This window comes from Diadema antillarum, unplaced genomic scaffold, assembly GCF_040938485.1.
Source record: "Diadema antillarum isolate AM-2024a unplaced genomic scaffold, OU_Dant_1.0 seq00000171_RagTag, whole genome shotgun sequence".
In the NCBI taxonomy this organism is placed as follows: Eukaryota; Metazoa; Echinodermata; class Echinoidea; order Diadematoida; family Diadematidae; genus Diadema; species Diadema antillarum.
Window position 1 is genome coordinate 56,208 of NW_027271240.1, and position 72,089 is coordinate 128,296.

A 72,089-nucleotide genomic window follows, 5' to 3' on the forward strand; every position below is an offset into this window, starting at 1 on the left:
AGCATCTTCTTGTCGTTTTCAGATCAACGAGCCTTATTTCATTTTTCGGATGAACGAGCCTTCGGAATAGCAAGCCTTGTTCATTTTCAGATTATAAATCGAACCTTCGGAGTAACAAACATCTTTTGCTATGACGGCATTGGCCTGTGCGTCCGTCAATGACCGTTCTTCAGCTGAAAGATCAAGGAGTTTCCAACACAAGCTCCTTGGAAAGATCCAAGATCAAGAAGTACGCGAAAGGTCCGCCTATTGGCCGATCCATTATATTTTACAAATACAATGTACAAGCTCAACTATACCCTGCAGTTACCCATGAAAAACGTATGATCAATAAAGTCTTCTATCCTGACAGAAGACGGAAAAGATAAAAGTATTCAATGTGAAACTAGGAAGAAGCCCTGTGGCTTAAGTTTGTTTTCCGCACATTTTATATCATTCGCGACGAACAGCGAGGCAATGAGTGCAAGATAGCACAAGAGAGATCTTCTCCAATCGTAAAAATGAGCTAAAGCCTTGAGTAAATTTGCGCGGTGTGAAATGATAAACCCCTTAGCCAAGATTCCCGACAAAGGCTGATGTGAAAGTATTAATAGGACTACTTTGGACGCTGCCTGGACAGAAATGTCTTATATCAGATCTGTTTATGAGTCCCTGTGTGTGTGTGTGTGTGTGTGTGTGTGTGTGTGTGTGTGTGTGTGTGTGTGTGCGTGTGCGTGTGTGTGTGTGTTTTAGTTGTTTTAGTTTAAACTGACTTATGATGCGGGCGAGCTTTCCCGGTCGTCAGCGATTCCTACTTTTATAGCTCAAAGATGTACCTTTTTTGAGCAAAAGTAAGACAACCTGAGCACGTTGTGTTTTGTATTTTAACGCCTTTCTCACTATTCATAGACAAAATACACTCTCCGTGTTTGACATGATTATAAAGTGAAGTTCCCTGTATCGGAAATCCCGTGAAAATGCCCATGAACATGATGAAAGAAACAGTCAATTGAAAAGTCCCACTTTCCGATTAGCGAAAAGCTGCGACAACGCGAACAGGTTGGCCATCTTTCCGAAACCAATGAGCGATACTGATTATCGGTACTTTTTCATCGTCGAATTTTCACATCAGCAATTGATGACAAGTGCGAATGGTTGACTTTAAAATTTCATTGGTACCAATAAAAAAAAACAGAAATGGGGGATACTAAAGAAAACAAAACAGTAGGTTACTGACACCACTATTATCAGGGGATAGCAGACCAATTCTCTTATATACAGTTGTGTAAAATTATACATACACTGTATAAACCTGGTCATTTTACTATCATACTCCAACCAAAAAGCAACAACAATGAAGTGACTTTATTAAGGAACTAAGAAAAAAAGTCTTTGAAAATAGGGACAGAAACTCAGAGTACGGTAATTGAAAAAAAAAATGATTTTACCCCATCGAAAATAAAAAGAAAACGTGCAAGTGCCAACATTCTATAAATGAATGATACATTCCAATGTTGTTGTATTTTGTTTCAGTGTATCTTTTTTTTTTCTTCAGTTCGGCATTAAACATCAATTTTCATCATGCAATATACCCGAAAACCCCACGACGAAAAAAAAAATAATTCCGTTAGTTAAGATATGAGATTTTATCAAAAATGATGGCAGGACACAGTAATAAACATGTATGGGAAAAAAAATATTTGGTGATTTAGATGCTGAATACAAGGAAATATTACGTCATCATAATAATTGTAATTTGATATCGTGACACCGTGGTTTCGATTTCACCTACCTACGAATTAAATCATTGAAAAAATAAACAGTGCGAGCTGGTGTACAGTGAGGTAGCAATCGGATCCGTTTACATTTTTTTAATGAATGAATGGATAGACAGAATGTATACTCAAATGGGTCGGGTGTGTGAGCGAAAGGCAGTCGTATCGCAATGCGTACTTTACAGTCTGTACGTGCGGGCTGTCTGGGCTGTAAGAAAAATCGATAATGCTGTCACTGTTGGGATAATTGTCTTCTATTGTTAGGCACTGTGTATACAACTCGTCTACTTAGCTACGTGGGTACCACACGACCAGTGTGGCACGGGATCGAGATGTATTTACGGAAATAGGTTTGTAGCAGAACTCGAGATACAGGTTGTCTAAGCCATTGGCGTTCTGCTCTAAGTCTTCAATGCTACCGTGTCGCCTTATGGAGAGGCTAGCATTTTGCGGAGTGTAGACCTAGCTAGTCGATCGTCAGTCGCTTTCAATAAAATGCTACGTCTTTGGGCGTTGATTCTTCGCTTCGTCTCCCAGCCGTTCTCACATTGTCCTGATGACATCATTCGCCATGGCTTGGAGTCACGTTGATTTGTCTTCAAGAACAGAAATTATATAATCAACGTCCTGCAGGGGAAAACCTCAGTAAGGGGAAATCAGGTTGGACGTATACGTCTCTTCAGTATGGTATTGTGGGTTTCCCCGCACGTGTCATTCACCAGCCGAAACTCACTAATGTGTCTAGACCTACAAAGGTTCATGAACACAAGGTGACTTGTTTCTTTTTTGTTGTTTTTCAACCATACCTCAGTTTGAGCCATGAACGCACTTTGATACAGGTGATTCACTTCATTTCTCAGGGTCTTTGACGGCAGAAGTAAATCGTTTTGACACCACATCGAACCAAGCGATGAAATTAAACCAGCCAGCTCCAATCCCGAGAGAGGGGACCAAGGCACCGATGACGAGCACACTGCCGACCAGGGCCGGGGGCAAGCTGTGGCTGATGGTGATAATGAGAGGGAACGAGGTTGTGGCTGCGGTAGGGGGTAAGTTCAATATTGTTGTTTCCCCCATCGGTCTCTGTTTCTTTGCATTGATGCCTACATTAGATTTGCAGACGATACGTTATATATCACGGACTTTTATCTGATTATTAGTTCCCATCTTGTCGCAATATATTAGTGCAATTCTCGGCGTATTGTGCTGACAACGTGGACCACTGTCCTAATTAGACGCAGTTAGCATGAAGATAAGCAAAACATGAATGACGTCCAATAGCTAACAAAGTGTGTGATTTTGACAGTACATCCATATAAATGACTATGATACACAGACTTCTATTCGGCATGTTGTATAGTGAAACTCGAGTTAAGTCTGCTTGTGATAGGAAAAACGTCTAAGCTATCAAAAATGTGAGTATAATCTTGTACCTGCTCGAATATGATATGACATATCGATAACAGAATATGTAAATCTCGATACTATAACGTCAACTATTGCGGAAGATGTTCATCATCGTGAAAGAATGAAGCTAATCTTTTGTCTCAGGAAGAGAGGTAAACACGAAAAATGATTACGACGTTTCTTCCGCGAAGTCTGTCAAGTCAGCTATTGTTTTGATATTTTCGACGCTCACTTTTCAGTCAACTAAAACATTGGCATTGACTATGTCACATGTCCTGATGTATGTGAATTGCCTCTTTATTTATCAAATATCGTCGCAGTGATAGAGACTCCACAATTATGTCTCTTCTGTCGTAATTCCGGAATGCTTGTTTATATATTTCTGGATGTCGTTGATGTTGCAACTTTACCAAGCGAGGTCTTTTTATACACATTTATAGATAAGAGTCAATGCTCCCTTTTCCCACCCTCACCTTCGGAATCTCGGTGCTATAGCCCTCCCGATTCATGTGTTTTCATGCGTTTTTCGGATGTTACTTTTCCCGCTTACTTCATGTTTAGAGCCAAACTTCTAGTACGGGGTTGCCCCCCCCCCTTTTTTTTTCACCCAGGTTTGTGGTTCTGCGGCGCCCTGGCATGTGATACATGTACACTGTAATGTATGTTCTTGTTGTGAAGCCTTTAAGTTGCTAAATTACCGTTCATATGATTATCTTTATGAATAAATTCTGTTTGTGTCATACTTACCTTTCCATTTCAGATTTCAGCCTTAATTCAATAGCTAACTTTTTATTGTCAGTCATTTCTTTTCAGTTTCGCCCTCCCCCTTCCTCCCTAGTGTTTCTTAATCATTAATCTCTATAACAATAACTGAATCCCTTTTATCATAATTATTGCACCATGCAGATACTCTTGGTTTGTGGCAAACTATCCATCCGCTGTGCTGGTCGCAGTGCTGGTCTGTGTCCTCGGTCTTGGGGCCGTGGCAGTCTTCACAGGACCCTTGCCATCCTTCGAAGACCCAATTAAAGTACGTTTAGCAATTGTTACTATCATCTTTGATCAATAACAAGTTGATGGAAATCGTGTTATCAAATGCGGTGGTGTACAATGTTAGGCTTGTAGTGCCAATACAGAGGCCGTAAAGGGCATTTCGTGTGTTTTCTTTACAAATCTGCAAGAACTTTTGGTGTGTAACTTTGTTGCCATTTCTCTGCTTTCAGCTGTCTAGTTTTACGATTATCTACTCACTGCTTGTGATGTGAAGTTATTTTTTCGCTTCTGCACTTCTGACTCGAGCCTTAACGGAACTATTGATTAAGGCTCTAACCTTCTATCTTATAATGATTCCAATTGAGTATTAGACTCTCTAAATCGCCGACCATCCCCTCCCCCGACTTTGCACACAGTACAGTTCATTTGCAGTTTAATCATAAGACGAATGAAATTGGGTATGGACGAATAGAAAGACTAAAGTGGCAGAACCAATACGTGAGTTTGCTTCTGGTGTGGAATTTAGCCGTCTGATATGGCAGTGTCTGCACATGTCAGAACTTTGAAAGATTAGGAGGAACAGTTTCTTCAATAAAAGAATCACTGACATGTCAAACTGGAGACCTGAATCTTAACACAATAATCTCAGATCGCAGTAGCTGTTGAAGTTGCACATGGTCCATGAATTTCGTCATTTATCGATGTCTTTACTCTTTTATGAATTTACATTTGTCAAATTTGTTTTTGTTTATCTCTATTGTAAGATTGATATCAAGACGTGAAAAAAAGCCCGACGGTGCATCAGGCAACATTAATTGTCAATTCTGCAACTTCGTCGATTTGTGTTGCTCTGCAATAATACACAAAGACTTTCGACATGGTAACGGTCGAAACATAGTGACGCTTTTCCACTCAACTGAGTTCATAGCAAAATTCGTTGCTTATCACAGCCTAAACGGCGCATTCTATAGCTTGTATAACTTCCATGTAATGATCCATATTTTTCGTGTTGTGTGCCTGGTCTGCAGGGGTTCCAAGCGCGAGGCACAACCCTGAGCGCTCGCCTTCTGACATATAAGAGACATTCGTCGGAAGACTCTGCAACTGTGTTGTACAACCCTTATCCGTCCACTTTCAACTCCAGTCTGTCTGCAGATGGAACCTTCATCGTCGAAGACTCGGACTCAAGTGACAGCAATCTCACGACGTCGGTACTTCGCTTCACTCCTTCTTGCCAAAATGTTTGTAAGTTGTCCATCTCTCTTGCTCTCTGTCCTTTTCACTTTCGCTCTTTCTCTCTCTCCATTATTTCTATACCGAACCGATACTTTTCTCAAGACTGTAGTTGTTTATAACTAACTAACTGTATTATTTTAGCAGTAGATGACTGGTTGCGTCACTTATGATTCATGTGAGTTCGAATTCTCATCAACGAGTGACTTCTTGAGCACGCATAAACAGGAAACAGGAAAACAAATATAGTTAACTCTTTGATCAAAGTACTTGAAGAGTCGTTTTTGCCGCCTTCTTCACCGTAATAAAAAAACCGAGCAACCGGCTTTATGGTAAAGACATGAAAAGAGGGCACTGATACCTGTTTATTGCCACTTGGTCTAATATCAGATGGTCTACTTCCCAGTTCGTCTAACACCACAACGGCTATAAACTCATTGGTCTAATATAACTTCTGTCTAATGCCCGTTTGGTCTCATCCTCACTTGGTCGAATGACCAGTTTGGCTAATTTCGTTTCGTCTATAAATGACCAGATGGTCTAATTGCAATTTTGTCTCCTTGATTTTTTTTTTTTCCATATCGTCAGATCAACTGTAGGTATTAGACGAAATGGGTATAGCCCACCTGGAAGTAGACCAACTGGTAATGAAGTGGCACATAGACTAAGTGGTCAATTGACGAACTGGTTGCAGACGAAATATGATTAGACCACGTGGGTTGAGACTAAATATCTATTAGACGAAATGGGACTAAACCAAGTGATAGATCACCCTGAAACCGAGGCATCTGAGATTATGTCAGAGCCCAATATTTAACGTGTATTACCAATGCTGCACCACAACGCCTATTCAATTATTCTCTGAGAACTTTATATTTTTTTTCTCATTTTGTAGTGAGCAACCCATTGCGGATGGTGTACCAATCTGACGGTGGAGCGGACATGTTCTCTGCAACCGTCATGAGAGCTGTGTGCCAACACGACCGGGAAAATTATCGCGAGACCGACGGATTCATCAGCTGTTGTTACACGGACAATAGTACCCGCTGTCCAACTTGGTCTCTCGGGCATGTGACGGCCCTCGTCGCCGGTAAAGACTCTTGTGCGGGGATTGTTGAAGCCGACGTAGAAGTTCTGAAAACTGTGCTTCTTGAATGCGTAGACTATTATCGAGATTCAGGTGCTTGTTTTGATGGCACTGATGATATCACCTGCATCGGCGTACCAGACAACTGCACGTACTACAGCACTTTGATTCATACAGTTTTCCATTATCTCACGCCCGATGATTTTGCAGCAATGGTGTCGGAAGGAAATTTTGCTCTAGAGTACACCCTGGTAGCTCCTCCCCTCCCCGAGTGGTATTGGTACGATTTTTACAATGATCATATAAGCTCGTCCTCCCTCCAAGGGGATTCTCTGCGAATAATAGGCATCGGAGGAAATTTCAAGCTCAATCTTTTCGCACCTTATCTATTGTCGGACTCGTTGTACATAGGGGTTGGGTGTGCTTTCGTTTTGCTCGTCATATGGATGTACGTTGGGTCTTTATTCATCACCCTCATGACTGTGTTAGGTATGATTATGGCAATGGTCGTTGCTTATTTTCTTTATCACACCATATTTAGAGTTCCCTTCTTTGGATTCATCAACGTAGTCACGGTTGTACTTGTCATCGGCATTGGTGCTGACGACTGTTTCGTATACGTCGACATCTGGAAGTTAGTCAAGGCAGAAATTGGGGGAGGTCGAGTTAACCATGCTATGATTCTCCAACAGACGCTCAAGCACGCTTCGATCACCATGTTTGTGACGAGTTTCACGACGTCGTCGGCCCTGTTCGCCGGGATCGTCAGCTCAATCACCGCCATTCGCACCTTTTCGGTGTTTGCGGGCAGTTCCATCATCGTCAACTTCGTCCTCACGATGACGTGGATCCCAGCGGCCGTGATGATCCATGAAAAGTACTTCTTATGCAACGGCAACGACGAGGAGGGCTCATCCTGTAAGTGTTGTGGATGTTGGTTTACTGTTGGGCGGTTTTACAACCGTATAGCCAGAGCTGGCAGCACCTTCTTCGAGGTCTATCTGCCAATCGCTATCAATAAATTGAGGATACTGTGGATAATCCTTCTGACTGGGCTTGGAATAGGCGGATTTGTCGTGGTCTTCATCACACCCCGATTGCGCTTGCCGTCCCAGTCCGATTTTCAATTTTTCCGAAGTAGTCACATACTCGAGCGATACGACCAAGTCTACAAGAAGAACTTTGCCTTTGAAAGCGACTCTGCCAGGAACTTGCCCGCCTTCGTTGTGTGGGGTATCAAGGCATTGGATAATGGCGATCACTGGGACCCAGACTCAGAGGGAACGACCGTCATGGACGAAACGTTCGACGTCACATCAGAAGAGGCTCAACAATGGCTGTATGAGTTTTGTGCAAATTTCCGGAATGCGAGTTTCCACGACAGCGACGCAGACCCGTTGCTCGAGGAAGGATGTTTTATCGATTCTTTCCGAGATTTCATGGAGGGGCCATGTATAAATCCATTAGATGGGGGAAGTCTCTCTCCATGCTGTAGTCAAACACATTTTCCTTATACTCCTGATTTATTCGTCCAGTGTGCAAAAGTTTACTCCACGATACGCTGTGTTCTTGACCCCCACATCTGCAATTATGGGAGTCCCGGTCTATTCTTCAGTGACGATGACACTATCGTTGCACTGACTATCAGTTTGCAAACAAATATAAAGTTATCTCAGGATTACCAAGAAATGAGTAACTTCTGGCAGGAGCTAAACCAATTTGTAGACTCACAAGTGGATGATGCGCCAGCGGGAATGGAGAATGGCTGGTTCGTGAGCTTCAACGGTACGCAGCTGTTTTTCTACGATCTACAGAATGGCCTGGCCACCGGTGCACCGCTCTCGGTCGGCGTATCTCTGGCAGTAGCGGCTGTCGTCCTGCTGATAGCCATCAGGAATGTTCTCGTGACCCTGTATGCCATACTAACAATTGCATTTGCAGTTTTCGTCGTCATTGCATCTGTCGTCCTCTTAGGTTGGGAGCTGAACATCTTCGAGTCGACCATCTTGTCACTAGCTGTCGGACTCTCGGTGGATTTCACGATCCACTATGGCGTCTCCTACGGCCAGGCTCCTGACGAAGATCGTGAGGGGCGGTCTATGTTCGCCTTGCGAACACTTAGCGCCGCTCTAACCATGGCGGCCCTAACCACCTTTTTTGCTGGAGCCTTCATGCTGCCCGCAACGGTACTCAGTTACGTGCAATTGGGTACGTTCCTCGTTCTCGTCATGACCATAAGCTGGTTCTACGGAACGTTTCTTTTCGTTTCGATGTGCCGTACCATCGGACCCCAGAAAAGCTTTGCGCAAATCTCTTTATCGTGCTTCGTCAGGAAAACGACGTCTGAAAACACAATTGAAATGACAAGGGAGGACCACGCGCATGAGCAGCATGTGGACACTTCTGACGAAAGATAATATATTTCCAATACGTGCAGTAATGGCATAAATATACATAATAAAGCGTATATATATAATATATACGTATGTATATTCATATATATATATATATATATATATATATATTTACATGTATACATACATATGTATACAACGTCAATGTAATTGTCACTTAAAAGTTTATCCATGCTGGGCCAAAACGCCTGTCACTAGAGGATGAAACCACTTAGGTCTAAAAGCCATTGTCAATTGGCACGTAGAGAGAAAGAAAAAAAAACCCTTTCAAATTCATATACTGTTGCTTCCACGCGGGCGGACAAGAATGTCTAAGGTGTTCAACAAGTTTCTAGGCGTCAAAACTCTGAAAAGCGGACTTGTCATCTCACCAGCAGAAAACTCTCTAAATGTGGACCTCCCGGGAATATCACTGACCTTGAAATTTTGCTTCAACCACGAAATGGATTACCAAGTGAGATGTTATTGTTACCGACAGTAAGTACATATTTCGTTTAACTCACATACCGTTCACACACATTCGTCGGTCGTTAGTCCCACCTGTGTGTGCCGTGTCGAACTTGAAACTCTACGTTCCAGTAAACTGAAACCATGGTGTCCGGCCCTAAATCAAACAAGTACAAGGGGATACCAGGATCTGGCAACTTTTCCTTTAAACTACCAAAGGGTGTAACTGTCCAAAGTACCAGAAAGGCACTGGAAATAATATGCCTATCACGCCTTCTCAATATCGAGACCGACACCGACCTTGAGGACAACCTCATCGAAAAGGACTTGGGTGCGATATACCCTGAGCTAAATCCGGTTATAGTCCGCCATTTTGTCCTCACCCGCACCCGCATTGTACTTGAGAAGGACAATGACATTTCTACTGCCAGCGACCAGTCGTCTCACAATAGTTCAGTTCACCAGCCGAGAGATCGCCTTTGTCAACTGTGCGCCCTTCCCCGTGACTCTTCTGGCCCTCTTTGTATGAAATGCAAATGCCTGCCTCAAAGAGTCGACGACCTAACAATGGAGTTACGTAAAGTGCAGCACGCCATTGATGCCCTGTTGGACATCCCCAAGGCTTCTGCATCAGCCGCACCCCGAACTGCACCCCCCTCAAGTGAACCACCGACACCTCCAGGAACCCTACGAACAGATAAACAAAGTCTCCATCAAAATCCGTCAACTTCTCGTCAGATGCCCCCAAATCGTCAACCACCCCCCAGCCGCCATCTCGCCACAGCAACAACCACGCCCCCACTCGGCAACGGACCCTCCCAGTCAACCGAGCTCGCATCCATACTATCCTCAACCCAACCTACCCCTCCGACAGCAACAGTTCGATTCCCACCCGCCTCCCCAAGGTCCTCCTCCCCACGGCCCATCCAACCATCACATGTATCACCTCAACCAGCCACCCCACCCCACGACGTCTCGCGTGTACCATCCCACCCGGCCACTCCAAAAGCGCACAAATACCGACATCCAACGCATCCCTTACAGTTACGCTCTCGACAGACCATCGTACGCATCAGTGCTCCGTGCCCCACCCCTTCAGTTGTATCCCAGCTACCATGGAGTCCCGCTCGGCTGTCAAAATTGCGGAGAGCCCAATCACAGGTCGCAGTCATGTCGCCATGGTATGCAACTTCAGTGTAGTCGATGTATGCAATATGGACACAAAGCGAAACTTTGTCCATTCTAGATTGTCGGCCAAGAAGAGAGTGCCCGTCAGACTGTTCATGGGTCATGCTATGCACGGCATGAGGGTAAAGACAGAGAGACAGGCAGAACAGATAAAAGTATGAAATGTTTTAGTTCTGATAAGTGTAGATATAATGTTGATCAAACCTTGAAATGTATATCTTTGAATGTGAGAAGTGTTGTTAATAAGATGGAAGAATTACAGGCAATCATAGAAATTGAAAATCCGATGTTATGTTTTGTACTGAGACGCACTTGGGGTGTGACGTTATATCAGCTGAGATTTTTCCACAAAATTACAGCGTGTTAAGGAAAGATAGAAATAGACATGGTGGTGGTGTACTTATTGCTCATAAGCAAGAGATATGTGTAACGCATCGCCAAGATTAGAAACAAATTGTGAAATACTCTGGTGTGAAATGTCTTCTCCAAATAAGAAATCGTTGTTTTTAGGTGTATTCTACAGACCACCAAATAGTTGTATGATCAATATGTATGAATTAGAAAAATCTCTGTCACATATAACCGAAAATGGTAAGAGAAATAAGCAAATTATTCTGACAGGAGATTTTAATCTCCCACAGTTAAAGTGGTCAGACGGGTTTGTTACTGATTTGGACAATTCTCAGTTGACTGATCAAATGTTACATATAATAGAAATGAATTCTTTTTATCAACACATCTCGGAACCAACCAGAATTACAATAACATCTAGTAATACACTAGATTTGTTATTTTCAACTGATCCAACTATGATAAGTGATGTGAAAATTATTTCAGGTATAAGTGATCATGATGCTATTGTTTTTAAGATTCTTTGTAACACACAGATAATGAATCAGAATCGTAGGATGATTTATCTTTACTCAAGAGCTAACTTTGATTCTTATAGAAATGATCTGTTACAATCGCAAATGCACGGTAAATCATGTAATGACATTGAGTCCGATTGGAAAATATGGAAGAGTAGTCTACTAGATGCAGTTGAGAAAAATATACCTAAACGCAATGTAACTATTGGTTCTTACGTACCATGGATTGATAAAGAAGTGAAGAAAATACTTAAAAAACGTAAGAAGTTATATGATATTGCTAAAACAACGAACGCTAAGAATGACCGTGAAAAATTTTCACAAATAAGACGGGAAGCTAAGAAATTGTTGAAACAAAAATATAAGAATTATATGTGTAATACCTTATGTGAGGATATAAAGCAAAATCCGAAAAGATTTTGGAAGTTTGTTAAATCAAAGAAGATTGAACAAAGACGATATCATCTTTGGTAGTAACGATCGGAACTCACGTAACAGATGACAAAATGATTGCACATATTTTAAATACACAGTTTCAGTTTACATTCAATGATTCCCAGTTTACTCATCCCCGACTGAACGATTTGTTTTCTTGTGTTCCAGTCATGGAAAATATTGTTTGTGATGTCGCTGAAGTGCGTAAATTATTACAGAATATTGATGTCAGTAAATCCCAAGGACCAGACGGCTTGCCAGCAAAAATATTGAAAGAAGGGTCTGAACAATTAGCCAGTTCCTTATGTAAATTATTCAATGAATCTTTGTCCTCGGGAAAGCTGCCCGTTGACTGGCGAAGAGCTAACATTTGCCCTATATTTAAGAAAGGTGAGAAAAACGACCCAAATAATTATCGTCCAATTTCTATGACTTCTATTGTGTGCAAATTACTTGAAAAGATTGTATGTCGTCGACTTGTTAATCACCTGTCAGTGAACAATATATTGTGTGACGGTCAGCACGGTTTCCGTGAAAAGCGCTCATGTGAGACACAATTGATCGAAGCTATTCACGATTGGTCAAGTGCGATGGACTCAGGCTCCCAAGTGGATATCGTCTTTTTAGATTTCGCCAAGGCGTTTGATAGTGTTCCGCACAGTCTTTTAGAAATTAAATTACAAAGGTACGGTGTAGTAAACTCCAATTTGAAATGGATCATGAATTTTCTAGAACATAGAGAGCAGAGGGTTGTGCTCAACGGGGAATGTGCCGACTGGGTTGATGTTAAGTCTGGTGTCCCGCAGGGAACCATCCTTGGTCCGATTTTGTTTTTATGTTTCATAAATGATATTACTAATGATATATCTTCCAATATTCGTCTTTATGCAGACGATTGCATTTTGTATAGGTGTATTAATTCACTTGAAGACTGTGACGATTTACAAGGAGATCTTGATGCTTTGGGTATATGGTCTAAGACATGGCATCTTGACTTTAATGTTAATAAATGTAAGATTATGAAAATGTCACGGAAAAGAACAAAATATGATTATGATTATGTTTTATGTGAAAAGAAATTAAGTATAACTCATTCAGAAAAATATCTAGGAATAATTATCAATGAAACACTCAACTGGAACGATCATTGTAATGAAACGTATGTTAAATGTAATAAAATTATTGGTGTCATAAAAAGGAATTTTTTACATTGTCCCTCACATGTTTTAATCAGTTTATATAATTCTCTTATACGTCCATGTTTAGAATATTGTGCTGCTGCATGGGATCCATACAGATTATCTCACATTAACATACTTGAGCGTGTTCAGAAGAGGTTTGTTAGATTATTGTTTCGTGACTGGGAAACAGGTTATGATACGTTGTTGCAAAAGATACATTTCTCGAAATTAATTACAAGACGTAAGTATTTCAGACTTATAATGTTTTACAAAATGATAAATGATATAGTGAATACTGGACAACAAAGAATTACACGAGAGAACAGATTTGGTAGAAATGATCATAATAAGAAAGTATATATCCCGTTTGCAAGAACTGATTATTTCAAATGTTCTTTTTATCTCAAGACTTCACAAGAATGGAATTCATTGCCAAGTAACATTGTAGCCAGTACATCTCTTTCTCGCTTTAAATATTTATTAAGACAGTTTTTATGTATGTGAATTCATCCTACAATGTATCATGTATATCATATAAGTCTCATTTGATGAATTTTAACCTTACTCTGTCCGGTGCAATATTAATGTGCATATACTATGATATAGACTTTTTTTTTTAAATGTATTCGTCCATGTTTTAATATTCCGCTAGTATACCCTGCAATATGGTTTGTTGTCTTAGATGATTATTCCTCTCTTGCGATATCACTTATTTACATTTTATCCTGGTTACCCATTTTTTGTGCAATATATTGCTGTTCAGAAGGCCAGAGTTTGATTTCATTGTCATTTTACAATAACTGTATTATATTTGTACCTATATGTATTTAGATTTTTGTATTTCAATGTTCCAATCATAATTTTTAATTTGTTTAATTTTGTGATGATGTACTCCAGGGGTGCAGACATGCATGGGTATTCGTACCTTTTTTTGCACCCCTAGACATGTTGTTTTTGATTTGTCTGAATAAATACAATACAATACAATACAATACAATTATTTTGAGACTACGTCTGTTCTTACTTGAATGATACAAAAGTTCCGGTAAAGAACAACAGTGATGTACGCTGTAGTACCAACACACACACACACACACACACACACAACAATTCAAGTGTTGCACGTCCATACAGTGTGTTTACGAAAGCAAAATATTGGTTTATAATTTTGGTATATAATCTGTTCCATCCTTCATATATATGTATATATAATTGTATGAAGAGCTTGCTTCCAAAAGGCACTGAATCCATCATTTTCAATGGATTTAGCACCTTTCGGGAGCAAGCTCTTCATATAATGTATATATATATATATACATGATTTTTTTTATTCACTCATAATTATGCATAATCTATTGATTGCTTTCCAAGTGTATTCTATTGTGCAATCAAATGTTTATATGCGTACAGAGTGCAATGTGGATGTGTGTTCATTATGTTATGTATCATCAGAAATTCAGGAGAGATGATTTCACCGACATGACTATTGAACGAAAATTCTTGAAAGTTATTTGATTTTATTTATTGTGGTAGTATACTGTATGCTATCTTGAGGTACATGCAATCAGGAAAAGAGAAAAAGCTAGAGGGGGGGGGGTGGGGAAGGGAGCGGAATGAGAGGAAGGGGTCAGAGTAGAGAGATGGATATTGACGGTACATATTACAATTATGTCAAGTAACGGGTTGATAAATAAGCCTTGTACTCAAAAAAGTTGTGCATTACCTGTAGTCAGACACATTGCTACTGCATTGGGACACTGCTTGTATATTACGCACTTCTTAAAATTCAAAAACTGGCAGAGTTTTTAGTTTCACTGGTGAGGGACATTAGCTAGAAAGACCAAACAAAAATGCTTTATGCAAAATTGAATGTATACAGTAGAAGTATTTCGTTACCTATTTGTGAATAAACCTTGCCTTACAAGTGAAAACGAGATATCATAAAGAGTCAATGTTTATTTCTTTTTAGTACAATGTATACTCCATTGTAATATGAATGACCTTTGAGTGCACGTAGCGTATAATTTTTTTATCATGTCTGTAAAAAAAAAAAAATGGCTGAGAGCACTGCGCATTATGATATAAATTTTATAAATATTACATGATCTTGAATGCACTGTATAATTATGCTCGGCAAATACATTAGCCGGGTTCACACGTACAAATTAGCGGGATGACGATCGCGATGCTCATCCCGAGTTTTTTTGCGAGCGTCCACACGTACCAAATTAGCGGGATAGCGATCGCGATCGGTATCCCGCTAATTTGGCGAGCGTCCACACGTACCGAATTATCCCGCTAATTGCCGATAGAGATAACAGCAAAGCCTGGAAACTGGGTCACACTGCGCCCTTCTCTATCACTGCCTGCGCGCACTTACCTTTGTCCATTGTCTTTTACGCGTCAGTGGTGTGGTTCGCGCGCTGTTGTTGTTGTGCTCCAAAGAGGTGAAGGACCTCTTCGCAGAGGCCTCGCTGTTGTGATGTGCGCATTGCATGATGGGATATAAAAACTCGAGATTCTAGTCCCGACCGTTCACACGTACCAGCGCGGGGCCAATTATCCCGCTAATTGAGGAACCAGCGCAAGATTTCTTGGGATGAGTACGTGTGAACCCGGCTACTATTAACTCAAGCATGTCAAGTGCAGTTTTATTTCACCAAAGCCTAAGGCCATGATAGAATAGAATTGCACGAGTGCTAATGATGCTTTTGGAGTGTATATTGACTAGAATAGAGCATGACCAATCACAAATAGTGTTACAAAATACACTATTTGGTATGGAAGATAGATACACATTGTATACTTTCAATTCTCATGATAATATTAATGCAAGAAATCGACTAATAGACTTATTGTCCCTGCGTTTACGTAAAACATATATGCAGCTGCATGTATGCAATTAACGTATTCTGTAATTTGATTGTCATGTCTCTGTGTTGAATATAGTAACATTTGATTTTATGTGCCTGCCTAAAGGGTATACATGTATGTGCATGCAGAAGACATTTTATTTTTTAGCGAGAATAACGTCTATGTCAGGATTTTGACCAGTCAAACTTAAAAGAATAGTTAATATTTCTTTCATATCACTTTTTTTTCTTGTTTCATTTTATAAGTTTATTCAAATATTATTCGTTGCTATTGATAAAACGAAGTAGGTGCTTTCGAAACACCAACATTCTATCAGAAAGCAGATAAGGTCATGGGCGTCACCAGGGGGAGAAGTGGTTGGTGTGAACGCAACCCCCGTCAGACCCTTACAAAAAAATGATTTAAAAACTTACTTATCATATATGCGCGCACAATCTAAATGTTCATGGTCTCGGAGGTGGGACATCGCCCCCCCCCCCCTCATCCAGACCATCCCCGCTCGCTAATACGGGCTCTTAGGTGATGAAACCCGGAAGTGCAACCAGAAATACAAACGCACCTCCCCCCCCCCCCTCCCCTTGAAAAAAAGATGGTGACGCCTCATATGAATACATCTCACATACTCTTGGAACCAAAGCAGAGGAATCAATCAACGTTTCGATTTTTACTACAGTAAGTCGTAATGAAATCAATTTTGAGAAAGGAAGTGAATAGTTTATATTTCTTTTCCAAAACTTTGCCATTTTGTAAGATGTTTATTTTGTACCCAAAGGACAAAATGTAGGAAGACAAATATGAAATTCTGAATGTTTGCGATACATTATTATCATTATATAACCACAGTGAATGTATTAGATCATTGGGTACAGTGCCACATAGGCCATAAAGGCCATACATGTTTATAATTCATTTGAAAATTAAAATCTATTTTTTTGTCTTTATCATGAAAATCATCCGAGCAAGAATTTAAATTAAATATGAAAGTTGTATTTCTAAGAGACGGCAATAATTGCTCCTTGTTTTTGTATATATGTGTATACATATGTATATGAATATATATATATATATATATATATATATATATATATATATACATATATATGTGTGTATGTGTGTGTGTGTGTGTATGTGTGTGTTTGTGCGTGTGTGTGTATGTGTGTGTTTGTGCGTGTGTGTGCATATACATGTAACACACACATATATATTACATATACATCGTCACTCGTTCGACAAGACCAACATGACCTATCTCAAAAATGTCAAATGTTCAGGAGAGCAAAAATACATGGCAGTCAAAGCACTATCAAATCGGATCGCCTTTCTTTTGACATGGAATAGTGGCTGCATTTTTGGGGTAAGACAGGATTTGGACAAAACATAATAATGATAATAATACATTACATTTGTAATGCTCATTTGTAACGGCGATTGTGTAATCGTGCATTGTCACTGAAAAAAAAAACGTTTTCCTTAAACGTAAAACTTTGACGTGAAGATACCACTGATTTTGAGGAATGAAATAATGTGTAGAACCTGTTAGGATCTATTTCAGATTGATTAAGTAAAGACACAAAAAGTGTTGATACATCAACCAAATGATATGCCTCTCCAATTTAGAAAGGAGTCGTTTTCCATCACCTCGCCCCCTATATGAAGCCCAGCTGACCCTAACCCCCTTTCTCTCAGAAGGAAGCTCGTCAATACTCGCTGTAGGCTATTCAATCGCAGACAAGGCGAATTGCTCATTGTCAATAGCCCTTCACCACGTCTGTCCTTCGTCAGTCTGTGCTCGCTCGGAGCCTCGCAAAAATAGGCCTTCTCCCTCACCACTGTTGCCACAGACGCTCAATGAGATACACGCTCTACTTGAGCACACAGGCGTGGTGATGGTATACTACGAGGAGTTCATAACATGGCAAGCTGATGTGTGTGACACGGTGTGATTGCATGGCTGTGGCGTGCTGACAGCAGTTCTTGAATGTCTCCACCTGACATGATCCTGTAACGTTCACCCATATCCGACTTGATGCATCATCTATGCAGCAGTATACGACAGCTCAGACATGAAATATAACCGTCTGTCAAATAAGGTAAGTTATACAAAGTAACACACATTCTGTAAAATGAATGTGATACCCCGCGTGATGTCATTTCATGTAGCCGATGTGGGTGCTATCTTGGCTTAATATATCATTACTTCAGGCTGTAATATTCAAGTTGCAGCTCATCAACAGGTTATGTGATTCACGATGCAATCTGCACCATCAATGTAATTATGTAAAATTGATTTCTCCCGACGAACGTGATTGTGTTTCAAGGTATTCACGTCCTATGCACTGTAGAGGACGACATAATGATTATACGCCAATACGCCATATAGGCCACGGTGACATTATTTTCAACAAGTTATATGAAAAAGTCTCTAGGACATTAAAAATATTGTACACATTAGAGATAATGCTTGACGACCTGATGAACTGTTCCGAGGCGATAGTTTCACAATACCCTGATGCACAAATCTTTGCGATATCAACATGCATGATGCATATCAGAGATGTACACACATAGCTGTAACCATAATTATGCCTGCCTATAGCCATGGCTCGACACTAACTTTTTTGTTTGGTGGCCCGATGGGGCCACCAAAATCCTAAATTCCAAATTTTTGGTGGCCCGAGAGAAAAATTTGGTGTCCCGAAAAAAAAACACAATAAAAAACATTAAAAGTTTTTTTTTAAATGAGTCAAATATTTAAGATTTATGATAGTAAGAATTAGAGGTTGGACATATCTACTCATAAATAAACTTCAACAAACTTGGAACACTCACTCTCAGGCATTCATTCAGTCCTTTTCATCCATCCTTTAAACAAATTTAACTGCTAATTTCCGGCGCACAAAGTTACGAAGTTATTGACATACTTTTCAAAAAATTTTGGTGGCCCGAGGCGGGCCACCAAATTTGCCCTTTTTTGAAATTTGGTGGCCCGACTTTCATTTTTGGTGGCCCCGGGCCACCGGGCCACCGTTAGTGTCGAGCCCTGCTATAGCGATGTAAGTAATTTTGTCTGCCAACATAAATCTACGTCACTGCCTGATATCAACGTTAAATACATTCATATAGGCCTACTTACATCGTAAATACATACAATGATAGGCCTACTACAGATATACAGGCATACATACATGCACACACATGCTCGCAAGCACACTCTTGTAAGCACATACAAACTCTTCCAAACACTGTACACACCATCACAGCATGCGTACACGCTTGTATAAACGCGAAATAATGTATTTGCTTGCCATTGCTTTTTAACCGTTTCCGCTCCATTCGGGTTGGTGAAAGGAGGTCTAGTTTATACCAGCGGTAGCCCGACGGAGCTTTATCAATGGCGATGCCATTGTTCTACCTGCTCTCTTTTTTTACGCCAGTGTGCTTCATTGACTTTGCTCTCACTGGTTACTGAGTTTTGTTCAGAGTTTTGGGAGAGCGGAGAGATTCTAGCCGCAGTGTTCATGATGTCACAGAGGTGTAAAGAATATCCTCTTCGAATGATTTCTCTGGCATACCTTTCGAGAAAACTGTCACCGAATCAATTATGTTTTTTCTTTCTTCTCTGTCTCTTATCTTTGTCGACGTAAAGATGTGGATAAGGATATGCAAACAAACATTATGACACCGTTTTGAGGGAAAAAAAAAGATATGGTATAAACTATTACCATATACATGTACGCAAGTTTAATTAGACTTCTCCTCGCAGCAGGATCAACAATGAACTCACATGAATAGAATGATCCATGGTTTTTTTTCTTCTTTTTCGTGAACTTGAACTATGATATTGCATACCGTCTCAATAAGATTAATGATTTCTTTTCAAGATCTTGATATTTCGTATGAATGTTAATTCACCAGATTCGTGTTTTCTCAAAGCGTCGTGCCAAACAAAATGATAAACTATACCACCCGTAACATATTGCATAAGTGCCCCGGGAAGACAATAATATATTCGTGTCATCTATATTAAAGAGAATGACACAATGATTCAAACAAAAATACGGGAAATAAAGGTCTGATATTATATGATATCGATTTATCGTTCCTTTCTTTCAGTCCAGGTGAACGAAAGAGGTAAATATTGATATGAGCATCGCCATACGATCATTGCCATCTGCAGATAATGTGCAAATATATCATGAATACACACACACACACACACACACACACACACACACACACATACACATAGATATATGTAAAATGAAATATGTAAAGAGCGTATAAAAAAAAGTAATCCAACTTTAGACGGGTACTTCATCAACTCTTCTTCTTTGCATTGGATACCTAAATGTGCTGACAGATGGGAAGCTGCACTTTTTCCAAGTTTGACTGTTATCATAATAGAAGCATTGAATGTCCTCTGGATGAGATCTGTCAGTGAATGTGGTCAAATAAATAGGCCAGTCTACACAACTACAGGTTTGTGTTGAGGGTTTCCTCTAATCTTTTACGGTCCATACCCATGATAACCTGTCCAATATTTTGATCACTCCTCCAAAGGCCAACCCACACAGTCCATTTTTCTCTGTTTATAATCAACACATATACTGCAAAAAGTCCGGTGTTAGATAGTGAACACCGAGCTGGTGTTAAATTTTCGGTGCTCATTTATGGTGTTAAATTAACACCTCCGGGTGTCATTTCCAAATATAAAACTGGTTTTTTTTTTTTTGAAGAGTTTCTTAGTAACTGCACTTCCTGTTGATTTTTAATTTAAACAAGACGATCAAGAATTTTACATTAAAATACTAGATTTTTGAAAAAAATGTGCAAATAAATTTACACCACAGTAACACCAGCTGATGTGGTCTCTTATTGAAGCTGGACGGGTGTTAAACCATTCACATTAACACCAACAAATATCAAATCAACACCATGTGGTGTCATTTTTGAATTAACACCAGTACAGTGTCAAAATAACACCAAGTACAGTGTCAAATTAACACCACGAAGTGTCAGGTGAACACTTTTCAACACCATCACAGTGCATTTTCTACACCTGTGGGTGTGGTCCTCTATTGAAGTTTGATCGGTGTTAGATTTAACACCCATGGTGTTAAATGTAACACCGATGTTTTTACAGTGTAGCTTGCAGCGACAGACCATGTCTTGAACATGAAGAGAGAAAAATAATACATTCCTGATGTAATAATCACTTGAAGGTCAGAAAAGTTTGCTATACACGGTAGAAAAATAGGTTCAACTTGAAAGTTAAAGTTAACTTATCTTAAACTTATCTTCTCTATCTTCAACCTATAAGTTGAACCTAATGTTCTTAGATTGCATAAATGGAAGGTGATATTTAAGCCGTATACCGCGAGGGTTAATCACGCAAATGTATACTGTCAGCTGTAATTTTATATGCAGGGCTTCTGCAATACCTGTAGATTTCAATTCAGTCACATATAGCGTCATATCTGTGTTTCTTGCCATCAACCAGGATGAGACGGTGAACGACGTCGATGGCGATGATGTCGCCCGATGCAAGCGACGCCGATGCACCTGCGGCATCGCTTCTGCGTAAGTACCTCACCTGCTGTCAATCGTTAAAACTCTCAGTTCGCAATGCCTCGACAGAAAAAAAGCATGAAACATAAGTTATGTTGTTTTCAAAATGAAGGTGAACGCATACAAACTAGGGCGGAGTTATCAAGAGGGAAAATTTATCCCTCAGTATTAATTTTTAGTTGAAACGATTCAAATCTATTATTACAGCTACTGTAATCTGTTAATCGCTAATAAGGCTACGTTAAGAATATTGCACAGGATAACATAATTCCTTATATGAAGGGAAAAAGCTCTCCTATGCATCTCTGACTCAAACGTTAACCCCCTTTGTAAAACACAAAATGTAGCCAATGTAATCTTTGCAGTAGTTCCTGTATCTAAAGCATGTATTACTATATGCCTCTCTTCTTTATCTTTCAATATTACAGCCTGAAGTGTATAAAGGTCGTACAGAAATCTGCTCTGTTGTGGTCAAGGAATTGTTTAAATTGTTTGAATTGTTAAATGCAAATTAATGTCATTTCGTTAGATATCATATGAAATCCGTTTAAAAAAGCAACAACAACGCACAACAGTGACATAATAATGGCGACACACAACGATATCTATAATCTTGGGCACAGCACTCCGGTATTTCTACAATCGATTTTGTGACTCTTTATTATGATAATCTACTTACCTCTAACTAACAACTGATTATTCAAAGTATTACACGAATCGAGCTTCGCAGTACCCAAGTGTATGCCCGCCCCTCCGATCCCACTTGTCACAGACAAGTAGTTCTTGTTACTCTCATCTTGTTATCTTCACAGTTATTTGCATCTCTTGGTTGAGTTTCCATCGGTGGTCATCTTTGTAATTTTCGCTCTTGTCGTTGCCGCCGGTGTCGCAAGTTTCCTCACAAATCCTCTGCTGTCGCTGGAAGATCCATCAAAGGTAAAAGCTCTGACTGTTATTCTCTCTCCTGAGCTAATAGTACTCGACAGAGGAGGATTGTGTATATGCAAATGGCCTGATAGAGACAAATTGCTAGGATGCAGATCGAACCATTATGGCATATATCTATTATAGATATATTTAAAAAGAATTTTGTGAAGGGTGATAATTTGTCGGATCCTAAGTATCAATAATCTGTTGACCTTGTATCGCGATTGACCGTTTCGTTATTTTCTCTCAAGATGTGTTTCTCTTGTCTTTGCATTCGTTCGCATGGTATGATAATGCTCATAATGTGATGTCAGCATTTTCTGAAATCTAATGAATCAGGCGTAGGAGGTTGGACTAGTAAGGTGACTAAGATTCAGTTGCACGTCAGGCTCATTGGTCTCGAGAGGGTTATATCTAAAAGTATCGCATGTTTTTACAAAGTTGTGATGTATAAAAGTAGGAGGGGCAGAATTTATGCAAATTACATGAGGTCATGTCATATTTTTGAAAATCTCCAGCTGACCTGTACAAAAACTTCACTCAATTGCTTTTCTTGATATGATATGAAGAAATCCCCAAGAAATAAAACATCGATTATTTCTGTATTTGCAGTGTATGAATGATTGAACGTGTCGCAAATAAGATAGCAATGATAAATTTCAGGGGTGAGGTTACAGTTGTTGAATCATCGACCGAAAACTATATTTTCAGGATCATTTTCTTGTAAAGACCAATGGGAAAATTGCGCGTTGATGACGTCGTTACCGAGTTACTTTGTATATACCATGGCGACTATTATCATGCACTGTTTAGTAAAAGCATGAATATGGAAGCACTTCTAAATATCTTGGCAGTCTTACTTTCTTCTTCTTCTTCTGATTAAGTCTGCCTCCTTCAATAGACTGAAGATTCTTGCAGACTGGTGCTGTTTACATTATAATACAATTTATTTACAGATATTTACAAACAGATAGAAAATTTGACGAAAATTTGACTTTCGGTCCGACTTTGATAAAAGAGCTGCCATTCTGTTCTTGCATTGACTCAAATCATAATAGTCAAATTGAATAAGGTGTAGAATTTCACTTATGGGAAGGTTAGGATGTCAGCAGCTTCGTGTGTCAGGAAGAGAGAAGAATAATAAAAATCATCTTCATTAGCAGAAGGACAGAAACAAACCAAGATTAAAAAGCAGGAGAGAGAAAAACTAGTACAGGAATGTGCCGAAATTAGGTATTAGTCGAACGATCATCTTAATGTGAAAAAAAAAATGACTATCATGGCACGAAAATTTCAAATTTCGTTCGGGCAGTTTGAACTGAAACACTACTTACGTAATTTGATAAATAGACATTGTAGTGCCAAGCGTGTCGTGCTACATAATAAAATAAACTTTTACTTGTTATCCTCAATCAGGGTTTCCAAGCCAGGGGCACTGTCCTGAGTGGGCGTTTGATGGCCTACGAGCGATTCATTGAACCGACGGAGCTGTACTCCCCATATCCATCGGCGCCAATCGGCGAAACGGGACCAACCCCGATTGGACAATCGGCTTCCATCAGACGCAGGAAGTCCGCCAGTCTGCGTGATGTCCATCTGCGTGATGTGGAATATGACGAGCCAGGTTGCGGATCAAGGCGTAAGTTTTGCAACCAAACTCTTGCATCCCTCTATCTTTGTTTAAGAATAAAGTCTACTCAACACACCACAGTCATTCCAAGTTAGCTATCTCCTCCGTCATAATAGCCTTAAGTTATCATTAATCTACTCAATCGCGTTTTTTTTTTCACTGATACTTTGTTTAATTCTCTCATTTATTTGTGTATGTCTTGATACTGAATAACATATCTATTACCTGTAGTTATGGTCGATTTAAATTGAAATTAGAGCAAATTTTCACGTTAAAATAAAACGGCAGATCGGTTCATCAATTTCCTAGACCTTGGAAAAGTACTCAATATTTAGGCTTGATGGAACATTCGTGCGCATTGTTGAAGTGAAAAGAAGACAAAAGAAGAACGAAGGAATGTAATCAGGTGAAAAAAAGAAGTACTGGTCAAGCATTGAGATGATGATACAATCAGCAGTCTTGCAACTATTTATTTCAGGTCGAAAGAGGATATTGATAGGAATACCAGACCATATGCATCTTAATAATTCGCTGCAAGAGAAAATAAGTCGTAAGCAAACAGCGGGGAGTACAGCCTTGTTGTTTTTGCAGACCAAATGGGTGTGCATTCACAAAGAGCAATAGTCAAAGAAATCTTTTTGAATACTTGATCCTAGACACAACACTCGGAGATCATATACGGAAATATCAATCAGTTCATATTTAGTATTTATGCAATGGCGCCATTACATTGAGAGTCTTCATCGTTTGCGACTAAACTCATAGTGTGTCCCGGAAGATGAAAGAAGTACACCATGGAATTAGCACAGTGATTCGTAAATTTGCCTTCTTTTTTTATGTTTGATATAGCGATGTAACAGCCGAATCTAATACGTGCATATCTTACTTTCATTACAGACTGACAGCCAATGACATTCCAATCAAATCAAATCAACTCAACTAATTTTATTCTCTGTGTTTAAATGACAGGGACTTCGTTTCATTCCTATCACTCTTCTTTTATTCGTTCCATTCAGTTGCAGATCGTCTGCGCATTGTCTACCGTACTTCAGAAGATAGCGATATGTTCATCGCGAGCGCCATGAAAGCGGCGTGTCGCCACGACCAGCAGACATTTCGCATTCAGCCGAGCTACGAGGAGATATGCGCATTCCGCGATGCGAATGAGACATGCTGTCCAACGTGGTCTTTGGGACACCTCGTTGCAAGCGTCAGCGGGAAGGCATCGTGCGCGGATATCGACGAAGATGACGTCAATGTTGTGAAGAGGCTACTCTGAGAATGTGCAGAGGAGTACATGGCTGGATGCTTGCAAGACTACAATGATTGCAGAAATGTGTCGGAAACCTGTTCCAATCATACGACAGCTATTAGCACAATATTTCATTTTCTCACGCCTTCCGAGTTTGTTACGTCGGTTCTACATGGTGGCTTTCACCTACCTGTCCTGATGACCTTACCACCTCTAGAATATTCTAACAATCAAACGCGCAAATTTTATGACGAGCATATGCACAGTCCTTCCTTATATGACGATGACATCAGAATAGTGGCAATCGGAGCAGGATTTAAAATAGATCTGTTTATAGATTACATTTTATCAGACTCACTTTACATTGGCTTTGGATGTGCTGCTGTGGTCGTGATTATTTGGGTGTATGTAGGTTCCTTCTTTGTCACTATAATGACGATCCTGAGTATGTTCATGTCAATGGCGGTTGCTCATTTTCTCTACCACACTGTATTCAGGGTGACTTTCGCCCCCTACGTCAACGTACTTACGTCAGTGCTCATTGTTGGAATCGGAGCGGACGACTGCTTCATCTACGTCGACATCTGGCGGATTTCTAAGCGAGCGACGCCGAATCCGCGAGAAAATCTCGTCGCCATTCTTCGCGAGACTCTGAGCCATTCTGCCACGCCCATGTTCGTGACGAGCTTTACGACATCGGCTGCGCTCTTCGCAGGCATCGTCAGCTCGATTACAAGCGTCCGCTGCTTCTCCGTCTACGCAGGGAGCACCATTTTGGTCAATTTTGTCTTCACCGTCACGTGGATCCCGGCTTCAGTAATGATACATGAAAAGTATTTCCTGCACGAGAAGGAAAGTTCCATCACCTCGTCTAAGGGTCGGACAATTTGTTATGCCTGTGACTGGTGCTATCAAAACCTATCAAAAGCTTGCTGTAATTTCTTTGAGTTCTACCTGCCAGCAGCCATTGAAAAACTACGCGTTGTGTGGATCGCTGTCTTGGTAGGTTTGGGATTGGCGGGGTTTTGTGTCGTCTTCATTACCCCAAGGATGCGTCTTCCCTCACAGTCCGAGTTTCAAGTCTTCCGCATGAGTCACATCCTTGAGCAATACGACCAGGTATACGAGAAGATGTTTGCCTTCGAGAGCGATGCGGCAGACCTGATGCCGGCAATGATTACCTGGGGTATCAAGCCCCTTGACAACGGGAATCATTGGGATCCTGACTCCAAGGTTCTACTGTCATGGACGACGAATTCGATCCTACCACAGCGGAGGCGCAAGAGTGGCTGTACCAATTCTGCGCAGATTTTCGAAACTCGTCATTTCATGACGATACTACGTCTCCCGACGAGGAAGTGTGCTTTGTCGACTTATTCAGGAGTTTTATGGAGGGACCATGTATGAATCCTCTTACGGGAGCCGATATATCACCATGTTGTCTTCAGTCTTCATTTCCTTACGAACCCTCTTTATTTCACCAGTGTGCAATAACTCTCTACGAACTGGGCTGCCAAGTATATCCTTGCGAAATACAATAGACCAGGCCTGAGATTCAACTCAGATAACGACATCGTCGCCATGAATTTCTATCTCAAAACTAATGTCAGAGAGTCGCAGGACTTTGCAGCTATGGACAAGTTTTGGAAAGATGTAAACAGTTGGGTAGAAAACAGGCTCAAGGCTGCTCCATCGGGACTAAGCCGGGGATGGTTCATAAGCTTTGGGAAGAAGCAGCTGTACTTTTTTGATCTTCAGCGGAGTCTCGCCGTTGGAACTCCGCGCTCAGTTGGCGTGTCTCTGGCTGTAGCCAGCTGCGTTCTATTTGTGGCTATCCGCAATATCTTGGTCACGCTCTATGCTATAATTTCAATTACCTGTGCAGTCTCCGTTGTCATTGCCTCTGTCGTTCTGCTTGGATGGGAGCTAAATATATTTGAGTCCATTATTCTTGCCCTCACCGTCGGCCTCTCCGTCGACTTCACAATCCATTTCGGGGTGTCTTATCGTCAGGCTCCGGCGTCGGATCGCCAGTCGCGATCGTTATTTGCGATTCAGACCCTCAGTGCCGCCATAACAATGGCAGCTCTTACCACGTTCGCCGCCGGTGCGTGCATGCTGCCCGCTACCGTGCTGAGTTACGTGCAACTCGGTATCTTTCTGATGCTTGTCATGGTAATAAGTTGGGTATATGGTACGTTCTTTTTTATTTCACTGTGCTGGACAATCGGCCCAGAGGGCCCACCTACTACGAGTGACCGGCCAACAATTTCTGCCCATCACTCTTTAGGGGCAGAGTTAGAGATGAGAAAGAGGGTCAATGAACCTTCATTTCTAGATGACGTCAGATACAGGGGAACATTTAATTTATCAGAACCACTTCTGCAATAAAAATCTATATGTCGGCTAGGTCATGAATAGTTATGGTGCAAAATTACTCTGATGGAAAAAACGCATAACGGCTGAAAAGAAAAACTTAGAACCTGAAATACACAATAACTTATTCTGTTTTTTTTTTGTTTCGCCACTTTCTTTAAACGGAGTTCCGAATTCTCATTGCATCGCGTCGATGTTCTTATTACATTGTCATGAGTGTCTTTCAATTTTGGACTCTGCAAGCGTTATAAACGGATTTTTAGTTACCTCATTTTTGTCAGACTGGATCACAACGTGTCCTGGGCTCTATAATTACTTGTATATTAAAGTAAGTCAGAAACATGTCATACCATTAAGTTTCCTTACGCTGTTTGTTCTCAACTAGACGATGTTTAAAGTAGGTGTAAAGTTTGCGTAAGATCTTACGTCTTGAGAACAGAGAAGAGCTCATGTTTCAAACATGAAGACTAACCCCTGTGTCCTTATCTGTACGTTTATGTCTATTAGTGCATTCAATAAAGTGTGGGGTTTTTGGGCATTTGCTAGTATGCCCAAAATACTGTCAGAAAGACTGTTGTTGATATACACGAGAGATAGAGAGATAAACAGTGTTATAAAGTGGAGCCAAATCTGAAGTGAAAAGAGGTGTAACGAAATGGCATTAAAAAATCTTTATGTATGTGGAAACAGATGAATATAAATGTACATGAAAAAAACGAATTTTTCTCAGTGTCTCTCTTCTTTCTCAGCAAATACATTAACCTACACTAAAAAATACAAAATAAATCCCCAAAGATTACTAGACAAGATTCAAGAGAAGAATGTTCACTTTATATTTATAGACTAATGCAAAGTGTCATCATAAACATCTTGCTTGAAATAATATCAATACGGTGCAAAGACATAAATAGCAGAGAGAGGAAGGGAAGAAACATATATATCGATAAAGGGGAAGCGGTAGGAAAAAAAAATAAGTGAACGTACAAGCAATTCACGCTGTCCTAGGATCACCGTGAAAAGAAACTCCACTAAAGAAACTCCACTATACACGTACTGTGTAAGACTACCTCCCTATATCATACTGGATTTTCAGTGTAGAGCTGACCGTTTCAATTCCGTTATAGCAGTAATCGTATCAATGCCGCTGTTTGTCACGGCGCCCCCATCCATCTTTCCCAGTTATTTGGGAAAAGACTGAAGGCTGTTGGTCCGTTCATTGCGTACGCGAATGAACTTTGTGTGCTTCTTTGATGGCTACATCGAAGTAAACCATCTCAAAGTCATGTCCATAACAGCTTCTAGACAGAGGGCGGAAACTAAGATTCTGTTAGGTGAATGCAGTAAAATCTTGGCACTGTAGAATACTTCGGGATGCCGAAGAGTTCATGTTTTGTTATTTTAATCCACGATAGATGCCTCTTGTAATTCAAGACAGTTTATTTGTATCTGGATTTTTTTCATTAAAAGTTATATGGTTGGCATATATTTGGTAAAGTGCGGCAGGTTTCTTCGATTTTCAACAGAAAAGTAAAATACAGGTTATTTTTAGCGACCGATAGGTAGTCTAATCTAATAGGGGGCAGATCAAAAAGATCAGAAGGTTGCCAGAGACCATTATCATTTACTGGAATGGAGACACTAAAATGGAATTGAGGCAACTAATGGACAGGGTAGCAGGATTGATTTAAAGTTGGCTTGTTCACTGATAAAATAGGTGTAGACTTCTCATCGGGTCAATGAATTATGTGTAATTACTCTATAAGGTGAAAGGGACGATGCAACGTATTGAAAGATGCGCCAATACCATTTATTCATTTATTTGTTTATGTATGAATTGATGTATTTCATATTTATTTATTTATTTATTTGTTCATTCATTCATTCATTCATTCCTCGTTTTCGCTTAATGAAACATACATAAGGCCTACACTAAAATGTGACAATAATATAAACAGCAGTTAATAGCCATGTTCAGACGTATTTCTAGTCGGAGTAAGAATTTATGGCTCGGCAATTAAAATTAAAATTAATGCATATCTTACCACGACCCTTGTCCACACGACGGTCGTGGGAACAAACTTCGACCAATTTATGTGCGAGGGTCGGTGTAACTTCCGGAAGTGGCAGGGCCGCGCACGTCGACCATGCGATTGTTTTTTACCAGTGGCATTTGTCTTCTCCATTCTTGTTGATGGAAATTTTGGCAAGAGCGGCAGCTTCTTCGTCGCGATCGATTAGGTTAGAATTGCACTACACGCGCACGTGTACTCGCAAAATGTCAACATTGCGATTTGACCCAGAATTTTTACCTAGGTCGTAAGGTATGTAACTTCATAGATACTCCGAAGGCTAGTCCGCACGGCCAATTTACTCCGACCGGCTAGTCGTGGTAGCGAGATACTCCTGAGAAAACTCAGGAGTATCTTATTCGAAGGAAGAGGTCGTGGTAAGTTCCTCCGATCGGAGGAAGTTACCACGACCTTGTTCAGACGGGCACTACTCCGACCTATCCTCCGAAGTTACTCCGACCAAGCTTCCTCCGACCCTTCCTCCGAAGTTACTCCGACCAAGCTTCCTGCAAGCCTGCAAGCCTGGTATTTGGCGATCGTAATAGAACAAGTGAATTAATTCATTTAGTTAAATGGATGAACGCTTTCCAAGTGTTGGGCTCTATAAGTTGTGTTCAGACGGAGGCAGTTTTGGTCGGAGCAACTTCGGAGGAAGGGTCGGAGGAAGCTTGGTCGGAGTAACTTCGGAGGATAGGTCGGAGTAGTGCCCGTCTGAACAAGGTCGTGGTAACTTCCTCCGATCGGAGGAACTTACCACGACCTCTTCCTCCGAACGAGATACTCCTGAGTTTTCTCAGGAGTATCTCGCTACCACGACTAGCCGGTCGGAGTAAATTGCCCGTGCGGACAAGCCCTCGGAGTATCTATAAACTTACATGCCGTACAACCTAGGTAAAATTTCCTGGGTCAAATCGCAATGTTGACATTTTGCGAGTACACGTGCGCGTGTGGTGCAATAATACTAACCTAGTCGATCGCGACGAAGAAGCAAGCGCTCATGCAGAAATTTCCGTCAACAAGAAGGGAGAAGACAAATGCAACTGGTAAAAAGCAATCGCTACCACTTCCACGACTTCCGGAAGTTACACCGACCCTCGCACATAATGGTTGGAGTTTCTTCCCACGACAGTCGTGAGGACACACGGGTCGTGGTGAGATAAGCATTAATTTTAATTTTAATTGCCGTGCCATAAATTTTTACTCCGACTAGAAATACGCGTGAACATGGCTTATGTCTCAAACTAAGTACTGATCATCCGAAAAGCCATGCATACGACGCATCACTACATTATCATCCGAAAAGTCACCTAAAACATTAACAGGGATGTGCCCTATGAATCAGTATACAAATATAAATTATGCACAGGACAGACTGGATCGGTGAGAATTGGATGCGCGAGGTTAACTTTGGAACTGTTTAAACCCACGAGCGCAGCGAGTGGGTTTGAGACTGTTCCAAAGTTAAACGAGGGCATCCAATTCTCACTGATCCACGAAATAGGCCTGTGCATAATTTGTGTTATAAAATGGGCCCATAAATTTATGAAAAATAACCATTTTCCCCATCATGCATCCGGAACACCTGCAACACTACACAAGACTTGAGCCATAGCAAGCGTTCGGATTTTACCGGACGCATGGCTCAGTGTGGATCAGTAAAAAAAAACCAACTCAACGCATGACAATTGACCAATCAAATAACAGAGATTCTAAAGCCCATTTTGTAATTTACAATATCAATAGGGCATTCTTCATTTCTACGGTGATTGGGTCCCCTGTAGATGGCGTGGTACTTTGTGCCATAAGCTGTGCTTTCTCAGGTCATCTGTGCTGCTTTATTCTAATGAGGAATGAACATTGCAGTGCTGATGGTAATGACTGTGATGTTTTTCGTGGAGTGAGCGAGTGCCACAACGATTTATTCGTTGATCGTCTCTCCTTGATAGATAGATTAGCTTATTACTATTCGACTTTTCAATTAATTTGCCTAATAGCACTGATGGCATTGATGGGTTCATAACAACATTATCTTCCACCGTTCATTTTGGGTCCTTCGGCGCCATCTTTTGTGGTTGATAACAATTTCAGAGTATACAACTTTCGAGAGCTTTGATTTACTGTGAATTTAAACGTATTCGGGGAAAAAAGAGAGAACAGAACTGACGAATTTGTATTATGATTTTTTTTTTGGATACTTAATTTGCAATCATTTTTCCCCTCAAGATGATTAAAACAGAGACTGAAGCAGGAGCTCTGGGTCTGATGGTCATGATTTTGATGATGATATCATTATACAGCTTTATCACAATCCTTGAGCAAGGTTTTGATTTCGAGGAACTGATTATACTAAAACGTTTAAAACGCTGCGACGAGATTCAAATCACCTTTGCTGCGAGGGGTTAGCGAAAAAAAATGAATGGCATACAATATATTTGGGCAAATTCTCTGTGATCATCATACAGAAAAACAAACTGACACATAATATTGAAAGATTTATGAGTTTAAATTTTATTTCTACAAGTCAACAGTAAACAACCGTTCTAATTGACTTCATATTTTCCTCCCTGTAACTTTCCCCCGGCTGCCTAATCGTTGCTGTAGTGGCAATTTGAGCTGAGTCCACCATGTGAATGCGCTGCGTACACAACAGTACATTATAGACAACATGTTCGCATGCGTTTGCAACGACGGTATCTCGATCCGGGAGCCAACAGTGTGCAGAAAGCGGAAATTGTGCAAACAATACGAAAGAGGCATAAACGCCTTGCCATTAAAGGTTAGTCATTTACTTCAACAATATTAAATCAGGGAGGTGACATCACTTCCCTGATTAAGTATAGAGGGTACCACCGGGGTAGAAGGGGGTGGGGGTGGGGTGGGCAAACGAGGTGTTTGCCCTCACCCCATCCCCACCCCCCCCCCCCCAAGATTTCGAAGGCGAGTAAAAAAAGGAAAATAAACTTGCATGTATGAATGTGATGCAGCTCCCTAGAGTAAGGATAATTGCCCAAATATTTCACCCAAAGTGTGTGGCAGATAGATGCATTTCAATTCTGGCAATGTAAAATCTCTCTTGCTTTGGAGGGGCAGTACTACCTCCCACACTATCCCCGCCTGTGCCCCTTTCCCTAGCTTTGGCACATTTTTCAGTTTGACAAAAAAAAAAAAATTCTGAATAATTCTGAGTGCACGAGAGTGGTCGCTTCAATTCCTAAAACTGCCGCATGTACAAGGGAAATACTCCCTTTTAATCAGCTCGTTCGTCGTTTAGTTCCCTTCTTTCTTAGATTTAGGACTAGTACAATTTCTTTTGACAATTTCCCAACTATTTCCAAATGCGCTTTTACGAGATCCTTCCCTCGAAATGGAAGGGTTAGGAATAGCCCTCTCCCACAACGTCCCCTCGCGCCCCCCCCCCCCCATGACTATGGTTACACTTTAAACAGTGACAATTTTCCAATACGCCACGAAATGTGTGTATCGTGAGAATACAAAATCTCCCTCGTGTAGAAGAGGGAATAGGGCTTACCCCCCCCCCCCCCCCCCACCTCCATCCAACATCCTCCTGCTTCGTCTCATTCGATAGACTTGCTACACTTCCCTGATTGACAAAAAATCCAGACATTCCAACAAAAGTGTGCACCAGATAGTTGAATTTCAGTTCTAAAAATGAAAAAGCTCCCATGAATATGGCAGGGGTATCCCACCACCCTCCCATTGCTTGGTCCCTTCTATAGTCTTAGTACACTTTGAGAAATGGCAATTTTCGTAACTTCTACAAAAAGTGTGCAGAGATGGCTTTTATTTAATTCTAAAAATACAGAAGCGCCGTCGAGTGGAGTGAGAGGGTTATCCCCCTCCCACGTCCTTTCCCTTTACCTCATTACACAGTGCTGATGCACACGAGGAAATTAAGAGCTGTGATTCCGTGAATACTTCCTTTAAAAAAAGGACCCTGACTTATTCTTCTTATCTATAGCTGAAAAAAATCCAATTATTACACCCAAAGTTTGAACCAGATCACTGAATTTCTGGTCTGAAAATGCAAAATCAACCTCGTGTTGGAGGCGATATACCCCTCCCACACCTTCATGTTCATGCTTTTTCTATCGATTGCAGAATAGGCAGTGTTCATGATATCCATTGTGAAGTAACGACAAGACATTTATTTACATGATATCTTTATTGTAGGCAAATTTAATTATGATCTACATCTAAATACTGCTATCTTAATTAAACCGGTGGGACTGCATCAAATTGTACCATTTACAACATCAAAGTGCAAAAAGTTATCACTTCGGGAGGAAACATCATATTGTACCATATTCCTGAGATTTGCACCCCCCCCCCCCCCGCCCTGTTGGAGTAGGTGTTCCTTTGAACAAATTAAGATTCTATTAACTCCGAGAACGCTACCTGCCAATTTGGTGAAATTCTGTCATGGGGCTCTTACGAACATGGTGAAATGTGAAAATTTCGAACCAATTCCTCATCCTTCCCTTCCGGGCCCTCGGATCAGCCACAATAAACTTTAAGCTGAAGTCATCAATGTATCATTTGATTTAATCCATATGATACATGTTTTATCACGTATGATTCTACAGAAAATTTGCTTTACAAGTACAATGTATAACATTTAGGGCTTTTACCCCCTTCCCGAGAAGGCTTGGTGCCCATTTGCCCCATTTGAGCAAGTTGGCATCTATCATAACAGGGATGTTACATGCTGAGTTCGTTGAAAACCTGGCATTGCGTTTTCAAGATGAAGCCGACAATTTGGCAAATCACCCCGAAATGGGTTCCCCTCCCCTTCAGGCGCCTCGTGCAGGGCACTCTGGATTCGCCATAAGCAAACTTGCAACTAATGTAGCAGTCATCAATGTACTTGTTCATAGCACCAACATGTCTCTATCTGTTTTCGTTCTAGAGAATAAGATTAAAAAAAAAAATCATTGCTTTTAGACTATGGAGACGCCCGGGAGCGGGGGGGGGGGGGGGGGGGGGTACTCATTTTCACAAATTGAAATCTTATCACCATAGAGATGCTACTTGGCAAGTTAGGTGAAAACCTGTCGAAGGAGTTTTGAAGACACCGAAAATGGTAAAGCTTCACGCGCAGTTTTGACAACACAGATTTTATCTACCATCTATCATATCTATGGTAATATTGTTGAAGTAAACAATTTGTCCAATAGCTTGTAGGATATATTTGATGTTTTCCAATTCAAATCAAACGTTTGCACATTTTACGGCGTCATGCTTACACATACTGTATATGATAGGTTACAATTTTATAGATTTCCACATTTCACCGGGAGACTTTCACACATTTCCCGTTGTTTGCACAATACTCGCTTTTCTCACATTTCCCGACTCCAAACGAGGATCGTGTACTCTCAGCTCGGTCTACCTTTAATCAAGACGGCCAGTTCCTATGCTGCTCGGACTCGCAACAGCCTAGTACTGTATCCGCTCCGTAACCATGCAACTCTAAAGTCGTGCCGTATATTTGTTGCTTCCCGTACTTTACAGAAATCACACGAAATTTTAGGTTGAACACACGATATTTACATGAGTAGAAGTGCACAATTGATGCATAACATAAGAAGAGTTTACTAACAAATCGAGTTAACTTCCTTTGTGTTAATTTGAGATATTTGCGACTTAACCTGCTTTAAAAAAACAAAGAAAGGAAGATGAGAAATGCGACTTTTGAACTTCAAGAATACAATGTATTCCTTGTTCTATATTATAACAAGCAAGGCATTACTAAAAAGTTTTCATTTTTCTTTATTCTGATAGATTCATTCTGAAATATTTACAAATGGCGGTTAAGACGTTTTGCGGTCAATATCTTTATGTGTTGCGTTTGCTCTTACCTGAATTTAAGCTGAATGCGCAGAAAAGCAAGGTCATTTGCCCCCCCCCCCCCCCTCAAAAAAAAATGATCCTGCAACGTACAAACATCTAGAAAATGATACATTCAAAAGTTTTTAACACTGTTTTCCTAACAAGAAATTCAATCTAGTTTTCCATATCGCATAACATCACCTATCAATGGCAACTCTTCGTTCAAATAACGATGTTAAATAACACTTATGTTAAGTAGCAAGCACTATCAACACAGCTTGTAAAATTTGCGTTAATTCACTGCACACTATGGTAAATGGTCAAAGCATTTTTGTTGCAGTATACTATATTCGCGTCTGTCACAACGTTACGTTATACTCGTCATGATATGGCTGATACGTTCAGAAACAGAGAAAAAAATTGATATATTATTCGAGAGTGTGTTACTTATACACATACTCACATATTGTTGTAAACAGGATAAACTGATGAATTCTATGCTACATAAAGGTCAGGTGACTTTAATTAATGAAGTAGAATCAGACAAATAGAATGATAGAAATCGCTTCTTGGACTTCCAGGCACTCACACGAAATTCTAAGCTGATGATTAAACCTCTTACATAGTCAGAATACATCTAATTGTTACATAAGATACATCAGCAGAGTTTCATCGCAAAACGAGTGAAATTCCTTCTCTTTAATTTGACATAATTATTTGCGATTGAGGCTACTAAACAAAATGAAAGGAAGCTAAGGAAATGACATGGGATGTTTTCATTCATAACTTCAAGATTTTCCCTTGTTTTGTAACCAGTGAGGTATCACTGGAAAGGTTTTCCTTTGGTCTATCTTGTAATGGACTCATTCCCTTGTTTTGTAACCAGTGAGGTATCATTGGAAAGGTTTTCCTGTGGTCTATTTTGTAATGGACTCATTCCCTTGTTTTGTAACCAGTGAGTTATCACTGGAAAGGTTTTACCTTCTTCTATCTTGTAATGGACTCATTTTTCAAAGTTTATCCCTTGTTCTGTAACAAGTGAGGTATCACTGGAAAGGTTTTCCTTTGGTCTATCTTGTAATGAACTCATTCCCTTGTTCTGTAACAAGTGAGGTATCACTGGAAAGGTTTTCCTTTGGTCTATCTTGTAATGAACTCATTCCCTTGTTTTGTAACCAGTGAGTTATCACTGGAAAGGTTTTACCTTCTTCTATCTTGTAATGGACTCATTTTTCAAAGTTTATCCCTTGTTCTGTAACAAGTGAGGTATCACTGGAAAGGTTTTCCTGTGGTCTATCTTGTCATGGACTCATCCCTTGTTTTGTAACTAGTGAGGTATCATTGGAAAGGTTTTCCTGTGGTCTATCTTGTAATGGACTCATTCCCTTGTTCTGTAACCAGTGAGGTATCACTGGAAAGTTTTTCCTTGGGTCTATCTTGTAATGAACTCATTCCCTTGTTTTGTAGCCAGTGAGGTATCACTGGAAAGGTTTTCCTTCGGTATCTTGTAATGGACTCTTTCACTTGTTTTGTAATCAGTGTGGTATCACTGGAAATGTTTTCCTGTGGTCTATCTTGTAATGGACTCATTTCCTTGTTTTGTAACCAGTGAGGTATCACTGGAAAGGTTTTCCTTCGGTATCTTGTAATGGACTCTTTCACTTGTTTTGTAATCAGTGTGGTATCACTGGAAATGTTTTCCTTTGGTCTATCTTGTAATGGACTCATTTCCTTGTTTTGTAACCAGTGAGGTATCACTGGAAAGGTTTTCCTTTCTTCTGTCTTGTAATGGACTCATTTTTCAAAGTTAACGAATGGTGGTTCACCCGTTTTGCGATCAATCTCTTTATGTACTTCATATGCTTCTTCCGGAATTTTAGATGCGCTAATATAATATAACCATTTAAAATAACGACTCTATTATAAACCTATACACACCGAAACAAAGAGATGTATTCAGAAGTTCTAACTTACACGTGATGCCACCTAAAGCTGGTTTTATTACACAAAGTTCAATTCATTTTTCCAAAATTATATACCATTACCTCTCAGCAACTTTATAGCTCAAATGACATGTTTCTAAGCGCGTAGAGACACTACAGTAGTAATATACGCGGTATTTATAAGCACTGTATTATTGTTATTTTTACTATAAAGTACCACGCACAATTAACATAGCCGGTAAAATATGCGTAAATCGTTCACTGCACACTGCTTGATTAGTAGACGTGGTATACCATTACAGTACCACATTAGCTTGTGGCACAACAGTATGTTTACTTTTCATGAAGTGCCTGACCTAAAGTAAAAACAAACAAACAAACAAACAAACGGAGAAGGAATTGTTATGATCTCGGAGGGTGTTTCACTAACAATAGCTGTAAACATGTAAAACTGACGTATACCATACTTAAGGTGAGATTAATTTGATAAGGTAGAATCAGACAAACTGAATTACAAAAGTTGCCTCCTGGACTTGTAAACACGCACGCGAAATTCAAGATGGATGATAAGATATCTTACATAGATAGAATTGCCCAATAATCATCATAATTACATATGCGTCTTACGTTTCCAAATATCGGGATCTTATTCAGATGCTGTAGAATATCCACATCATTAAAATAACGATACTGTAACCTACACACTAGCCGGATTAAAAAAAAAAATACATTCAGAAGTTCTAACATAAATGTAATAACACCTTGAAACTTTTAATGACACAATGAAGTCAGTTTCCAATCATTCTACAGCAGTACCCTATTACAATTTGTATTACATGAAATTCAATCCAGTTTTCCAAAACTTTATTACATTTCGTCACTATAACTAATACAACTTATCACGACAATAACTTGTCAAGTTTCGTTTATCATATTGTCTTTGTTAACGCTCTAACTAGCTTAAGTTGGTAAAATATACGGACAGAGCTATTCAACATAGTTAAAAAAAAGAACATACAAACTTAAGTTAAGGGATCATCAAGAAACCTTCAAATTACACGGCCCAAAACTTCGACTCTCATCGATGGCGTGTACATGAATGTGATTGGGTGGATCCTGATGTAGCGCGCCCTCATTGGGTTAGGTAGCAACGAAGTCACCTGCGTATCTCTGTCATAATTTGCTGGATACACCTGGGATGATACCAATGTCAGACAAACACACACATATAAATCTAACATTTTGCTGACGTTTTTATATCTGATATTATTCTGTTGTCTTATTGTTATTTTGTAAGCACACTTGTAAACTTTTTCCCAAGAATATGAAATGTAATACAATGAGTACGAATGAAAATTCATTTCATTTCATTTTATATTATTTGGAAATCGATGACGCGTGTGCTTCCAACTGTCGAAGAAAACACCGTATTTTACACCAGGTTTTACGAAGTCATTTCTTTTTTTTTTATATACGAAATGTATTCTCACAGTTGCAAAATCATGTTATTATTCTCAGCGAAGTTACAGCATATTTTCCTCGATATTCTGTAGATTGAAAGCTGACGTGGCATCGAGCATGAGGAAGTAAAAGATAAAAAAGGCAAATGTAATAATCATGGTACAAGTCGAAAACATTGACCTTACCTTGGGTCCATGGGACAGCGGGTCAAGTGCAAAAATCCAGTCCATATCATTCAAGGATGTTGAGATGTGCATGGACGTCGCCCATTGCTCGTCGTTTTTTCTGCCCTGGGTAATAACACCTGTGACCATGAACACCTCCCCGAGGTCAATCTAAAATACCATCATTTATAAAAGTACAAACATAATAGAATACAGCTCAGGTGAACAATCATGATGAGAGAAGAACTTTGATTAAAGTAGATGCTTGGAACTTGCAAAGAATAAATGCAGAATGATATTGCTTGTGGATGTCTGCACTGCCTCAGGAGAATGAACTAACTGGGAAAAAAAAAAACAATTGAGAGGCCCCCTTTGACATTGAACATGTTTCTAAAATTATCAGTCAGACCGCAGGGCGGTGAAAGCACTCTCATTTATCGTACTCATATGCATGCTGAACGGTGACATGATAACGTAATGAGCTACAAAAACTTGCCATTTCACAGCTCAATATCGCAATACGCCAGGTAAAAGTCAGGCAAAACGCATATCATTTGAAAGTGAAAAAAAAATGCTCTTTCTCACAGATATAAAACCAGTTCTGATTTATGTATGATAATTTACGCAATCTTGTCACAAATTCTGTGGTGCCCAAATAGGGAAAAAAATCATGTGTTCAGAGCTGAAAAAATATGAGTTTTGCCACGACATTTCGTATGTGTGTTTGTGTGTTTAAAGGGGCATTCCACACGATTTTCATAATTTCACACCATGTAGTACATAAATCGACAACTACATGTATAGAATCGTAGAATTTATTGTGGTCCTTGAGAAGAGAAACCAGTTAACTGAAAATCTTAAACAAATCACACTGAACAATGTTGATGACATCAGAGCCTCACATATTTCGAAAATGTAGCAGTGTAATTCCATTACAATACCACTTACAATACCACGCTCAACAAATCACCTGTGAAGAATATATGCATGCCTTCTTCTTTTGTTCTGCTTCCTTGAGCCCCAACTCATGCATTCTTATGGTGAGGCTGGCATGTCATCATCCTTGTTCATTGCAGTTTGTTGTAAATTTTTAAAACATTCTTATTCCTCAACCCAATCACTGCAAATTCTGAAACTCTGTACTCGGTATAACTAATCTATAGTTGTTCAAATGTTAAAGTCTGAAAATCATCCGGAGGTCTCCTTTAAATGAATATTTAGCACATTTAATACTCTGCTGAAATATATCAACTTTCGGTTATTATATTGATGTTTATAAAATGGGTTCAAGAATGTAGCCAGTTGGAAGCGCTGAAATGAGTCACGTGTGCGTGCATTAATTTCTTAGTAGGCCTAAATGCACGGCCGGGGCCTGACGTACGTCACAATGTTTACACTAGCAGTGCGCACTCAATCAGTTGTTACAAGTGCGTCACGAGCTACTATACGCGCTGTCAATCCTGTAAACATCTAGTCTTCTAGTTCGGGCTGCCACAACAGCCGGCGGCCTTTCTTGTGCATAACACGTGGCGTATGTATACTCTTATACGTACGTACAGTACTTATGTGCGGGATTTCCGAGTGCGACGTGCGTAAATGTTTGGGACGAACATCTTCGGACATCTTGACTTTTGAGCGAGTGCTACATGTAGCTGACTGGTATTGACCCACAAAGGTACGTGAATAATGCTGTTAGTTTTCGACCCATTTTATAAAACAAATGATGCACAGGATTATTTCGTGGCGTTAGTGAAGGTGCGGCTCACTCTCGAGTATTGACAACGGTTGCAAACATGCACTCGGCTGCGCCTCGTGCATGTCGCACCATTGTCAATACTCTCGAGCGCGCCGCACCTTCACTAACACACTCTATCCTGTGCATCATTTGTATGCTAGCACATGTCAGGTCCACGGAAAGAAGTCACAGAGTGCAAAACATCTTCATCGCTTGCAGTCGCGGATTGATGGATGCACGCTGATTGGTGGGTATACTCGACCTGATTTCAACAAATTTCCCTTAAAAAAAAATAATAATAATTGTTGTACAATGTACATCACCATGGAATGGGGAACGATTAAGTGCTAATTATCGTTTTAAAACTGGCAGCCTAAATTGTACATGTGCTTTTCATCAAAAATGAAAATCTTGGCTTCTTGACATTTTTTTTGAAGCATAATCATCAAATTAACCATTACAAAAACGCAATTTTAAGAAGTTTCCCACGTTCAATTTTGCACTAGAATATTATGTACTACCAATGGTTAGTCTTATTTACCTTATGACCACGTTTCTCAGTCCTCTGTTCTTTCTGTTTGGCTTTATTTCACAATATCACACCGATCTTAATATAAACATTGATGTTCATTAAAAGCACAGCTGGGACAGAAATAAATGAATAAATAAAAAGCAGCATAAGAATAAACTTTCATGTCCTGCATCTTTTGAATGGTAATCATCTTGCACCTACTTAAGTTATTTAGTTTGTGTTAAAATTTACTTTCGTATCAATTTCATAAATTTTACCGATTCGAACAGGTCCGGGCCAGAGTAAATTATTTACATGATTGGGGGTGGGGAGACCTAGCTAGGACTTTTGCGAGGATGTTCCATTCTGACTTATCAGGGACAAATCACGTAGAACACACCCTAGAGCTCCCCTGTACCTATGCGAACTGATTGTCATGTTTCCCTAGGTTAAATTGTATGTGACTATGTCAGGGATATATAGACCGATGGTACACGCCGCTTTTTAGTAAACATGAACAAGTAATATTCCTGAAATCTATTATCGTTGTATTGATTTAATAAGCATGCCAACATTGTAAATTATTTAATGGATTTCTAAGAAAATTGTAAAGTAATTCCATAACAGATTTCATCACGTGTTCACTTGTGCGCTGAAATAACAACGTATTGCAGACTGGTGACACATGTTCCTTAGGGACGCAAGAGCACAACTCGTGGACTGTTCCTGATGACAACTAGCAAGTCGTTGGATTTATTAAAGTGAAGTTGGTAATGTGACATATTCCTCGTGCGTGCCCGAAGTCAAAGTTCTGCGACTTTTTGCATATACCCCGTGCCCATGATCATGATGATCCGAGCTCCAGTCTTCGCCTGAGGATATGGGAGTAGTGGGCAATGTGATAAGTCACATATACCCCGTGCCCGTAATAGATCCTAGTTCCAGTCGTGGAAGAAGTTAGTAAAGTGCGACCTAGCATTTACCACGTGCCCACCAACGATACTTGTGTCAGCACATGGTTGTGAAAGGCATATCACGATAGCGTGACTGAGTTGGCAACAAAATTAGGTGTACTAATTTAACATCATTTACAAGTGATACTTGGGAGTAAATCTAAGAGCTGGTGAACTTGGTATGTGTGCCACTTGTGCTGGTGAGCTGCTTCTATTACAAAATATTACATGGTAGTGCACAGAAACATACTGTAGTTGAATTAAAGGAATCGTTGTAAACTGTAACAAAACGAACCCCACCTACTCGGCCATCTTGGCACGGCTCGCGGAAGCATTTGTTTAGTGACCAGGGGCGGATCTAGCTTTTAATAAAGGGGGAGGGTTGGGGCGGTATGCGAGGGAGCATAGCGACCGAGCCCGAGCGAGCCCGAGCGAGCCCGAGCGAGCGAGGGGGGGGGGGGAGGGTGTACGGAGAATTTTTGAAAATCTGTGTGTAAAAATGGCGTTTTCTTGCATCTAAAACACCACTATTTTTGGTTAATGGTCCCCGGACTTTTTTTTTTTTTTTTTTTTGGGGGGGGGGGGATTTGCAACCCTCCCAACCCCCCTCTAGATCCGCTTCTGGTGACAGTCGAATACTCTCAAAATCATGAAACGGCGAGTTCGTCACAGTATATATAATTGGATACACATACGCACACACACTAATAATTATGTATAACTAAAATAGAAAGAGAGAGAGAGAGAGAGAGATTATTGTGTGTGTGTGCATGTAACATACATGCACCATGTGTTTACATTGATCAGTCATTCATTTTCTATTCATCGTGATATATGATACATATATATATATATATATATGCATATTATATATATATATATATATATGTGTGTGTGTGTGTGTGGGTGTGTGTGTGTGTGGGTGTGTGTGTGTGTGTGTACATAAAAGCCGTCCGTCCAGTCTGTAGGACAGTCATTCCCAATGCACGTATAAGAAAACTAACTTTCACTTCTCGTATAAAGTGCAGGCAGGACCCAGTCCTTTACCTTCAACCAGCTGTCTTGATCATCGTGACGTGGATGCCAAGCTGCGCCTTCACCTGTCGAATCAGGTTGTTTGTTTAGCCTGCCATAACGTGCCAAAGTCCCATCACCCCACGCGGACGACGAGGACATGCTGGCGTCGGGAATCCGACCATCTTCGACACCGAGAGCGACTCCGCGATCGAGTGGACAGACCTCGTTATCGTGATTGATGGCGGCTAAAATTAAAAACCATTGTGAGGAGCATGAATGGCTCTTACAAAATCGAATATACGCTTTCGGATTCAAATGCGCTTTATAAACATACCACAGTTAGACGAACACACAGATACTCACTCATCCAAACACATTTAGATAATATGTATATGAATATGGATGCACGTGAACTATCATGTTTTTTCCCCAGAGTATAAGAAAACGCTGTCCAAGTGGTAGTTACTGCATATTCCAAACTGTATTTCAAATTAATTCTGTCTTTAAAAGGCAATTAGAGACATTGTTTCCAAGTTTAGATGTGCGTGTGTATGTGTGTGTGTGTGTGCGTGCGTGTGTGTGATTTTTATTTCACACTGCCAATCTTATCCACCCAATGAAATATATCAGTATTCCTCCATGTTAGATATTATCGTTTCTTGAATATGTGGTGTCATGCAAATTGATATTTTTCCCCACGATTCAATATGTTACACTGAGTCCTGACATTTCTTTCTTTTTCTTTTTGCAGAATTTTCTTTCATCATCACCTTAATGTCTATTTAACTTATCAAATATTTATTTTTTTCCTTTTTACATTTTAGTCAAAGTATGGGATATCTAAAGCACTTTATTATGAACATCAATATTGACATGATTGATATGGTTTAGTTTACAATTTCAACGATTCATCAAGTGGTTTTATATTTACCCCTTTTTCTGGGGGAGGGGGGAGCAAAAAGGTAATTTGATTATATTTGTGGTCCGAAACAACATAAATAAAAGTTAGTGTCGATATATATATATATATATATATATATATATACTATACTTGCTTGGTTTACATGTAAGAGAAGTAAATATATTTACCGACATTGTCTTGCAAAGGTCCATATCCGATCAGCTCTAGTCTGAGACACATTCCATTAGTATAAGTATTTGGATGGAGTCGAATAAACAGTGCTGTTATGGCTCTTCTGAAGTAGTGTCTCACCTGACTCGTCCTGTCATAATTCGCCGGGAAAACCTTAGAATGCAAGAATATTATGCAGAACACTGGTAAAAGAAACAGAATAACCCAGTTTCGAAGCTAATTTAATGAAAACTTGCCTCTGTCAAACAGCGAGGTTCACTCTTAGAAGTATACTGTTCACACGAACGTATACGCTAGTGTATAAAGATACTTTCATTTGTTTATTTATTTATTTATATATTTATTTATTTATTTATTCATTTATTCATTTATTCATTCATTTATTTATTTATTCAGTTTTCTTTTAGCAGGGTAGCCCTTTCAGCTCTCTCGGAACTGCTCTGCCAAGGGGCCCTGCATCACGGACAAAGTACAATTTGAGTAAAAACACAAGTTACAAACACGGTAACAAAGATGGAACATAAAACACAAAATATACGTTCATATAAAGCGTATACAAGAGAAAAGAATTGTACACGAGCCAATGAAACAAAAATGGAACGAAAAAAAAAATACAATCAAATCCGGGAGAGAAAAAAAAATAATGGTATAAGAAAAGACCTCACTAACACACACACCAACACTCACGCACACACACACACACACACACACACACACTTTCCCCTCCACACCAGTACACCGGCACCCACCCAAACCCGTACACGCACACATACGCGCACGCATACACGTACTTACCCACACGCATACATACCTACACACAACCACACCCATGCCGCCATGCACACAAAATGTCTAAAGTCTATCCTTAAGCTAAGGATTTTACATTGCCGTTTGAAAGAGTTAACAGAGGTGGAATTTCGGATGAAATCAGGTAAATTGTTCCAAGTTTTAGATCCACGATAATGAAAAGATTTTTTTATAATATTCGGTTCTGGGAAGTTTGATATTGAGAGGACAGCTAATTGCATATCTTGTTCAATGGGTTCGTTACCATGCTTCACTGAAAGTGAAATGCCCTTTGTTTTCCGTTTGGAACCTATTAGCATTACTTTTGTTTTCTTTGTATTTAATGAAAGAGCATTTTTATCCAACCACTCACAGACTTTTCTCATTTCAGTTTGAAGTAGCTCTGAGATAACATCGCCATTCTTCGAAATACTTTTAGAAATATCATTATCATTTCTAACTTATGATAACTTCAAATTCACAACAAGTGCTGTTTTGGAATGCATTGGGTCTGAAAGCTATTTTCATATATCAAGCCCATTTCTTTTTCTATGCACAAGCAACAGTGCGACATTATCCTTTGATCGTTAACTAAAAGCGTTATCTCACAATTGCTGCAGGATTTTCTACAAACCAACGTTAAAGATTTACGTGCTCCCTGTATAAAAGTGTGATCATTACCATCATTTAGCTTTGCATCAACGCTTTTCAATGTTTCTATGAGGTAGTAAAAAGTGAGCTTGTCCAACTATGAATACATTGAATAGTAGCTAAATGGCATTACGAGAAACCCATTAGAGCACAAGAGAGAATCGCTCGTATTGTTTTTAGTTAGTGGTGACAACAAAAGCAATCCATAAGCCGAAATATTCGGGATAACTCGATAGCCACAGAAAAAAAAAAAGACAGCTCTGTTGTATGTTTAAGTCTCAGGTAAATTCATTATCCCCGCTCATGTACTTTGTACATAAGTTGTTAGAGACTTTAAATTTATGTCCAGTGACCAGGATATAGCTAGATAGAGTAAAGGAGGTATATATCCGACAGGGATATGAGTCAAAGATGACATTGTCGCACGGTTTCTGTCAGCATTCATTCCATGCTCTATATTTGAAATATCTCCGTCTATTTCGTCACTGTTGGTGGCAACTTCCCAACCCCATAATTATAGACTTTGCACACATTGAAGATATAATACGCGCGATTGAGTGGTGAAATAAACAATCACTTGGCCAATGGCATTTACCCATGCTCATGGACATGTAACTTCTTTTTACCTCCGCCAAGGGAGGATGTTATGTTTTCGTTACCGTTTGTTCGTGTGTTTGTTTGTTCGTCCCTGTGCAAAATAACTCAAAAAGTAATTAACGGATTGGAATGAAACTTGCAGGAAAGGTTGAGAATGACACAAGTACCAAACGATTAACGTTTGGTAGTGATCCGAGAATTTTGGGGGAATTTATGAAGGATTTGTGATATTTTGGCAGGTAGGGTCAATGAACTTGGGAGTTCAGGCTGCGCGTATTTGAGGTTTGCATGAGCGCACTAAAGTGCGTGATCTAGTTTCTGCCAAAGATAGTAGAGATAACAAGATACGAATTCGCGCGATAACAATGGACACAAAATGGCTACCCTACATGACGATACAAAAGAGAGCTAAGTACAAACTCAGTACACCTAGAAACATCATTCATTTCCAAAGACAGTGGTATTTTTATTATCTTAAAAAGATTTAAAAATTATAGTCGTAGCTTTTTTTTCGATTAAGGGTATTACTTTGAAGAACGGGATTTTAAAGTATAAGGATTATTTCGTGGAGGTAAAAATTTGGCAACAACATGATCTCACAATCAAAGACGCTTAATAAACAACAACATCTTCAAAGACAGCGCGTCTCAGGCAAAGACACACATCACCTGAGACGCGCTGTCCCTGAAGCCGCTGCTGTTGTTTATCAAGTGTCAGTTTGAAAGTTTGAAAGTTTGAAAGTTTATTTATGAAAGTTTGAAAGTTTAGTTACTCACAACCCAAACTCTGGGTATCGGAGTCCAATGAAAAACATATAGCACATTATAATATCAATAAATAATAATTGCAAATAACTCTGAAAAGTGTACAAAACAACTATAACAAACAAAATAAGAATGAAATGCGATTGATGAAAAGAAAAAAAAATGTACAGAAATATACAATATATACACGATGTATAGTGAAAAAAAAAAACAAAGAAAGGGAAATATGACGAGAGAGAGAGAGAGAGGAGAGAGAAAGAAGGGATATATGGAGGTGAAGAGGGAGAGTGAGAAGGACACAAGACTGGTGAATTAACAAAAGATATACGAGTGACTTTTGGTTCAGGAAAAAAAGAAAAAAAAAGAAACAGAAAAAAAAGAAAACACACAAAGACATATGGAAATGAATTCATACGCTAAGTGAACAAGAAGCAAGGAAATATGGACGAGAAGAAGAAGAAGTAGAGAGGGGAAGAAAAAAGGAGGAGAGAATGAAAAGACAAATAAGTTACAAATCAATTGTAAAGAAGGCACAGCCTGTAAAAAAGGCATGTATTATTTGCAAAAAGGATAAAAAATACTAATAATCTAAACATGTGTCATTATATAATTACAAAACTTGGATAAATTGGAAAGGACTGTTTTCTTTTGACAATTAAATAATTGATCCATCTTCATAGTGTTGGGGTATTTCCAGTAATATTTTTTTAAGTATTTCTTTCGTTGTTCATTAAAGAGTCTACACTGAAAAAGGTAGTGAAATTCATCACCAATTTTCTCTTCATTACAATGGGTACAAAATCTTTCGTTTCTTGGAATCTGATTGTATCTTCCAGAAACAATTGGCAGTTTATGATTAGCGCAACGGAATTTACATAAAATTTTTGCCTGTGAATCATTAAGGTGTCGAAAATACTTCTCAAAATGAAGATCCTGCTTAAAAATTCGATAATTTAAACATTGAGAATTTTTGTCTACATTACTATGCCACTCTTGTTTATAAATATCATTTAATCTGGTACTAACTAAACTTTTGAAGCCAGCTAAAGTGAGATGTGCTGCTTGGCTGTTCCAAATTGCAGTTAGACCTAAGTTGTTAAATATTTCTTTTATCCTAATTACCCATGTCATCGAATTTTCTTGCCTCGCCGATAAAACATATTGAAAATTATACAAAATATGCGCTATCTTTGACATATTACTGTTAACAAGTTTAAACCAAAACATTAACATCCGAAGGGTCACTGTTTTTTGTAATCTATCTTTACCTATTTCTCCGTAAACCATACAATTCGGAGTTCGCTTATGTAATCCAAGAAGTTCCTTACAATATCTACAAAAGAAAGTTTCAATTTGGGCGAGGTCTTCAAAACCCCAAATTTCACTGCCGTAAAGCAAAATAGGCATGATCAAACGTTCAAATAGCTCTAGTTTTACGTCGATTGGAAGGAGGAGAGGTAAAATGTTACTTTTCATAGAATACAACGCTCTTTTGGCTTGGGTTACTTGTTTGTTTATAGCTTTCTTAAAATTATTATTATAATTGAACATCGTTCCTAAGTAAACATAATCATCGCAGACACAAATTTTGTCATCACCGAAAAGAAAGGTAGGAGCTGTTCTAACTTTTCCACGGGAAAAAATAACTATCTTAGTCTTAGCAGTATTAACGGTCAGATGCCACAATTGGCAATAATCAAATAAAGCATCAAGAGCTAACTGGAGTTCCTCAGCATTTTCAGCCAACACAATCGTATCATCTGCATATAGTAATGTGAATAAATCAACAAACATATTCACTTCTTCGGTAGAACACGTTTCATTGATACCTGACGAAAGAAAATCCAGGCCAGGGTATCTCTGAGACAAAAATGACGAAAAATCGTTTAAATACAACGAAAATAATATTGGTGATAAATTCTCACCTTGTTTTACACCTATGTTACTCTTAAAAAAGTCTGATTTAGAATTGTTATAAAAAACGCAGGATTTTGACTTTCTATAGATATCCTTAACGACCCGGAGTAATTTACCATTAATTCCATGGTCAAACAATTTCAACCACAGTGAAGATCTATCAACCAAATCGAATGCTTTTTTGTAATCAACAAAAGCTGTATACACCCTTTTCCTTCTCTGTAAATAAAAATCAAGAATAGCATGTAATGAAAATACATGGTCCATAGTTGAATATCCGCATCTAAAACCAGCTTGTTCCTCTCCTAACAGGCATTGTGATTCTACAAACAAAGTTACTCTATCATTTAATACTGCCGTGAATAGCTTCCCAACACAGCTCAATAATGTAATACCTCTGTAGTTGTCAACACAATCTCGTGAGCCCTTCCCTTTATACAATGGTTTTATCAAACCGTTTACCCAATCTGTTGGGACAATGCCACTGTCGAATATAAGATTAAACAATTTGGTTATCAACTTGACCAGATTTTTTGAACTATTCTTCAGAAGTTCATTTAAAATCAAATCAAGGCCTGGTGCCTTGTTATTCTTAAGTCGTTTCATTTGATTAACAACTTCCGATATTTCAATCTCTCTGTCTAATTCTTCGTTTGACATATCATGAAGCAGTGCTTCAATACCAGCATCATAAGATCGTACGTTACCACTACCCAAACTTTTAAAATGATCATAAAAATCATGCGATGATAGTTTTTGAGATGTTTCACAGTATCTATTCTTCCTATTAATCAGTTTCCAATAATCTTTCGGATTTGAACTTTTTAAATTCCTTAACGCTGAATTTAATTGCCAGGTATGATTTTGCTTCTTTAAACGGATAACATTTTTGTACAGCTTACTTTTACGTTTCATTTCACTCTCACTGTGATCAGTTTTAGTTCGACGGAAGACATTTCTTGCTCGTATAAAATCTTTTCTTGCATCAGAACATTCCTTATCAAACCAAGAATTTGCGTGAAATTTGTTTCGGCGTGCCTTGAAATTCTTTGCTTTAGATTCAATAACCATATTACACGCATCTGCAGCATCTAAATAGATATTACGTAGATTACCAGTGATCTTATCAATTTCACTTTGAGAGATGTTTCCTTTAGCAAGTGTCTCTAAGTAATCTATTGATGCAAGTATTTCTGCATCATCAAAATTTTGAACGAATATATTTCTTTTCTTATCCTCCCATTTGATCTTGATTGACTTTTCATCATTACAATTACCTACGTCTGTTCTAAAAACATTATAATTTTCAGTAGATCTTTCTACAGCATGAGCAAATTTATTGACAATTTCGAGTGAAATCGGACAGTGTTTGTCTGATAGAAATTTATCAAAAGTACCGATGGAGAAATTTTCAATTTTTGTGAACACTTCGGGAGATGCCAAAGCATAATCAACAGTACTGGCACTGCCACACGTTAAACGACCAATACCGAAATCATCACCGAATCTGCCATTCACTATATGTATATCCATACTTTTGCAAAGATCTAATAATCTATGACCGTTATTATTAACATGATGATCATTGTTGAACCTTTTAGTACAAATACCAAGCAATTCAAGTTCAGATTGAGAATCAGTTATATTCTCGGATATGAATGACAAACCAATTTCATTTTGAATATCATCTTCCACTGTAAGAAAATCACCAAGTATCCCTGTTCTGGCATTGAAGTCTCCTACCAACAAAAACGGGAGATCGTATTTAGCCCGCAGAGTCGTACAATCATTTAAGATTATGTCAAAAATATCGTCAGTATAGTACTTTGACCCTTCATGCGGAATATACACTGAGCCAATCAAAATAGAGAATCCAGAAAAGTCGAGTTTAATCCACAAAATAGAATCAGACTGAGTCTGATTCAAAATTTCATAACAGCCCTTGAATCTCTCAGAAACAATTATTGCTAACCCATGAGTCCCACTGAGGGGGATAGAGACGTTTCTTTTCTGGGCCGTCACATATTGATACCCAGGAAAATACTCAGAATAATTCAAATCGGTTTTAGTTTCACTGAGACAAATGATATCATGCTTTTTGACAAAATCTTGTAGGAAGCCATAATCACATTTCTTAGAAATACCGCAAACATTTAGCCCTGCAATCTTCAGCCTTGAAATCGATGAGCAATGATATTTATGGTCATCGGAGCAGGCATGTGCCGCGAGTTCCTAGATGTCAAGGTAAACCCCCAACTTCTTGATGCGGTCCTCGTCCCATCCGATGTCATGGAGGTTGTCCAGCGAATCTAGAACTCTGATGCTCTGTCTCCCATCGGACTTACTGATGTAATGGATCTTTCCATCGATTGTCCAGACGCGTAGTATGCCTGTGTCCTTCCTCATCTCTTGGACGACTTTGCTCCTGAGACGGGTGAGGTCGTCGTTGATGTAAACATGTTTCAGATCCTCTCTCTTTCTTAGACCTTTCTTGGCTCGCATGAAGGTTGCCTTTGCCTCACGCCTGGTGAAACGAGCGATGACGGTGCGCGCTTTCTTCCTTTGATGGTCATCCGCCGATGTTGAGCCCAATCGATGGCAGATGCTCAAATCCGTGGCCTTGATGTCTACGCCCATTTGCTTCGCTAGGTCTAGCACCACTCCTGTCGTATTTTCACCCTGCTCCTCCTTCAGACCGTAGATTTTCACGTTCTCCTTCCTTGTGTATTGTTCGAGTCGTTCTACTTCGAAATGACCAATTTGAACAGACCTTTTCATTCTCCCACTAGCCCTTCCTTCCTCATTCTGTTCCTTCCAAGTCTTCTGTTCCTCAAGCAAGGTCTTCATTGCAGCGGTAACAGCGGAAGATACGGCTTGGACAATGATAGGCTGGATAGCAACTATAACCTTGGCGACTATGTTGGCTATCAGCGCATCATCAATTCCAGCCACTGTAGGGCTAGTGGTGTCTCCTCCCTTGGTGTTGGTAGACCTAGATCCTCCACCTGCTGCACCACGTCCTTGACTTCCGGAGCCCTTGCCCACACCTTTCATGGACGCCGCATCTACACCCATGGAAGCTACCACTGCATAGGACACAGCATCATTAATAGCTCGGCTGGGATCCTCCTCCTTGATAGACACCTCATCATCTAGAACGTTGAAGTTGGCCATGACGTCACAAAGGAGTAACAATAGAGCGCGTGAGATGCGTTGCTCGGTGTTGCTATGTGGAGCGCTCCTTCTGGAGATGTGTGATATACGCACTTGTAAGGGGTGCGCAGAGTCTTGTCCAGTCTCCTGTCGCTAAGGAGACGGCGTAGTTGCCAAGGTCGAGTCAATGCGTTGTGAGCGCCAATGATGCAGAGTTGCGCAAATAGGCAATCAAAATCAAAATTTTAAAGTACGTAGAATCGCCAAAAAATTGACCAAATCCGCTGTAAACGTTCCCAAAGAATAAGGCAATCTACAAAATTATGAACTGATCGAATTTACCTCGCTGAGCTTTTCAAAATGAAGTACAAATAGCCGTGACCAGACACCAATAGTGAAAATAAAGTCCAATCTGCCGGAGCTCAGCAAATACACGTCCAACCGTCTCAAGTCTCAAGTCTCCCGTCAAGACAGCGCGTCTCAGGTGACGTTCGTAATACGCATGAGGACCGCGCGCTGTCCATTTGTTTTGTACAGGATTAGCGCGCACTTTCGTGTCTTACCAGTATTAGTTAAGCGTCTTTGGTTTCTGCTAGGGCGAGGCGCGCCGTGCAGCTGAGGGTTTATGACGTAACAAGGGCTTCTATATTGGGAAATCTGGCGACTTTCAGCACACACAATCGATGCTATACGTATGGGTGGAAATCACTGATATCTCTATGGAAGAACAAGATCAGGGGGCCACTGCATAAAAGTTATTATATTTTGGATCAAAAATTTGTCTTCCATTGATTGGTTAAAAGAGCTTCACATGATTATAGGTATTTTGAACTATTTTAGAATGTTGGTGTGTCTGACACTCCATGAAGTACTATTTGCAAAATGACGTCACTTTTATGACGACATTTTGCAAATAGTATACTATTTGCAAAATGATGTCACAATCACCCTTCTTTACAATCAGGTGTACCCGTCCGGTCTCGAATTCTAGTGTTTAGGTTTGCAGCGGCCATACGATCGCTTGGATACATGCGACGGGCAACTCTGGCGGTGTCACGGCTACTACGTTTTTCAATTTCCGATCTCTCGCACTGTTGCGTATTGCAGGCGCTGCGCTGCCGCCGCAGTGCGGCTAAGCCTATATAATGATTTTCACTTTTTATTCAAATTTTTGATCCAAAATATAAAACAAATATACTTTGCCTAGTTTCGAGCTTCTTGTTAAAACTATGGGCCTCGGTGACTCCAAAATAGTACTATTCACTTCGGGGCTGCGCCCCTCAGTGAATAGTACTAGTTTGGAGTCACCTCTGCCCATGGTTTTAACAAGAAACTCTCAAGGCCAAGTATATTTGCATACTATTACGGTACCTTTGCCATCCAATGGTAACGACCATGGCAACAATGCTCAACAGCCAATCAAAATCATGAATTCCATGAAAGTTACCACTGGATGGCAAAGTTACCGTAATAGTAACTTTTATGCAATGGGCCCCAGTGGTGGAGAGAGCTGCATGCTTGGCGGAGGTCTTCGCTCTCAGAGTGCTTTTCTAGTCTTGATATATTTTGCCTTTTGTTGGATACACATTACTCTTCTGGTTATATATGTACTGTTTTATCTTGAGTCACATTCCTTGCCGACTGTTACGCATTGGTTTCAGAGATATCAAACTTACCTTGACGCTACCTGTGAGAGGATCCATATATTCTGTCCAAACTTCGTTGTCTATGCTGGATGATATCTTATATGACGTCACATAAGAGCTTCCTAACCCCCTTCCCCTTGTGATGACACCTGTCACCAGACAGGTTGATTCGAGCTGAACCTGTAGCCACTGATCTGTGTTTTCGTGGAGGGGACACCACGCTTCAGGTGCGTTGAGACGGCCCTTTGGGGGGCTAAGGCCCTCTCTATAGAAGGATGAAGCGGTGATGCTGGAGTCTGGAATGGCGCCACTTTCGAGACCAAGAGGACTTCCAGGAGACATGCTGGGACTCACTGAGGGGAAAATTTGACAGGAGCATACAAAATTGTGACATTGCGTACCGTTAGTTCAATTTATCTAAGAATAATTATGTTATACATACACTCAGCGAAAAAAAAAGAAAAAAGGAAAGAAAGTGAACATATTTTCCACTTCATATTTTTCAAAGTTCAAGTTTGTTTTTTTAAATACACATTTATGCATCATACCATATAAAAGGTAATTAATCTGGCTATTAACCCAACGTAGGTGAATCGAAAGGGAAACTTTACGCATGAGTGAACACATTAGTTTTTATCCTCCAGGACACAAAAGTACAAATTGCACAAATTAATATGCTGTCTCTCATTTAAAAAAAAACAAAAAAACCCCAACCTTTAAGATAAGAATGATAACAAAAGATCACTTTAACATAATGAGATACATAAATGAAATACCAATAATGAGTTTTCGTTCTGTTAACCTCTTTATAGCCTCAAACAAAACAAAATGGGAAAATAAAGGGGGAAAATAAGAATTGGGTGTCAGCTCAAACTTCAAATGACATATAGGGAGTAATGCCACAAAGGTGATTAAATGAACAGAAAAATTTCTTCAGAACATTCTTTAAAAATTGATGAGGCAATTTCAAGAACCAAATATTATTTTCCATTTTTCTAATTTCAAATATCGATTCAATGTTCTATCATTTATGTTGATATTGTTTCTTCTGTAATTTCATTTGTATTTGGATTTTTGACAGACGATTCTTTATTTTCCTCCGTTATTTATAGCTTTTCTTTATCTTTGGTATCTTAAGTAGGCCTATCTGTATTATTTTTGTTCGCATTGTTATATCATGGAAGAGCACTTACTCATGAATAACGACTAGTTTTAATTGACCGACCATGTTAGATATTCTATGAGAAATATGAACTTGACAAAAAAAAATCATTTTCTTTTCTTTCTTTTTTTTTCTTTTTGCTGAGTGTATATATGTATGTGCAGTGGTGTGTTTTGTTTGTGTGTCTGCATGTGTGCGTATATGTGGTGTGTATGGATGTATTCGAGTGTGGATATTTGAGAATGTGAGCAGATGGGTATGGTTCTTTTTCACTTTCTCTAGTCTTTCTTTATATTATATACTAAGGTAACACACTATGAAGACACATGCAGATACATACATGTATCTTCACACTGTGAAGTGCTCCGCCCCAAGTATAATGGACCCTATGAAAGACCAGCTATATAGAAGATCTGAATATGGGTGATCAGCCATATTGTCAAAGGGAAACTTGGAGCAAACAAGCGAACAAACACGCAAGAACTCCATGTGGTGAAATGTCTCACCTGAACAACACACGATGCCAATAGTACCATCTACGTCATCATTTGTCTCTACGTCCATCCAGCAGTCAGTGATATTAGTGGCGTTCGTTGGGCAACTGACCACAGTCACTTTAGCTTTGAAATCTTGTGATGATTCGCGGTAGAGGTTCCCATTGACTGTTGCGTAAGCTCCCTGGAATCCGAGGTACTGGCAGACCAGACGAGAGGCATTTGCTGTCCATCCATCTTGGTGTATAAGTCTAAGTGTGCCTGGGCTGAAACGAGGGGCAAAAGCGATTCTCCCTTCGCCGCTGTTTCCTCCAAGGAGTCTGACAGTTTCGATGAAAGCAGCTGAGAGGGATGGTCAAGAAGCCCAAGAAAATTCTTCAAATGAAAGCATCATTTTTTACACAAACATCGAAACAAAAGCAAAATTACTATCCATGAATTGGCTTCAATTAGAAACAAAATACATAATAGAGTGTAGCAATAAAAGTAATGAAACGTAGAATACATTACACGTCACTTTCTATCACAAATTAGAAAAAGAGACGAAATTGATTAAATTATACTATCCGCACGATAAAAGCTACCGCAATAAATCTTTTCAGACCAAAAAGGCAACAAGAAGACATCTAATAAAAACAAAGAAATCAGGGTCCTCTTTCACAAAGAGTTGATGTGATAGCAACTCTTGCTGGAATGGCAATAGTCATGGTAACAACAAGAATCCAGCTTCCTGAATCAATAGCTGTTGCTATCTCATTGGAAGTTGCCATTCCTGCAAGAGTTGATCCTATCATCAGTTTATGAAACGGGGCCCAGGTATTCTGTTTTTCACCTATTTCACACCGTGGACCTCGCAAACCATCGCGACAAGTGCAGTTGAAACCTTCATCGGTCTCCGTACATCGAGACTGGTGAAGACACGGGTCAGACAGACAGGCTGTGTCAACAAGAAATAAACGAGAATGAATGATAGATGAATGTTTAAACATTCCTTAAATTTACAAGGGTTAATCAAAGTTATTCAAGTTTCTTTGCTTGTCTTCCATTTTTCAGCCCTGAAATATCATCAACAACTATTAACTACAGAAGTCAAAAGCAAAGGTATAAGCTAAAGTACATAATCCTCTCTTTGAAAATATATTGATAACTAATAATTCTAATACTCTCAACCAAAGTCATTGTCGTAATAAAGAAAACGTCTTTGGGTTTTCAGACTCGGATAAGCAGCATATACACAGTTTTGTGTATTTATATTAGTTGCGTTGTATCTCGTGAAATATATCAACTAGTAACCTTTTCCATATCACCAACTTCGAGAATAAATCGATTATAAACAGTTGAATAATTACATCTTCATACTGATCATATAAGGATGAAGATGTGCAGATGCATGGCTTGTCTATGAGGTATTGTACCAAACCACTCAGTCGAGACTCTCTATGCATATTCACTTTGAGATGTAAAAGCAAACCTGGTTTTGTGCAGATGTATCTTTTCAGGTTATTGGAGAGTTTTATTTCCGGCGGCAGCTGCGGTAGAGTGTAGGCGTCTGCCTTTATAGGTTTAGGTATGTACTGAATAACGGCACCATCGTCTGACAGCACAGAAGGGCATGGGGCTTTGGTGAGATGGGGGCAAACTTCGGGATCGTATGATGCTGCCAAAAAAAAAGTAACAGACTGATGAGGAAGAAAATTATTAGAATTTAGAAAATATATAAAAAACGAAACAAAAATAAATATGATGAGAACAAATGTTAGCTTATGTCAACGGAAACAGCAAAAAGTCACTTTATGTGATAAATGATGCCTTAAAGGGAAAAGTGTAATAAGAAAATATCAGTAAAGTGCAATAACAAGACATCTAGATAAGAAAGACATTTGCAATTCGTTGAATACATTTTTTTTTTTATATTGGCTATGATATTATTCGTTTTTTACGGTCAGACGAGAATGATTATCTTCAACATGTTACAAAAGATGAGTCAACTATAGTCTTTATACCAGTACTGGTAAAGACATACTCGTAATTGATATTGTGAACAGTTTTCAAAATCAAACAGAAGGAAACTGACCAGAAAGGAATACAATCTATTAGTGGAAAATGAGCAAAGAGAATGGGATTCCATCAGGATTCGAGCCCGAGACCTCCGGATTGGTAGCCCGGTGCTCTACCGACTAAGCTATAGAAAGCCCTATAGTATACAGCGTTCGTCCCAGAAACCCTTAATTCTAAATGCTCGAGATTTCGAGATTTCGAGCATTGACAATTACGGGCTTCTCGGACGAACACTGTACGAGGGCTTTCTAGAGCACCGGGCGGGCAATCCGGAGGTCTCGGGTTCGAATCCCGATGGAATCCCATTTTCACTGCTCATTTTTCCACTTTTCAAAATGATACAAGACAAGTATCATGATACTGATATATAAAGTGTTGAAAGAGCTATCCATTTAACATGTGAAACCAGTTGTGCAATATTTGCACTCAGTGTATGGAATCTGGCATATTTCCAAACAGATTGAAGATAACTACAGTTGTTCAAGTGGTGGGGTGGCGGTAAAATTTGTATGCGCACATCACTTGATGTGGAAATGCCTGGATCAGGATGTTAAGTTAGGAACCTTACTGGAAACTTAGGGTTCATAGAATCAGGAACTCATGGCTATTCCTATCTTTAGGACAGTCAATGCTTCCTTACAGGAAGGAAAGTTTCCAGAAGAACTAGAGCTGGCTCATGTTACTCCTGTACTAAAGAAGACACCCTTAGATCCGGATGAGATGAGCAGTTACCGACCTTTATCTAACTTGCCTTTCCTTGCCAAAGTTCTCGAGAAAATAGTTGCCAGAATACTTATGTCACATCTTCAGGACTGCGACCTCTATGAGATCATGCAGTCTGCTTATATATATATAAATATATATATATATATATATATATATATATATATATATATATAATCACAGCGTAGAGACAGCTCTTCTGAAAATAGCTGATGACATCTTGCGACCAATTTACAACAAGAAAGCAGCCATGGTATTTCTCTTGGATCTATAAGCTCATTTGACACGATTGATCACAACGTCCTCCTCCACTGTCCTCAGGCTGCAGCAGAATTTCAAAGTTGGCGCCACTGTCCTTGAATGGTTCAGATCTTATCTCCATTGCCGCAGACATTCTGTGAACATCGATGGAACTGTGTCAGAGGAGGCCTTCTCGACCTGTGGCATTTCAGACGGTTCAGTCCTCGGACCTATCCTCTTTACCCTGTACTCTTCCCCTCTTGGGAGCATAGCGCGTCAACATGGTTCGGAACCCCACTTCTATGCAGATAACACTTATATAATATTGACTAGCCTCAATGTTGAGGGAGATACTAAAAAATATTGCCCAAAATGAAAGAATATTGTCTGAGTCGAAGACGAGGGCAATATTCTTTCAGTGCGGGAAACAGCAGCTATGAGTGTTTAGTGTTCAGGAAACAGCAGCAGCTACGAGGATGACCTTGTGCCTGTCAGATTTCCGACACTGGATGGTGAAGAACTTCTGAAACTGAATGACGACAAGATTGAATGCCTCATTCTTTCTTCTCCACAAATGAGAAACAAGATTGTCTCCATGGATTTTCAGGTGGGCAATGTGTCTGTCTCTCCTGCAGATGGAGTCCGCAACCTTGGGGTTTACTTTAACCAGTCCATCAATATTGCCAGGCATGTTTCTCCGGATACGCTGGATTTTTACTTCCAGTTTTGTAGAATGGCAGCTATTAGACCTCTGCTTACGAGGACGGCAGCAGAAAGCCTCATCTATTCACTCATAACATCAAGACTGGATTTCTATAACAGTATTTTAGCTGGCCTTCCATCTGCAACCCTGAATAGACTTCAAGCAGTACAGAAATGCAGCGGCACGTGTGCTCACTGGGCTGAGGAAGTATAATCACATCACCCCTGTCCTGGTCGAGCTGCATTGGCTTCTGGCCATCAAGAACAGAATTGATTTCAAGATGCTACTGCTCACTTTTAAGGCCATTCATGGTCTGGTCTAGGAAACCGGTCCTCACTAAATTGCGAGCGGCAGCATCCTCGCCCTGGCCTTAGTTCATAATGGCCTCAAGTACTCTCTAGATGCCCATTACACATCTTAAGGAATATGGAGACCGGGCATTTTCCTCTATCGCTCCTCGCTTTTGGAAGTCCCTCCCATCTTTTCTAGGTAAAATTGACATTCTTTATCACTTCAAAGTCTCACTCAAGACTCACATTTTTTTTTTTTCACCAGGCATTCAGTTGTTAACTCTCTTGGAGGAGTCTGCGCCTTTGAATGTTTCTACAACAGATATATAGCGCTATAAAAATGGTGTGGATCATCATCATTATCATTACAGAAATCGTTACATTTTTTTTACACTCATCTGTTTTAATTATGCAAATTGTTGGATACAGAAATTACATTTCTCTTGTGTAAATGCCATTCTGGACAAAGTACATTGCTTCAGGTCAAGATAAATATCTCTGTTCAAAACGAATTAGTAAGATTACCTTTATATAGTTGATTTTTTTTTTCTCTTTTTGTAGATACAAAGAGTGACCACTTTATCCCAATGATCATTTGTGCTACTTTCCGACATTATTTTTTACCATAACAAGCAATGCCTCTTTTTTGGCTCTTCCTAAGTCTACTATTAGTTCCTTTTGGACGGAGCAACTTATATCTGACCCCCCCCCCCTTTTTTTTTTGCAAGGTACACCATGTGATTTCCATTTTCTGATTAGGGCCCCTATATAGTTCTATTATATAGTTCACGTTCATATTCTTGCGCTAACATCACATGGTAGGTGATCTACTGTGGTGAAGCTGTGAAAATTGAAATGACTCGGCTGATGGCGATGACAACAGCAACAACGGCTAATTAATGAGACAGACACTGATGGGTGTTTTTGATGGTGTCTCGCATACGAAAAAAACAAAACAAAAGTTAGAGCAATTACCAAGATCACTTATCAACTGCCTAACGCGAGCCCTGGCAGTGTTCCAATAGTTGCATGATTACTTTTCTTTGGTTCTGTTTTGTTTTTGATACCACCGGTGCATTAAAGATATTGTGCACTTTCAGTAACACACCATGAGCAGTTTCTAGAAATTATTGTTTATATTAGGGCTTAATTTAGGCAACTTCCTTCGAAACGAACTCCTCGTTACCAGCAGCTTTCTTTCGTTATACATGTATCGAAATTTAGTTTCAGCCAACCAATGAAGAATAAAAAGATATGTAATAACAATTTAAGACCTGAAGTTTTACTTAGTTGTAACATGAGCTAAGTTATAACTCTGTTTGCTATAATGGAAGTGCACTGCACAATGATAATTTCGATATCTTGCACCTACAATTCTTTTACATGCGTCATGTCTTTCGTGCGAATACATTCACTTGTCATATTGAATCGTTTACTCGGTGTTCTGGTCTTCATTTCGAGGCTGTGCACCTGCACCTTCCGGGCAACTAATAAATGCAATTACATTTTTGTAGAGCCATGATTCATATAAACCTGTAAAAATCAGAATTCCTTTGTTTTTCTCTTGTCTTTTAAAATGGACAAACGAAGACATCTAGAAGAGAAAACGCAACATAACTACACCACTTAGAAATATGTCGAGACTAACATATGCGATCAAGTCAATCCGTAATTGGGGTGATTGGTTATTGTCAGCAAAGAACAGATTTGAGAGATTAGAGCAATAACAACATCATCCGCGCCGGGATTCGAACCTGTTTTTTTTTTCCCCGGCCATTCAGCTACAGGGTCTACCAACATTTTAGACAACATATAACGAAATTTTTCCAACATCGAGTTCTGAATCAAATCAACCGTTTAATCTCAACCACATTACAAACGTAACTCTGTCGTCTAGTAATATCACATCAAACATAACGTCAAATGCGAGGAGAAAACAACAGAGGATGAATATGGACTATCTTTACTGCTCAACATCCAAATTCACGTCAGTTGGCATTTAAAAAAGAAAGAAAGAAAGAAATTACTTCCATAATGATTATATGGAAGATTGTCAGACTTTAAGAGGTTAACGTCAATCATTTTTTTTTTCTTTTTACAGCAACGACGTCTTTCAATAATCGTGTTACTACTTCGAAAAAGGATATTCTGAAAAGCTAAGACATACTGAATTCTAAGTGAAAATTGGTCAAGGTTAACTGAGATTGTCAAGTGATTCTGAAATTTGATCGTCATTTTCAGATTTTTTTTTTTTTAAATTTCACACGGGAACGTAATATCTTTGATTTTTTTTTCAACCCCATTAAGCCATCAGATCAATCACATCTACAACTGACCTGCTTCCAGAATATGTAACACAAAACGGTGGTAATCGTCAATTCTAACGTCCTAAGACGGACTTAAAGCTATCGTATAGTTTTGGTTGAGACGTAACTACATAATATTTCTAACATTTTTTGGTGAACTGATGAGAAAATTCTTATGAAATATGAAAGTGCATAATAGTTCCAAAAGGAATTCACCATATTCGATGAAAGTTGGTTGTGAAATGGTTGAGATTCCTAAAACAGAGCGATCCTTATAAAAGAACTCGAAATTTATTACCATTTTTTCATAATGCCTTAGTAACCAATGACCATATTCACTCATACCCAACCCGTCGTTCCCAAGATTTTCATTTAAGTAATCCAAAGCTTCTCCTTGCTCAAAAGTCGATTAGACATCACGGTCCGGATACATGGAACACTCTTCCTGAGGATTTGAAACAGTGTACCCAAGGGCGTACCGAGGGGGGGTGTTTTGGGTGTTCAAACACCCCCCTTTGCCAAAAGGGGGGTGTTTGGGGTGTTCAAACACCCCCCTTTGCCAAAGTGGGGGTGTTTGAGGTGTTCAAACAACTCCCTTGGGCAAAAGGGAGGTGTTTGAGCTATTCAACACCCCTCTTCAGCAATGTTTAGATGTTGACAAATGAAACAAAAGCTGTAGACGGCGAGTTGTAATGTTCTTAAAATTTTCTGTAGATTTTGATTTTTTGTGCTACTTCCCCTATTTTGGGGGTGCTGAACACGAATCCACTTGTTGCCATTTTTCTAACCGACGTCTTCACCCGTTGCCATGGCAACGCATTATTTTCCTTAAAAGAACATGCATTCTTCATCAAAAATCATAAAAACATGATGTAAACATCAAAATATGTCATTATAAATCCTTTTTAATTACACTTGAGAAAGAATACAATTTTCAGAATGTCATGGTTACCATATAGCAATGACGGTTACCATGGCAACAACTATTTATGGAGAAAAATCATATTTTTCATGAAAAAGCAAGGAAACATGACAAGATTGAGTGGAATATTTATCATAAATTACTATCTAGATTATCAGCTTTTTTTCCACTATGTTAATTTCACATCATTTTCGTTGCTATAGCAACAACATGACAAAAGCTGCCTTTTAAAGAAAAATAAGCATTGCGATTGAAAGAAAAGCAAGAATACGTCAATAGATGATAAATTTCTGTATAGTGAGATTTTTGAGCTATTTCCTTTATTTTGTCGGTGCCAAACACGAATCGACCTATTGCCATATTTCTAAATGACATCTTTAGCCGTTGCCATGGCAACAAATTATTTTCTTAGAAATAACATGTGTTCTTCATTAAACATCACAAACGCATGCTAAAAACACCAAAATAAGTCAATATAAACGTATCACGCTTCAATCAAATTAAAAGTCACAATTTCTGACTGTCACAGCAACCTCATAGCAATAACGGTTGCCATGGTAACAGCTAATGTTTAAAAGAAAATGATTTTTTTCATCAAAAAGCATGAAAAGATGAAAAGTTGAGTAGCATACTCATTACAAATTGCTATGATAATTATCAGCTTTTTTCACTACGTTCATGCCACATTATTATCGTTGCTATGGCAACAACTTTTTTTCCCTAGAAAGGAGAAGTACCCCAGTAAAAGAAAAACTAGATAAATAAAAATAATCAATTTTTGTAGAGTTTAATTTTTCGGCCCTTTTTTTTTTTTACTCTTTTGGGAATGCTGAAAAGGAATCCACCTATGGCAACTTTTCTAAATTACGTGTTCAACCGTTACCATGGCAACAAATTGTTTTCTTTAAAAGAACATGTGTTTTTCATTAACATCATAAAAACATGTTGTTAAGGCGAAAATATGTCATTATATACATTTTTCCTCAATTAATAAAAACAATCCTTTTTTACAATTACATTGATACCTCATAGCAATGACAGTTGCCATAGTAACAATTCTTAAAAAGAAAATACTGAAATTTTAATGAAAAACAATTGAAAAAATGACGAGATTGAGTACCATATTCATTACAAATTACTATCAGCTTTTGTTTTCACAACGTTCATTCCACATCATTTCTGTTTCCATAGCAATAATATGAGAAAAATGTTTCGTGCCGTCAATCTCTCGTTTGAGGCGAGTCCCCACCAGTTGTGTACCCAAAGTGGGGTGCGTATATTTGTCGTTTGGGAGTTGGGAGTCAAAGTAATTGTCCATTGCAAATAAACTTTCTGCTCAGGCGTGACAAACCTGGAGGCCAAGCCAGGGTTTGATGACTCCAGCAGCTGTCGTATTACGTAAGAGCATGATAAGGATATCTGCCTGTAGCAGACCATTCAAAGTGAACTCAATTTTCTCTATCCTTTTTAAAGTTTTCAATTTTATATTCTATTGAGAAATTCTATGGTCATCCATTTTACATTTCGAATGAAAAAAATTGACCCGTAAATAACGAAAATACAGGAATAAGAAGGAGAGCATTGCCAGTTTGCCGGTGCTATTTGGCAGTGAGTTACAACGGGGAGGTGAGACTACTCCCAGCCTGCTGACTGGATCGTTGAGAAAGCAGCTGTCGTATTACGTAAGAGCATGATAAGGATATCTGCCTGTGGCAGACCATTCAAAGTGAACTCAATTTTCTCTATCCTTTCTAAAGTTTTCAATTTTATATTCTATTGAGAAATTCTATGGTCATCCATTTTACATTTCGAACGAAAAAAATTGACCCGTAAATAACGAAAATACAGGAATAAGAAGGAGAGCATTGCCAGTTTGCCGGTGCTGGCAATGTGCTATTTGGCAGTGAGTTACAACTGGGAGGTGAGACTACCTCCCTGGTTACAATCAGCCTGCTGACTGGATCGTTGAGAAAGCAGCTGTCGTATTACGTAAGAGCATGATAAGGATATCTGCCTGTGGCAGACCATTCAAAGTGAACTCAATTTTCTCTATCCTTTCTAAAGTTTTCAATTTTATATTCTATTGAGAAATTCTATGGTCATCCATTTTACATTTCGAACGAAAAAAATTGACCCGTAAATAACGAAAATACAGGAATAAGAAGGAGAGCATTGCCAGTTTGCCGGTGCTGACAATGTGCTATTTGGCAGTGAGTTACAACGGGGAGGTGAGACTACCTAACCTCCCTGGTTACAATCAGCCTGCTGACTGGATCATTGAGAAAGAGAGAGAGAGAGGGAGAGAGAGAGAGAGAGGGGGGGGGGGGGGGGAGAGCGAGGGGGAGAGAGGGAGGGAGAGGGGGGAGAGATAGTTTGCAGGCACAAACCCTTGTTGGTCGTATAGGAGTCTGCATGCGCCAAGACTAATACACGCACCACTAAACTAAGAAGCTACAACACAGGGCCTATGGGACAGTGCCGAAGTGGTGCATATAGTAGTCTTGACGCAGACTCCTTTACGACCAACAAGGGTTCGTGCCTGCAAACTAGGGGAGAGATGGGGGAGGGAGAAGGGGAGAGCACAATAGTTCCGGTCACTACAGTACAGGCATGCTCTGTCTGCATACGCTGAATGTCTACACTCACACACACACGCGTACACACACACACGCACCATGGAGCTACATGGCCCATGCCAAAACCAAAACAATCTCCTCCTCTCGCGGTGCCCCCCCCCCCCCACCCTCCTGTGGCGCTGTGGTGATGACTGACGCTTAGATTAGGCCAGGGTCAAGAAACAGGTGTTTTATATCTTTGACTTTAAGTCATTGATTGCCAAGATATGCACTGGCATTACTTACTGGGGTGTAGCCTCTTCAAACGAGAGATTTGCGTCATGTTTAAGGATTAAAGTTCTATAGCAATCTGTTGGAAATTACTATAGAGGAGGTATCATAGTTATTTAAGGTTATCAAATGTCTTGGAGACATTAATGATGAAACAGAGTACATCATGACAATAAAATTGGAACTTTTGGGAGGTTTTTAGACATTTGTATTGCTTATTATTTGTATTTTATGTTTCCTGGGTATATCTATAGTTTTAAAAAAATCTATTCCTCATGTTGTTGCGATATAGGAACAGAAATGATGTGAACAGATGGCTTATAGTCTTGCTCATTTGTAATACTTCAAAGGTTAGGCCATAATTTCACATTTTTTTCTTGAAGTTTTTTTTTTCTACAAAAATTGATGCATTTCCATGGCAACCATGTTAAATATTAACTATTGTTAAGGCTTATAGTCTTGCTCATTTGTAATACTTCAAAGGTTAGGCCATAATTTCACATTTTTTTCTTGAAGTTTTTTTTTCTACAAAAATTGATGCATTTCCATGGCAACCATGTTAAATATTAACTGTTGCTAAGGTTTTAAAGGTGCAATGTGATCAGAAATTCAGGAAGCTGACTAAGCTTTTGTGTTTTTACTCATTTGTTTTTTGTTTAGTGTATTCTTTCCTTCCTTATCTAATGACTAACGTTAATTTTTTTATTTAAAAGGCAGTTTTCTCATGTTAATTCTATAGCAACAAGAACGAAGTGGGATGACTACAGTGAAAAAAAAAGAACTGACAGTAATTTGTTATGAATATGTTACTCAATCTTGTCATTTTTATGTTTTTCATAATAAATTGTTATTACAATGACAACTGTCATTGCTATGAGGTAACCATGAAATTGAAAAATCGTGATGTTTTACTAAACTAAAGAGACATGTTTATCTTGACACATTTTGGTGTTAACAGCACGTTTTCATAATGTTTAAAGAAGAACACATGTTCTTTTAAAGAAAATAATTTGTTGCCATGGCAACGGCTAAAGATGTCAATTAGAAATATGGCAACAGGTGGATTCGTGTACGGCACTCCTAAAATAAGGGAGAGAACACAAAAAAATCTAACTCTTACAGAAATGTATTATCTATGGATTTACTTCATTCTTACTTTCCTGTTAATTGAAATACCTATTTTTTTCTTTAGAAGGCAGTTTTTGTTATGTTGTTGCTATAGCAACGAAAAGGAAGTGAAATGAACATAATGGGAAAGAGGTGATAGTCATGATAGTAGTTAGTAATCAATATTCCACCCGATCTTGTCACTTAGTTTTCTTGCTTTTTCATGAAAGTATCACTACTTTCTTTAAAATAGTTGTTACCATGGCAACCATCTTTGCTATGAGGTAACCATGGCGTTATGAGAATTGTGATTTTTAATTTGATTAAAGAGATGTTTGGATTAACTTATTTCGTTGTTTACTGCATGCTTTTATGATTTTTTTAATAAAGAATACACATTCTTTTAAAGGTAATAATAAAGAATTGTAATATAATTATAATAAACAAAAGTTGATCATTTGTTTATCTAGTTTTTCTTTCAATGGGATACTTCTTCTTTCTAGGGAAAAAAAGTTGTTGCCATAGCAACGATAATAATGTGGCATGAACGTAGTGAAAAAAAGCTGATGATTATCATAGCAATTTGTAATGAGTATGCTACTCAAACTTTCCATCTTTTCATGCTTTTTGACGAAAAAGTAATTTCCTTTTAAAAAATAGCTGTTACCATGGCAACCGTTATTGCTATGAGGTTGCTGTGGCACTCGGATATTGTGATTTTTAATTTAATTGAAGCGTGATACGTTTATATTGACTTATTTTGGTGTTTTTAGCATGCGTTTGTGATGTTTAATGAAGAATACATGTATGTTATTTCAAAGAAAATAATTTGTTGCCATGGCAACGGCTAAAGATGTCATTTAGAAATATGGCAATAGGTTGATTCGTGTTTGGCACCGGCAAAATAAAGAGAATAGCTCAAAAATGTCACTAAAAATCTCACAGAAATTTATCATTTATGGACGTATTCTTGACTTTCTTTCAATCACAATGCTTATTTTTCTTTAAAAGGCAGCTTTTGTCATGTTGTTGCTATAGCAACGAAAATGATGTGAAATTAACATAGTGGAAAAATAAGCTTATAATGTAGATAGTACTTTATGATAAATATTCCACTCAATCTTGTCATGTTTTCTTGCTTTTTCATTAAAAATATGATTTTTCTTTATAAATAGTTGTTGCCATGGTAACCGTCATTGCTATAAGGTAACCATGACATTCTAAAAATTGTATTCTTTCTCAAGTCTAATTAAAAATGATGTATAATGACATATTTTGGTGTTTACATCATGTTTTTATGATTTTTGATGAAGAATGCATGTTCTTTTAAGGAAAATAATGCGTTGCCATGGCAACGGGTGAAGACGTCGGTTAGAAAAATGGCAACAAGTGGATTCGTGTTCAGCACCCCCAAAATAGGGGAAATAGCACAAAAAAATCAAAATCTACAGAAAATTTTAAGAACACCCCAATATTGTGACAACTCGCCGTCTACTATTTACCGCTTTTATTTCCGTTTTGCATTCCGCCTTTCCTTTCTTTTGCGTTCATTTTCTCTCTCTCTCTCTCTCTCTCTCTCTTCCTTGTTTTATCTTAATGTTTGTGTGGATGATGATACATTATGGAGTTACATAACATTATACGCACTAAAGAACTCGTGTACAGTACGTGTTAATACTACGTTACTGCACCGCGCGCGAAGCTGACGCGCAAACAGTAGACATTCCCGATCCCTGCTTTGCTTTCTGGCCGAATCGCGAAGATACATTGCGCATAATGTTCACCGTTTACCGGTATTATACCGTACGCGGTATACCGTAAATTGTGTATGATGCATAATATTATGTGTGTACAATGCATGCTGCGCTGCAGCCTATTATAGGCACATTGCATGCTAAGTTAGTAGTATCAACTACCAACAGTGGCGTATCTCGGGGGGGGGGGGGGGGGGGGCCAAGAGGGGCACGTGAAAAAAAAAAAACGAGAAAAAAAAAGAAGAAAAAACCCTCGCCCGGACGGGGGGGAAGGAGAATGGGGGGTGGGGGGGGGGGGCAGAAAACCAAATCAAACAAGATAAAAACAAAACATTAATTCCATGTTTTGTAACGCTGAAATATACAAAATTTTCGCTACGCCAAGATTTATCAAAAAAAAAAAAATAAGAAGAACAAAACGTAATGATGACGTGGAAATATAAAAATTTCGGCTCACCCACTCGTAGTAATTTAGAGTATTTTTCCAAGTCCTTAGTTTGTTGGCATAAATCGTTATCTATGAAGCCGTCACTATATCTTGATTAGAATTGTAAGATTTAATAACCAAAAAATGACAAGAATTCCATGTTTTGTAAGGAGAAATACAAAAATTGTCGGCTCGCTCGCTGCGCTCGCTCGCCAAAATTTATCAAAATTTATCAGATCTTATAATATTATCACCCTAAAAAAACCCTTTTAAGTGCTCGAAAAAGCATATCAAGTGGACTTTTTTAAGTCCCTACCGGGATGGGATTGGGGTTGAACACTGTTGGTATAAATCGTTATCTATAAGACCGTCACTATATCTTGATTAGAATTGTCATTCGAAGATTTAATAACCAAAAATGACAAGAATTCCATGTTTTGTAAGCTGAAATACAGAAATTTTCGGCTCGCTCGCTGCACTCGCTCGCCAAAATTCTTCAATATCTATTACATTTAAATCACCCTCAAAAGACCCCTTCTAAGTGCTTGAAAAAGCATATCATGTGGACTTTTTTTAAGTCCCTACCGGGATGGGGTTGGACACTGTTGGTATAAATCGTTATCTATAAGGCCGTCACTATACATTGATTAGAATTGTAATTTGAAGATTTAATGACCAAAAATGACAAGAATTCCATGTTATGTATAAAGCTGAAATATAAATATTTTCGGCTCGCTCGCTGCGCTCGCTCGCCAAAATATATCAAAATTTAGGGTTGCCTATTACATTAAATCACCCTCAAAAGACCCCTCTTAAGTGCTTCAAAAAGCGTATCATGAGGACTTCTTTTAGTCCCTACCGGGATGGGGTTGGGGTTGAACACTTTTTCAGAAATTAGGGGCGCAATTTTCGCGCTTGCCCCGGGCGCCGTTTTCCCTAGATACGCCACTGACAGTGGCGTAACTACGGGGGGGGGGGGGGGGGGCACGTGCTCCCTCCCAATCCCCCCAAAAAAGAAAAAAAAAAGAAAAAAAAAGGGGAAAAAAGAAAAAACCTACGAAAATGGTAATTCAAGGGTTAGTAAACTGCTTTTAAAATCGACATGAAAGGATGATCAAGAAAAAAAGATATTTTTCTAAGATTTCTTTTAACCATATAATTAAAGAGGTATAACATTGTTCAAAAAGACCGGAGACGACAAAAGATTGTGATTCAGCGTGATTCGTGGTTGGCATTTTGAATACAAGCATGGATGTGCGCAGTGTACTCAGAATATCGGAATGGCAAAAAGAGTTGCTGCAATGTTGTGCAATGTGATGTTTGATAGGTTGTACACATTTGCTATCAAAGCTTGATCATTGATTTTGCAGTGTTGCTTTACATACTAGTCTATATTAAAATGCCTTGCATTGCCAATAATAAGACTTGACCTTGGCTATTTCCTAACTTTTCCATCTATTTGAAACACACACACTCACAAACACAAACAAATTAGGGGATGCTCTATATAAAGTGCAGATTTTGGACATCCTTCTCCCGCTTGGTCACTTCGACGCCCCCTCGCTGGTCATACCTCCCCCAATCATGAACATAAACCGACACCCTTGACTACCAGTGGCGGATCCAGGGGGCGCACCGGGCGCCCCCCTCCCTCCAATGCGAAAAAAATATATACATGTAGCTACAAACGACAGTTTTTGGACGGTAAAATGTCAAAAATTTTCAAGCTCGCTCGCTTCGCTCGCTCGCATTTAACCGTTATATGCCATTCTCCTGATGTTACTGCCATTAATTGCCAGCAGCAGTTGCGCCCGATGCGCCCCCCCCCCCCCCCGAATTTCCAAAGCGAAAAAATATAGCTACAAACGGCAGTTTTCGGACTGTAAAATGTCAAAATTTTCAAGCTCGCTCGCTTCGCTCGCTCGCACTTAATCGTTATGCAATTCTCCTGATGTTGCTGTCAGTAACTGCCAGCAGTTGCGCCCGGTGCGCCCCCTCCCCTTGATTTCCAAAGCGAAAAAATATAGCTACAAACGGCAGTTTTTGGACTGTAAAATGTCAAAATTTTCAAGCTCGCTCGCTTCGCTCGCTCGCATTTAACCGTTATATGCCATTCTCCTGATGTTACTGCCATTAATTGCCAGCAGCAGTTGCGCCCGATGCGCCCCCCCCCCCCCGAATTTCCAAAGCGAAAAAATATAGCTACAAACGGCAGTTTTCGGACTGTAAAATGTCAAAATTTTCAAGCTCGCTCGCTTCGCTCGCTCGCATTTAATTGTTATGCAATTCTCCTGATGTTGCTGTCAGTAATTGCCAGCAGTTGCGCCCGGTGCGCCCCCTCCCCTTGATTTCCAAAGCGAAAAAATATAGCTACAAACGGCAGTTTTTGGACTGTAAAATGTCAAAATTTTCAAGCTCGCTCGCTTCGCTCGCTCGCATTAATCGTTATGCCTTTCTCCTGATGTTGCTGTCAGTAATTGCCAGCAGTTGCGCCCGGTGCGCCCCCTCCCCTTAATTTCTAAAGCGAAAAAATATAGCTACAAACGGCAGTTTGGGGACTGTAAAATGTCAAAATTTTCAAGCTCGCTCGCTTCGCTCGCTCGCATTTAATCGCTATGCAATTCTCCTGATGTTGCTGTCAGTAATTGCCAGCAGTTGCGCCCGGTGCGCCCCTTCCCCTTGATTTCCAAAGCGAAAAAATATAGCTACAAACGGCAGTTTTTGGACTGTAAAATGTCAAAATTTTCAAGCTCGCTCGCTTCGCTCGCTCGCATTTAATCGTTATGCAATTCTCCTGATGTTGCTGTCATTAATTGCCAGCAGTTGCGCCCGGTGCGCCCCCTCCCCTTAATTTCTAAAGCGAAAATATATAGCTACAAACGGCAGTTTGGGGACTGTAAAATGTCAAAATTTTCAAGCTCGCTCGCTTCGCTCGCTCGCATTTAATCGTTATGCAATTCTCCTGATGTTGCTGTCAGTAATTGCCAGCAGTTGCGCCCGGTGCGCCCCCTCCCCTTAATTTCTAAAGCGAAAAAATATAGCTATACAAACGGCAGTTTGGGGACCGTAAAATGTCAACATTTTCAAGCTCGCTCGCTTCGCTCGCTCGCAT

General features: G+C 39.3%; 2 pseudogenes; both read left to right on the top strand.

Moving 5' to 3' along the window:
- Window positions 1–5,278: 5,278 nt before the first annotated feature.
- LOC139728284 (protein dispatched homolog 1 pseudogene) lies at window positions 5,279–8,891 on the top strand (annotated as a pseudogene).
- A 1,658-nt stretch (window positions 8,892–10,549) lies between these two features.
- Window positions 10,550–27,650, top strand: LOC139728285 (protein dispatched homolog 1-like; annotated as a pseudogene).
- The last annotated feature ends 44,439 nt before the right edge of the window (window positions 27,651–72,089 follow it).